Here is a 72,089-nt window from a genome sequence, read left to right on the forward strand (position 1 = left end):
ATGAGAGACAGAAAGGATTAGAGCCATTTCTATAAGTTCTTTTCTGTATTCATGATCTGTTCATAGACTTCTCTACATTTCATAGTCCTCAGTTTTAGAGATGCTAAGTATGTTGATTCATAGATGTGGGTTGGGAACTGAAATGGATGGTTCTCACATGGTCACAGCTAGATCTAAAGCCATGTGGTCACAAAGTTGGAAGGTTCTATTGGCATATAAAGAGGGTAATATGTCTTATTTTAATAGTATAATCATAAGACTAGTTAGGTATGGAAGATTTTGGTTTTTCTCAAGTATAGTAGTTGAAGGCTTAAACCTGAGAATGAAGAAAAAAAAGGACCTTGACTTTAAGAGGTGCTTTCAGCATGGTTGGATTTGGGTGGAACCATGGCTCTGGGTTTCATTCAGAGTCTTTGTCCTTGAGTGTTTAATATTCCATGTGTGTACGATTATGTAAAAATGAACCCACTGTTATGTGGAACTATAAGGCACTAATGAAAACTTTTTAAAAAAAGATTCTGAGGAAGTGAATATTAGAGAGCCCCTGGGGCTGGGTTATTCATTTGCCCAGTTCTCTTACATAGGCCTCATTGGCAGCCAATCACTGCCACAAGCAAGACTGGCTCATAAGAGCTTTTGCATTCAGGGCACTCACATGCCCCTTATTTATTCACACTGACATGATCTTCAGCAAATGCCTACTTTGAGCCAGCTTCCTTTTGGAAAGGATGAAGTCATGTTATACATGAGAGTGTCAGAAATGAAAATCACAAGGGTTGGGGTTGTGGCTCAGCGGTGGAGCGCTTGCCTCATACGTATGAGACCCTAGGTTCGATCCTCAGGACCACATAAAAAGAAATAAACAAAATAAAGATATTGTGCCCATGTATAACTAAAAAAAAATTAAAAAGGAATGCAAATCACAAAAAAGAGCATGAAATTCTAATTTGGAAATCAGAAAAATAAGTCTAATGTTCCACTTCTCTCTCTCTCTTTCTACAGATAATATTTTGTAACAAAATGGCTACTTCAAACCACTCTGATGATTAATTTTATCCTTGAGGGGTTAACAAAATGCCCAGAGCTCCAGTTGCCACTCTTCCTCCTGTTTCTTGGAATATATGTGGTCACAGTAGTGGGTAACCTGGGCATGATCTTCTTAATTGCCATGAGTTCTCAACTTCACTCTCCAATGTATTACTTTCTCAGTCATTTGTCCTTCATTGATCTCTGTTACTCTTCTGTCATTACCCCTAAGATGCTGGTGAACTTTGTGTCAGAGAGGAACATCATCTCCTTTCTGGAGTGCATGACTCAGCTTTACTTCTTTCTTTTTTTTTGTTATTGCAGAAGATTACCTTCTAACAGCCATGGCATATGGCTGCTATGTTGCTATCTGTAGCCCACTGCTTTACAACATTGTCATGTCCCACAGGGTCTGCTCCATCATGATGGCTCTGGTGTACTCCCTGGGTTTGTTTGGGGCCACGGTCCACACCTTCCGCATGTCAATGCTGTCCTTCTGTGGGTCTCATATTGTCAGTCATTACTTTTGTGATATTCTGCCATTGCTGACTCTGTCTTGCTCCAGCACTCACATCAATGAGGTACTGCTGTTTATTATTGGAGGAGTTAATACACTAGGTCCTACTCTGGCAATCCTCATCTCTTATGCTTTTATTCTCTATAGTATCCTCCATATTCGCTCCACTGAGTGTGGATCCAAAGCCTTCGGCACCTGTAGCTCCCATCTCATGGCTGTGGGCATCTTTTTTAGGTCTATAACATTCATGTATTTCAAGCCTCCTTCCAGCAATACTATGGACCAGGAGACGGTGTCCTCTGTGTTCTTCACCATGGTGATCCCCATGCTGAACCCCCTGATCTACAGCCTGAGAAACAAGGATGTGAAGAATGCACTGAGAAGGGTGGTTGAGGGGAGGCAGTCATCCTGATGAAGTGGGTACTTATAGGCATCAAGAAGAAATGAACCAGATGAAATGGTGTCAGAGGATTTTTGACATTTCTTTCTGTTTTCCAAAGAGAAAACATTTCTATTTACAAACTACAGAGTCTATACTTGAGAATGACTGAGATTTTTGGATCTTACTGAGCAATTCAGTTTTCTGATATGTTTCAGAGAGAGAGGAGTTGGCAGAAGAGAGAAGACAAATAAACATTATGAAGTTTATGATTATGAAAACAATATGGTTCTCTTGGAAACTAGAAATGAAAAAGTTACATGGGAAGGAACGTCTGAGTGTTTGAATAAAATTATGTGGATGGGAGATTATGTGCAAATTCAGTTAATCATCCAGTATCTGTGGAATTATATATTGTTTATTTATATTTTTATATATTGTTATATTGTTTATCCAGCCTGAAGAGACATTGTACATAACTATCTAGCTTAGTTGTCTTGGGGAAATGATTAGCCTTGATCGTGTCATATCTTTAAAAAAGAGATTAAATTTAATCATTACACACACACACACACACACACACACACACACACACACACACTCTTTGATAGAATTGTCAGATTGCAACCAGGGGCAGTGGCAACAAGTATAATCCCAATGCCTCAGGCAGCTGAGGCAGGAGGATCTTGAGTTCAAAGCCAGCCTCAGTAATAGCAAGGCGCTAAGCAACTCAGTGAGACCCTGTCTCTAAATAAAATACAAAACAGGGCTAGGGATGTGGCTCAGTGGTTGGTGCCCCTGAGTTCAATACCCAGTACCAAAAAAAATTTGTCATTTGAAGACTATAAGTCCAGATGATCAATGGAATATGTATTCTTCCTTGTAAGTAAGTGAAACAATTATTTCAGTGGTTAGACAAGTATGACTATAGGTAACCTTTCCATTTTTACTCCTCTATCCTTTTCTACCGTATTACAATTCCATAATATGACCATGAGTGTGTGGGATGAGACCCTATTCTGCCTTCAGTCTCAGCTTGTCAGTCTCTTGACCTGCACATGGTTTAAACCTGTACATGTGGAAAAAGTGGAAAGCTCTTCCATGTAGGTAGCTAATAATGAATCATAGTCTTGGACTTCTTAACTTTTTAACATTGCTGTAAAAATTTCTATCAATGTAGTGCCTCCAAACAATAGATATTTATTCACCTACAATGCTAGAGGTCAGAATAGTTTTAATAGTAGTATTAATAATAGTATTAAAAATAGTGTTTTGGGCCCAAAGCAAGGTTTTAGCTGGGCCTCATTCCTTCTGAAGTGTTATTGTTTAGATATGAGGTATCCCCCCAAAACTTGTGTGTTAGACAATGCAAGAGTTTCGAGAAGTGAAATTATTGGGTTATGAGAACCTTAACCTAATCATTGAATTACTCCACTGATGAGAATTAACTAAGTAGTAACTCTAGGCAGGTAGGTTGTGACTGGAGAGAGAGGTCACTGGGGGTATGCTTTGGGGATTTCTATTTTGTCCCTGGTGAGCAGAGCTGTCAATCTCTGCTTCCTGATTGCCATGCTGCTTTCCTCTGCCAAGCTCTTCTGCCATGATGTTCTGCCTCACCTTGGGCCCAGAGCTGTGGAGTAGCCATCTGTGGACTCAGACCTCTGAAACTGTGAGCCTACATTGTTCTTGTCTGTTTTTTTTAATATACAGTGGAGAATCCATTATTTTCCTTGTCTGGCTTCTTGAGGCTGCTGGCTGACTTAGCTTGTGGCTGTGCCACTCCAATTTCTGCCATGTGGTGTCTGTTATCTCTTATCAGGATACCTTTAATTACATGTAAGCTCCACCTGAATAACATCTGATGATGTCTCCATATTAGTATCCATAATGTACTCAAATGTGCAAAAGTCTTTTCTTATTTTCCATATAAAGTGACATTCAAGTAATGGTCACAGGTATTGGGACACTGGTATGGATATCTTTAGGGAGACCCCCCTTTTTTTCCCCAATCTATCACAGGTCTTCAGGGACACCTCTGAGATCAATTTAAATTTACATATTCTCTTTAGTTTGAGTCCATCCCATTTATTGATTCTTAGTATTAATTCTTGCACTAAAGGAGTCTTAGTAAAGAAGTTGGGGTCTAATCCCACATGATGAAGATTAGGACTTCCTTTATCTTCAATTAGATGAAGAGTTTCTGGTTTAATTTGTAGGTCCTTAATCCACTTTGAGTTGAATTTTGTGCATGATGAGAGATAGAGGTTTAATTTAATTTTGTTGCATGTGGATTTCCAATTTTCCCAGCACCATTTGTTGAAGCGGCTACCTTTTTTTCCAATGCATGTTTTTGGTGTCTTTGTCTAATATAAGATAATTATAATTTTGTTGGTAAGTCTTTGTGTCCTCTATTCTGTACCATTGGTCTACCAGTCTGTTTTGGTGCCAATACCATGCTGTTTTTGTTACTATTGCTCTGTAGTATAGTCTAAGTTCTGGTATAGCAATGTCACCTGCTTCACTCTTCCTGCTAAGGATTGCTTTAGTTATTCTGGGTCTCTTATTCTTCTCAGCAAAAGAAACAATCTGTAAGGTGAAAAGAAACCCCATCTTGGTAGCAAATTTTTATCCCTCACACAAAAGATAGAGCCCTAATCTTTAGGGTATATAAAGAACTCAAAAAACTAAACACACACACAAAATAATAATAATAATCGTCGTCGTCGTCATCATCATCATCATCATCATCATCATCTAATCAATAAATGGGCCAAGGACATGAACAGACACCTCTCAGAAGAGGATATTCAATCCACCAACAAATACATGAAAAAATGCTCATCATCTTAAACAATTAGAGAAATGCAAATCAAAACTACTCTAAGATACCATCTCACTCCAGTCAGAATGGCAGCTGTTTTTAAGACAAACAACAATAAGTGTTGGTGAGGATGTGGGGAAAAAGGCACACTCATACATTGCTGGTGGGACTGCAAATTGGTGCAGCCAATATGGAAAGCAGTATGGATATTCCTTGTAAAACTTGGAAAGGAACCACCATTTAACCCATGTATCCCTCTCCTCGGTCTATACCCAAAGGACTTAAAAATAGCACACTACAGGGACACAGCCACATAAATTTTTATAGCAGCACAATTCACAATAGCTAATCTGTGGAACCAATCTACATGCCCTTCAGTAAATGAATGGATTAAAAATGTGGCATATATACACAATAGAATTTTACTCAGCAATACAAGAGAATAAAATCATGGCAGTTGCAGGGAAATGGATGCAGTTAGAGAAGATAATGCTAAGTGAAATTAGCCAATCCCCCCAAAACAAAAGCCAAATATTTTCTCTGATATAAGATGACTGAATCATAGTGGGGTAGGGAGAGGGAGCATGGGATGAATAGACAAACTCTAGATAGGGAAGGAGTGGGAGGGGAAGGGAAGGGGCACGGGGTTAGCAATGATGGTGGAATGTGATGGACATCATTATCCATTGTACATGTATGAAAACATGAATTGCTGTGAATATACTTTATATACAAACAGAGATATGAAAAATTGTGTTCTATGTGTGTAATAAGAATTGTGATGCAGGGCTGGGGATGTGGCTCAAGTGGTAGTGCACTCACCTGGCATGCATGCAGCCAGGGTTCGATCCTCAGCACCACATACAAACAAAGATGTTATGTCTGCCGAACACTAAAAAATAAATATTAAAAAATTCTCTCTCTCTTTCTCTCTCTCTTTCTCTCTCTCTTTCTTTCTCTCTCTCTGTTTAAAAAAAAGAATTGTGATGCATTCTGCTGTCATGTATTTAAAAAATAAAAGCAATTAAAAATAAGTAAAAATAAAAAAAATAAAATAAATTTACATATTCTCTCTAGGATTTTTAAAGTATTGCCTGGGGCACAGGAAAATGATTCTGTTAGTCCTAAAACCACAACACATTTCTTCAACTCTTTTAAGATACATGTCCAAGTGTCAGAAATTATCATATGCTCAGTTCAAGTTATTATCACTTTCTGTCATTATATTAAAATAGTATCTTTCTTTGATTCATTTTCTTCATCTTGGAGAATCATGGTTAAAGACATTTATAGCCAATCTGTCATTTATGACCAACACCAGTACAATTTCAAGAACATAAAGAAGTACTTAAATCATTGCATGACATAAATTGCAGTCATAGGAAATGGTATAGGAGGAGAGGCAGAAGGGTTATTGGGTTCTAGTAAGATTGGTTCAGAAGGAAGAAGTCCATGAACAATTTTTCTAAGGGTCTTAGAAGATTTCTGACCCAAGCCCTTGGATGGGAAGGGCTAATTGAATATCTTTTCCTTTGTTCACCATTCTGTCCTATGTTAACCACTCTGTAGTTCTCAGAATTTAGATTTTCCAAGACAACGAAATTCAATAAAGAGCTAATATTTCCTAAAATTGTATTTGCCAACTAACTAATTCAAACACAATACACAAATAAATACGCGAGCAACAAAATATATGACTATCTTCATTAGGATCATAGCATAAAATGAGAGAATATTTTGTATCTTGAAAACATTTTTAAAAAGTAATGTGACAGGGCTGGAGTTTAGTTCAGTGGTAGAGTGCACATGCGAGGCCTTGGGTTCAATCCTCAGCACCACATCACAAACAAACAAAATAAATAAATAAATAAATAAGATTTCTAAAAAAATAATAATGTGACAATCTCAAAGAAGAAACGTCTTTAAATTGAATAAACTCAGGTTTAGGAAAATTTTATAGTATTCTTAATCTCAATCCCACCTATTTTTTAAAAACTAATTGGTGAAATATTAGTCAAGAACCAGCAACTGACTTCTGATTCAATCTGATTTCTCTGCCTTATAGAATTCTCATCAACAACTTGAGAATATAAAATCAGGAATTTGTTTCACCTCTCTTGAGGCATACATCAACAGGGAGCTAAGAGCATGATAAGATGATTTTTTGCAGAGGGTTATTAAATACTGATCACTCTGTTAATCTTGGAATCTGTAGTCTTGGGGGATTTATATGTGTTTTATATTTCTAATGAATTCCCTAAGCTCACTAAATCTCAGATAAAACTGCTTTTCATACCACCTCATGTTTTCCAGACTGGTAATCTAAGTGTTATCTACTTGACTGTTTGTACCATTGGATAAATAGTTTGATGTTTTATTTTTAGCCAGCCAAATAATTCTGTCTTTGACATATAAACGTGCGCATCAGGCAGTAGGAAAGCATTGTTTTTTTGTCAGCCATAAGAGGGATCTGTGACATTAGCAAAGTGAGCAGTTTCTAAGAACATCAGTCTCTGTGCAGGATCCAGATAAGTGTCCAGCTTCTTTTACGGCAACTGTGTCATGTCTAATAGGAGGGCAGTTGGAGACAGTAACAGTGCCACCCCCATGCAACATTTTAGCTTTACTTGGGAGCATTTTCTCCACTGTCCTCTCCAGTTGGTCATGTCTTTCCATCTACTTTTCTAGCAATCTTGCCTTGTCACTTCTTTATGACTTGGGTCACCAAATCTGTGTGAATGATTCCAGGTTTAAATGTAAGCAACATTGGTGCAGATGTCTCCCTGGGTTTCTGAACTGTGTGCTTCCCTGAAATCCTGGTTTTTGCATTCATCGGTATTCCTTGTCTTCTTGAGCACCAGTCTGCGCATAGAATTTTCCAAGAGATACAGATAACCAGGGAAGATATGATCCCAAGTAGAGTGTTCATTTTTTTTCACAAAATGTTAAATATAAAATTCTAACTACTTGTTTATCTTAAAAGAATATTGTTTAGACAATAGGAAACACAAAGGATCCATTCATCCCGAGTAGCCGTTGTTCATTTGCTACTGGTCTCTCGTGCCTTTGCTACAAGTACCCTCTTTGAAAGGAATATCCTTTATGTCCCATCTTCTCCAATAAAGTCCAACATTTTTAATCTGTCTCAAAATTTCCAAATATGGAGACACAAATGTTTAAAAGCCTGGCCAACCACAAAAGTTTAGCATATTTTTATTATTCAAACCACTGTGAGGGACTTGGGATGAACAGGAGATAGGAGTCCATCTTCCCCCTACAAAGGTGGCATTTCCATCTCCCCACATTATGTGCCTTTCTATATTAAATCATATTTTTAAAATATGATTAAGTTTTATAGTGCTTTTAGATAACAAATATTTATACTCACTACTTTAGTTGATCCAAACAATCCTTTGAAATAAAGGTCTCCCATTCCCACTTCACAAACTAAAGAGAGATTTAAACCAAATCGCTTTTCCAATGTTGCAGGCTGGTCAGCAGAGCGGTCAGCCCTTGAACGTAAGGCTCTCCTGACATCAAAACTTTCATGTTGGTTTCCTGGGCAGAATATCAATTCACCTTGTTAAGCTCATTTACAACTTTTGCTATCAAATAGGTATGGGAAGTACTGAGCTCAGAATTGGGCAGATTACTTCCAGCTGGACTATTTAGAGTATCTAATGTTCACTGTGAGCTTCTGAGCAGGTACATGGAAACACTTACATGGAAATACAATACTCCTCTTTGTTTTGTTTGTTCCTTATCTTTACAGAGCATCATGGACATTTTCTGGAAAATGTAGCCCACAGCTACAGACAAAGAGTCTTAGTGTGTTATCCTTAAAGGATGCTATGGAAAAATTTTGTTATTTTGTCATTTCTTATGTTTAATATTCTCTTGGATAGTTTCTTCCAATATCTCTTTCTGTATTTGGTTCAAGCCCCCATCAGCTTTAGGGGGAATTATGAGATGCAGAAGTTTGTGCTGCATCTCTGCTATTCCTGCTTTGAATCCGCTTCAGGATGAGCTCACCATGCATGAGCCCCAAGTCCTGTTGTTGCTCATCATCTAGATTTTCCTTTTCCCAGAAAGTGCTTTGAAATATGTAATATCCTATATAATCTAAAAATGTTCACTTCTCCTTATAGGTTCTCATCCTCTTAGTTTTGTGATGAGTTAGAAAATGACAGGTATGAAGACATTACTCCATCAGAGAAGTAAACTGGATCCAAGAGGAACTCTGGCACCTCTTACTTCCTTGACCCTAGTTCTCAGTCTACTCTTCAATACTCTGTGCCTCTTATCTTTTAACCAAGAAAATAGAGACATAATAATAAATAATATTTCAGGGGTTTTTGAAAAATTAAATAAAATGTGGAAAGCATATGGAAGTAATATGCAACCAGTGAGGAAGAAAGGGGAGGGAAGGGAGGAGGAAGAAAGGACAGGAGGAGGAAGATGATAATGATTATCCTCTCTGGTTGCCTTTTTTTTATTTTTTATTTTATTTTTTTTAATTATTTTCTTGTTGGTTGTTCAAAACATTACATAGTTCTTATTATACCATATTTCACAGATTGATTCAAGTGGGTTATGAACTCCCATTTTTACCCCGTATACAGATTGCTGTGTCACATCAGAGAATAATTGGCACCCTAATAATACACATACTTATCAAACTGTAACTTTAGGGACCCAACTACTGTTGGAAGGGTGTGAACCAACTCAGTGCTTCTTCTGGGAATAACACAGTAGACTTTATTTCTTCAAGTCCATGTTCTGAACACCCATGGGTACTGAGCATTGGAAATTTCAAGGTTTATATCAATAGCAACATTCTTTCAGGAACCCAAGAATCATCTTTTTCTCAGTGGGGCATGGGGGTCTTATAAATAAGGGGATAGTTGTTCACTGATAAGGTTGCAGCCAACTGACTGTTCTGGGAATCTTGAGGTCTGAGAAGACTCATGAGCTGAGCACCTGTCCTTCACTGCTGAGTGCAGTGCACATAGAAGTCTTCAAGTCTTCTTTGCCTGCCATTCTTTGCCAGCTCAGTGGAGAACCAAGAGGTGTTGCAGGAGCACTTTCACTTCTTCACCACAGGTGTCTTGGACTGTTAGAGGTATTTTCACCCGGGAGTGATGATTAGATGTTTTATATACAACTTCATGGTCATCTTCACTCCAACTGCAAGTTAGAGAATATTTTCAATGTTGCATTTGAGGTTTCATTCTTTCCTTGTTTGCAGATGTTATGGGAGATATTTGTTGATCTCAGAGTGTGAGAAAATTGGGAACAAGGAGACACTGATTAGAATCATCCATTTATCTTTTCTATTATCAGTACGTAACTATCAGTAATTCTCCCCATACAGCATGATTTTAATTTGCTGCCAATTAGGACCTAAATTTTTCTGAGTCAGTCCACTAACACATTTTGTGATCAAACTCTGGATCAACTTGGAGGAAGTACAGGGTGATTTAGGGAGATTGATCAGAGACATGGGAATCTCAAGCGATAAAAATTGTGACTTAGTCTTTCTGTCCTTGTTAACTTTTTTGGGCAGTTTTTGTTTCCTTTGAAAGGGGAGTGATGATGGTCTTTAATGTAATTCTCAATGTTTGTTTCTACAGAAATCTCAAAGAAGAATGGCCATAGCAAACCATTCTACAGCAATGGCCATAGCAAACCATTCTTACTGGGTTTAACACAGCAGCCAGAGCTCCAGCTGCCCCTCTTCCTCCTGTTCCTAGGAATCTACATGGTGTCAGTGGTGGGGAACCTGGGCATGAGCCTCCTGATTGCAGCCAGCCCTCTGCTTCACACCCCTATGTATTATTTCCTCAGCTGCTTTTCCTTCTTCGATCTCTGCTCTTCCACTGTCATCACCCCCCAAATGCTGGTGAACTTTGTAAAGAAGAAGAATACAATACTTTATTCTGAGTGCATAGCCCAGCTCTTTTTCTTTGTGATCTTTGTGGTGGCCGAGGGTTACCTTCTAACTGCCATGGCATATGATCGCTATGTTCCTGTCTGTAGTCCACTGCTTTATAATGTGACCATGTCCCCTTGGCTCTGCTCACTGCTAGTGCTGATTGCCTTCATCCTGGGTGTTCTGTCTGCTGTGACCCATACAAGTGCCATGATGAAACTGAGCTTCTGCAAATCCCATATCATCAATCATTACTTCTGTGATGTTCTTCCCTTCCTCAATCTCTCCTTTGCTCCAACACACACCTCAGTGAGCTCCTACTCTTTGTTGTTGCGGGGGTTCAACTCCTTGGTGCCTACCCTGGCTGTTGCCATCTCCTATGCCTTCATCTTCTATAGAATCCTTCACATCCACTCCTCAGAGGATCTGTTCAAAGATTTTGGAACTTGCAGCTCTCATCTCATAGCTGTGGGGATCTTCATTGGGTCTATCACCTTCATGTATTTCAAGCCCCCTTCAAGTAACTCTCTAGACCAGGAGAAGGTGTCCTCTGTGTTCTATACCACAGTGATCCCCATGCTGAACCCTTTAATATACAGTCTGAGGAACAAGGATGTGAAGAAAGCATTGAGGAAGGTCTTGATGGGAAGTGAGTTTTCTTTTTTGAGAGTTTAGAGATGGCAGAAATAAAGAATGTGTTTTGTTCATTTTTCTTTGTTATTCTGTTGTAATATGCAAAATATCAGAATTTAGATTTTTTTTTTGCTTTTTTTCTTTCTTTGATTTTTTTTAAGTGCTACAAATTGCACCCAGGGCCTTCTGGATTTTAGCATTGTATGTAATTAAGTACTCTACCATCAAGGCACAAACCCAGTCCCAATATCTACATTTAGAATAATACTTTTTTTTTTTTATCTAGAGTCAATTCAATTTTTAAAATAAAATAAAAACATTTTTGTATTAGTGTTCCTGTGTTTTGACATAAAAATTGATGTTTAGATAGTTTTGTTTTCTTACTGCAATAGAAAAGGTGTTCTCTAACACTCTTCTTCTCTTCCTAATATTCTATACTTCTTATTGAAGACAGTTATGTGAAGGATACTGAGTCCTCCACTCATATTCATGGTAGAACACAACCTCATCTAGATATCATCCATTAATTCTTTATAGAACAATAGAAATGTATAAAGAAAAAAAAGAAAAAAGAGAGAGAAATCAAACAAGGAAACACAGGATAAACAGTTATATGACAAGAATGGCAATTTTAGTCAGACTGTCTTATTTAATATGCTTTTCATTTATTTTTAACAAAAATAAATGAAAAATCAATTAGAGAGAAATATTCCAGTACTCATAAAAGGTAAAGAAATATGCTTGAACAAATGAAAAGATACTTGTTTTTTTCACAGAATGATTAAGCATGTATATATACTAGTTTTCGCCAATTAACTTATAAATTTAACACAGCTTAAATATAAAAATCAAAATATCTTTTTATGGGTTTAGACAATTTTTTCAACTTTATTGAAATATCTGTATATATTAATTCATTGAAGTAAAATTGATGTACATGAAAATTCACATATGTAATATGTAGAATTTTATTAATTTTGATATATAGATATACCTTTGAAACTGTCACCACACTCAGGATAATAAACATTTAGTTCAGTCTCAAGAGTGTTTTTTTGACCTCTGTCCCCAGATAATAACTGATTTGTATTTTGTCTCAGCATATTATTTGTATTTCCTATTTCATGGAAATGTAATCACACAGTATGTATTAATTGGTCCGTGGATTTTATTAGCTCATAACAGGGATTTAAATATTCATTGATAAATTCATTTTTATAGCTTGTCATTTATCTGTTACCACAATATATCCATTTATCTCTTGATGATTATTTGGGTCATTTTGGCTATTACAAATAAAGTTGCTATGAACTTTCGTGTCATGGTTTTATGTGGAAAACGTATATTGATATTTCTTTTGAGCAAATACCTACAAGTAAAAAAAAAACCTGGATTGTATGGTAGATACATACCTAACTATCTTAAAACTGACATATTATATTCTAATGTGGCATATTTTATATTTACTTAGTTATGTAAGAGAGTTACAGTTGGTCTATATCATCTTCAACATTTGGTTTAATATTTTAATTTTAGCAATGGAAATATGTATGTATTAATGTTTCATGGTTTTTGTTTACTTTTACTGCTAACAAAAGATGCCAAACTAATGACACTAATGTTTTCATGCACTACTTGTTCATTTATTTATTTGTGAAGTAGTCTGGCTAAATTATTTTGCTCATTTTAATACCAATTTTTTGAATTTTTATTATTCAATTGTACTTATATAATTATTCTGGGTGTATCCTTTCTCTGGATGCAAGACCTCTATCAGATGCGTATTCAGCAAATATTTTATCCTAATCTTTGACTTACTTCTCATATTCTAAATAATGTGTCATTCAAATAGAAAATGTATTTGATTTTTATGTTCTATTTATCAGTTTTTAATTATGTGTTTGTATAATCCTCTAGAAAGACTTTAAATACTTCAGAGTTACAAAATACATTCTCCTAGGTTTTTCTCTAAAATTTTTGTAGTTTTAGGTTTCACAATTAAGACTAAAACTCATTTTGAATAAATATTTGTACTAGCTTTTAAGAGCCCTCAAGGTTTGGGAATGCAGTTTAGTGGGTATGCATAAGGCTCTGGATTTGATTCCCAGTACTTCATGTGCATAACACACACACACACACACACACACACACACACACACACATGCAATATCCTCAGGTGATTATTCTGTTGTTGTTGTTAACCAGATTTCTGATTGTCATTACTGAGATTGGTAGGCTATAGTAAACTCATACTAGTATAATAGAACTATTTAAGAGCAAGGCTAATAAATATGATATTAACATTATTTATAGATATCAGAAAGAATATAGATGATAATATATAAAACATTATTATTTTTCCAGCTTTACAGAGGCAAAATAATATTGAACTATGAAATATGAGCATGAAAATGTACCAAATGAACTATAGTACATCCATAAAAACTAATTTTGACTTTTGGAGCATTCATATTACTTATACAGTGAACAAAATAAAAGAAAACAACATAAATAGTAACAAATTTCTAAAGGAATATAAACAGAAATAAATTATCCTAACTGTATTTTAAATTGATAATATTAAGCGCAGTGAGGGGGAAGAGCTTTGGGTTGTAACTTAAGTCATACCATTTTGACTTTGTTTCTTCAAGCCAAAGAAGAAGAAATGAAACAAAACAAAACAAACATAAAAAGTAAACCTGGTCATCAAATGCTGAGCTTTCCTAATAGGTATTTCATTATGTTTTGTTTTAATCATATTTTTTTCAGTGTTGTGGGTTAACACAGATCTCAAATCAATGTTCTAGATCCATTTTAAGAATTAGTAAAATAGAAGCAAATGAGAGCCAAAGAGGCAGAAGAAAGAAAATAATTAAGACCAGAACAGAAATAATCAAAACATAAATTTATAAATGAACAGTAAAAATCAAATGAACCAGACCAAATGAAAATCAATAAAAACCAAACAGAAAACAAAACAAAACAAAAACACCAAACATCTTTTTTTTCCTGAGAAAATCAATAAAATCAATGTCCCTCTAAATAGACTAATCAGAAGAAGAAAAACAAAAATTACCAACATAAAGAATGAGTGAGGTGACCTCTGCAAATTATAAGCATTTAAGAATGATTCATATGAATAATTATGAAGCATGAATGAAAAAATTCTAGAACTTAGATGAAAATGTTTAATACTATGAACGATACAAATAACCAAAATGCACTGAAATGGAAGTGAATAACTAGGATTTCCCTGTATCTTTTTAATTGAATCAGAAAATCTTCATTAAGAAAAACTCTTAGATTCAGATTGTTTTTATGGTAAATTCTATTAACCAATTAAGGAAGCAAAAATTAAAACTCTAAATCCATTCCCAGAAACTCGAATAAAAGACATTCTATGAAGCTAGAATACCCCGGGTATCCAAACCTGACAAAGACATCACATGAGGGAAAACTGTAAGCAAACATCCCTCTTGAATAGATGTGAAATTCTAAACAAAACGGATCTAAGATGTTAAGGAGAAATTATGTCAAAGTGGAGTTTATTCTCAGGAGTTAATATTGGCTTAACTTTTGATAACCAATGTAATTGATAATATTTTAAAAAATTTTAAAAAATCAATAATTAAAAAATCAACAAAATTCAACATTATTTTCTGATTTAATTGAAAAAGCTTTCAATGAACTGGAAATAAAAGAAAATTTTTCAATTTGAAAAAAATATAGCCAATATCATATTTAATTTTGAATGACTGAATTATTTCTCCCTAAGATTAAAAGCAAAAATATCAGCTTTCTTGAATATTGAATATTTTACAGGAGATTCCAGGTATTTTATTAAGTAAAATAAAAATAAAAGATATCAACATTGAAAAGAAAGAAGTACTATTGTAGAAAAATTTAATGAAATCCTCAAAACTGCTTCTGGAAATCAGGGTAAAGTATTAATATACAAAAATAAATTGTATTTCTACATACTAACAAGGAACCATCAAAACATAATATAAAAATAAATCTATTTACTGTAAAATCAAGCAAGTGGGAAATATTGAGGTAGATAGCTGACAAAACATGTATTAAAATTTCTCTTTACTGAAAAGATATAATACTGCTGAGAGAAGACCTCAATAAAAGGTGTGGTGTACCATGTACACCACATGTCCACCATATTCTTATGACAATGCTCCTCAAATTGATCTTAACATTCACTATGATCAAAAGTAGTTATTGCACTAAACCTACCCACTTGAAGACTTATTAGAAAGTTGCTGTCATAAGACAGGTGTTTGGTATCAAGATCCACAAATAGACAATAGAAAAGCATAGACAGTCCAGAAATAGAATCACACACACACAGACAACTGATTTTTTTTACAAAAGTGCAGAAGTATTTTAGTGATCAAAATAATCTTTTAAACAAATATTGTTGAAACCAATTAAATGATGCAAAAATTAAACTTTGATCCATACTTGACATATACATGATAGATCATATACCTAAATGTATAACCTGAAACTGAAGTTTCTAGAAAAAACTTTCATGAAAATTTCTGTGACCTTGGTTTGGACAAATATGTGTTGGATGTAACAAGCAAGGTATAATCCATAAAAAACATAGTGATAAATTGGACTTCAGGGCTGGGGATATAGCTCACTTGGTAGAGTGGTTGCCTCGCATGCACAAGGCCCTGGGTTCAATCCCTAGCAACACACACACACACACACACACACACACACACACACACATACACACACACCAAAAAAATTGAACTTTGTTGAAATCTTGAATTTTTATCACTCAAAAGACACAGTAAAGGGAATGAAAATAACCCATGGACAGGGAGAAAATATTTTACATCACTTATCTGACAAGTAACATGTTCACAATATATAAAGATATTAAAAGCTTGGGGCTGGGGATGTGGCTCAAGCGGTAGCGTGCTCGCCTGCCATGCGTGTGGCCCGGGTTCCATCCTCAGCACCACATACAAAGAAAGATGTTGTGTCCACCGAAAACTAAAAAATAAATATTAAGATTCTCTTTCTCTCTCTCTTTCTCTCTCTCTCTTTTTAAAAAAGATATTAAAAGCTTTTAAATAATAATAAAAAAATTAAAAAAACTTTATAAAAGGGACAACTAACAGACATTTCTCTGAAAAATATATAACAGAAAAGATGTTCAACATTATTACTCACTAGAGAAATGCAAATTAAATCAAAATAAAATATCACTATACACTTATTAGAAGATCAAAATAATAATAAAAGAGTGATCACATGAAATATTGCTGAATCAATAAACTTAAAATAATTATTCTAAGTAAAATAAGAACCAAACAGGAGGTTAATAACTATATGGCTTAATTTGCATAAAATTATTGCAAATGAAAAGTAACCTCTAGTGAAAAATAACATGGAAGTGTAGGAGGAAGGGGTTGCCAAGGAACAAGAGGAAACATTTAAATCTGATGGTTATATTCCCCATGCAGATAGTGGTGATGATGTAGTTACTGTATGTATTTGTCAGCATTTATCCAATTGTACCCTTTAAATATATAGAGTTTATTGTGTGTCTATTATGCCTCAATAATGTAATTAGAAAATAAGAAAGAAATGGAAAAAAAAATATAGGAGCTCAGCTGGTCAGTTCTTCTCAGCAAGCACAACTTTAAAACTCTGGTTTTACAAAGAATTTTGAGAAATGGGTGGAATGCATGGGCAGAGATATTACTCCGAATCTCTCTACAGGAAAGAATGTGGCCCTGGAAATGCATCCCTTTTGACAGTGGAGGCTGGAAGAGAAACAGTGGGGAACTTATACCTTGAGTAGATGAGGTTGTTCAGCATGATCACTAACTACTATTTAATTCATCCTCACAGGAAATCAGTCATTATACTGGGAAATACAATGAGATAGGAAGAAATAGGGTGTAGAGGAGAATTTGTTAGGGCTGCCTCTCAGGCCCATATCCATAAACTTAGTGTCCTAAGAGTCTGAAGGAAGTTTATCAATTATTGAATTGAAGGTAGAATTGTCAGTTGTCTATGCATTTTGCTAGAATAAATTATCCTCTCATAAAACAGTCTCATTGACCTAGTTGTTTTGATGCTAATGATATCCTCAAAGGATAGGTGTGTGTGTGTGTGTGTGTGTGTGTGTATTTGCATAAACTTCAATGAAAGGGGTAACATCTATCAGCTGTTGTACAGGGAATGAAAATTGTTCTAAGAAACTTAGAAAATAGTTTTTTTTTTTTTTACATTTTTTTTATTGGTTGTTCACAACATTACAAAGCTCTTGACATATTATATTTCATACATTAGATTGACATGGGTTATGAACTCCCAATTTTACCCCAAATGCAGATTGCAGAATCACGTCAGTTACACATCCACAATTTTACATAATGCCATATTAGTGATTGTTGTATTCTGCTACCTTTCCTATCCCCTACTATCCCCCCTCCCCTCCCCTCCCATCTTCTCTCTCTACCCCATCTACTGTAATTCATTTCTCTCTTTGTTTATTTTCCCATTCCCCTCACAACCTCTTATATGTAATTTTGTTTAGCAATGAGTGTCTCCCTTCATTACCATGCAATTTCCCTTTTCTCTCCCTTTCCCTCCCATCTCAAGTCTCTGTTTAATGTTAAAGAGGGGGTCAAATGATCACCATGCCCCTTAGTCATGGTGAACACTAACTCTGGGGTAGGCCACATCTCTTCCTAAATACTTTAATCAGAACGTATATAACATCCTTATTCCTCAAGTTGTAGATGAAGGGATTCAGCATGGGGATGACTGTGCTGTGGAAACACAGAGGCCACCTTCTTCTGGACCATGCTGCTGCTGCATGCTGGCTTGAAATACATAAATATGATGGACCTATAGAAGACCCCTATAGCTGTCAGATGAAAGCCAAGAGTATTAAAGGCTTTGGACCTGCCCTCAACTGAAGGTATTCAAAGAATATTGGTGAATTTGAGGGAATAAGAGATGGTGATGGGTGCAGTTGGTGTGAACACATTGAATCAACCTGAGTATCAGCAGGAGCTCATTGAGGTGGGTGCTAGAGTGGGACAGCTAGCTGTAGGAGGGGAATTATGTCACAGAAATAGTGATGGATGTCATTGTTCCTACAGAAGGAAAGTCTGATCATGGAGGAAGTGTGGGCCATAGCTCTAAAACCTGCCATGATACAGACTCCTGTCACCAGCATACTGCATATCTTTTGGGACATGGTGACACTGTAGAGCAGTAGATTACAGACAGCTGCATATCTCTCATATGCCATGACTGCAGGAATATAGCACTCATCAATAGCAAATGTGCAATAGAAAAGGAGCTGTGTCATGTATCCAGAATGGGAGATAACATTTTGTTCCCATATAAAGTTTCCCCAAAATTTGAGGAATAGAAGATTCCTAAGAATGACAAATTACATAGAAAAAAGTACATGGAAGTTTGGAGCTTACAGGGTCATACCCAGGTTTCCCATTACAGTGACCCCTAGAAACAGGAGGAAGAGGGGCAGCTGGAGCTCTGGTTGGTCTGTTGTTAATCCCTGAAGGACAAATTTAGTCATGGTTTTTTGAAGGGAAAGTGAGGAACGAGAGACAGGTAAGCAAGAAATGAAAGAGACCAGGCAGAGATAAACATGAGAGTTTATTTGTCAGAGCTGACAAATAAAAGCCATCTCTCTATAGTGGAGAGAGGCAAAACAGGCTTGGGTTCTGGGACTTTTATGGGGCAGGCTTAGGAATCAGATCCCGGCAGGTCCTAATGCTGGCAGTTAGGTGTTGTTAAAATGGCAGCTGTCACTTAAGATGACCATCATAATGCTAAGCAAGAACCTTACAGTTTTAAAATTGCATCTGGTCATTTCCTCCAGGAAATAGGATGTGAACCTAAGAAAAGGGAAAAGTCACAGAAAGTAAGAAAGCTCCATTGCCAGGGTGGGAAATTGTTTTATTTCTTGTGTGACAGAAGAAAAGAAAGCCTGATTATCAAATGAATACAGTTTAATAATTGTCAGCTTTAAGCTGGAGAATTATTTTTTTCATGTAAGCTTTGAGTTTCTTTTAGTAAAAGATCATTATATGGTATACAGAAATAGAGAAAAAGTACAATATAATCTTAATTGGGATATATCTGACCAGGTCAAGGTTGCCTCCCCTACCTCTTTTTTTTTTTAACTTTCAGAGAGCATACTGATGTCTGGAACAAAAAGGCAAGTTGGAGCTGGAGCTAGAACTTCATCTGACCTTTCAGTGGCTACTGACTGTTGGGATCCTCCATGCTTTTAACACCAAGGTTAAATCCATTGTTAAGAAAGGAATTTCAGGGCTAGTAATAAGCCTGCATGTGCACTGGGTGATTGTTTACTATAGAATAAACAAGAACTTGGGAAACAATGCATATCTTAAGGTCAGGGTTCAAGGTCATACAAGGAAGCACAGCAACCTTGATGCTCCAAGTTAAGAAGGTTTTTCAAATTGATTCTGAAGTTCCCTCTACCCAAGTTCCTGAAAATCACTAATCTTTTGTCTTCATAGTTTTATTTTTGCTAAAATGTCATATAATTGGAGTTAAGCAATATACTTTTCCTCTACTTAGCATTTTCACTGAGAAATATGCTTTTACATTTCCTGCAGGTCTTTCTGTAGTTTGGTAGCTCATTTTTAAAAATAATCAATGAATAATATGCCATTGTATAGATTTACTGCATTGTTTATTCATCCATCTGTTAAAGCACCTTGGTTGCCTTCAACTATTTTTAATAATGAAATGCAATACACCTGCAATTTTTTGTGCCTTGCACAAAAGTATAACTTGCATAAGTTTTTCTTCCTCCAAAAAGTAAAATAAAAAATTTAATTTTATACATTGAAAATGCTAAAAGTCTGTGTATACTACAACTGCAGATGCAAATACCATTTACTGTCCTTCTTGTTATCAGAATTTCATCTCTGATAGTATTCCCCAAACCTTGTGTTCCTTGGAGAATATTCTATTCATACATCTCCTTGGAGGACAAAGACCTACAATCAATAAAAGGGGATGATCAGGATATGAAATGGAAAGGGATCTCATTCTCTCTCATCTAGTGTCATTAAATCCTAGAGGTGTAAGAGACCTGGAAGATCCTCTATCCTAATATACACTTTCATAAAAAAGTAAAAGTAAATTGACTTTCCCAAAGATACACAGTGAATTAGCAACATAGCTGTGGCATGAAGCAAGTTTTAGAGATGGTCACCTGGGGCTCTATTTCTTCTTCATTTCTAATAGTTTCTATGGGGTTTTTCAATGCTCATAACCCACATTCTAAACAAGATCAGCAAGGCACTAGGTGGGGCACGTTTTCCATAAAGCCAACTATGTGAATTCATCTCACATCATAAGAGAGCAAACATAACCCACGTAGGAACATTCAAGTAAGTGCTCATATAGGAAAGGCCTCACTTCCTTAAAGCTTTTGCTGTAAAATAGAATTAATTATGGATAATTGCAAATTTATTTTCCAATAAAACTATCTCAAATATATGTGGATATTAACTCACCCAATGCAACTGAAGTTGGAGGAAACAAGTTTTCTCTTGCCTGTGATGTGCAATGGGTGGAACCATAGAAAGATGTGTCTTCTCTTTCTCCTAATTTCATCAGTGTCCTAAGTTGTACCCACAATATAGAAATAGATAGGTGGAGCACAGGAGAATTTTAGGGCAATGAAACAACTTTGTATGATAATGTAATGGTAGATACATGCCATTTGTATTCTTGTCAAATAAAACTTCTTTTACTTTTTCTTTAAACCATGTCCTTATTACTGGATTGGCACTGGAGACAAAGACTGCATTTTGTTAACAACTGGACTTTACTAACCTTCAATAGTTATCATTGAGAATCTTTACATGGTGAGTTTTATAAAGAACTTTTTTATATGAACATCTATTTTGACTCAACTAAAAACTTTCTTGTAAAATTACATTTTATATTCTTATATTCTTGGAAATCTCTGTATATTTGATGTTATTTGGTACATGTAGTTTGCTGAAACCCTCTCCTTCTTTTTGTTTTGGAGACTACAAAGATTGCAACAGGTCAGATGATCAAAAGAATTCACAAGAATCCCATGAGCATTCTCATGGAAGGCTTTCTATACAGCCAAGGAGAAAGGGCAAGCAGGTGTCAGAAGCCCAGATAGAGTAACAGAGTACAGATTTATTGAAGGTGAAGGTAGCACTCTATTAGGTAGAATGGAGTGGGTCGAGCAAGAAAGAAAGGCTCAGGCCCCAATGTGTGAAAATGAGGCTTTTATATCCTGAGCTGTATGGCCTTCTCTTCCCTATATGGATCTGATTGAAGACCTCACCTCAGTGGCTCCTATTGGTTATTTTATGATACCTGACTAGAATATTTTCCAATATCTCCCACCCCTGTTGGTTATTAGAAAACCTAATCAGATTATTGTCCACTTTATCCTCATTGGTCATTTTAAAGTTTGAACCTGTGGCAGGAATTGTAGTGGTGATAAGTCTCAGTGGCAGAAGTAACAGCTTCTTTTTAATACCCTGTATCTGCCATCTTGGTGTTTCTGAACGCCTAGCTAACACTTGGTTGTAAAGTAAAACAATGTTCTCAAAAAGCATCTGAAGAAATCTACCTGTGCCATGGGCACACAACCTATTCTATATATATAACCTATTCTCTATGTAATCCCCCTGCTTGTAGGACAGCCATTGTATTCCAGCACAGTGCCACTGCTGGGAGCACCTGAGTAGTAAATTGTGTAAAATCTTTCCATTGAGTATTCCATTTTATTTTCCTGGGATCAGAAAACAGTATGCCTTATGTGTTTGTAGGCCTTAGGTTGAAAATGATCTCACTAAAGTGCTGAGGTTGCCTTTGAACTTGTGATTCTCCTGATTTATCTTCCTTCCTTAGCCTCCTGAGTCACTGGGATTACAGTGTGACACTATGCCTGGTCTCCAAATTGTTTTAACTTCTAAACTTCCGCACATTGAGAATAGAAGCTACTCCTGGAACAGCCAGGTGCTGATGAAAAAATTTTGTGTCTAATACTGGGATAAATCTGTGTATGTATATTTCCTAACTTGTTCCCACTTTATTTTTCTCATATAAAAGCTTTCTTGCCCTGAGGTTTCTGAAGATGAAGGTTTGGAAAAGAAATGTTTTCTCTATTTTCCTTCATACCAATTTGACTCCAAGGGTATTTGTAGAACAAGATGAGCAGTAGAGTCTAGTTCATCACCACTCCCTAATAACTCTTCCACTTGGTAATGTTGTGGAAATCCCATTGAGCAAGGGACCAAGCAACACTCAGAGGACTAGAAAACTCAGGTTTATTTATACCACCAGACCCAAATGATCTATGGCTCTGAAACTCTGGCCCCTGAGCTGAGGTTACACAGGGTTTTTGTAGGAAATTTGATATTCTTTCTTTTCTTTTTTTTTTGTTTTGTTTTTTGGTGCTGAGGATTGAACCCACAGTGTTGAGCCTGCAAGGCAAACACTCTCCCAACTGAGCTATATCTCCAGGCCCTTGACATTATTTCTTAACCATTAAAACATTGTTGGGTTTGAACTCTTGGCATATGTGACCAAGGATCATGAAAGGAAATTCTTTTGACAAACAGTTTACCAAAGAAGATCAAAGACAGGGAAACATCTGTAAGTGATATCTGGAAGTGGCCTTTATCACAGGCAGCAGTTTCTCAAGATAACTACAAGTGTATAGTCCTATGAGGTATAATTCAAACCTAGCATAGAAGTGTTACAATTTAAATGAGTGTTTAAAAAATACTCTTACACAGACCAGTAATTAAGTAACACACTTACAAAGACCAAAGCTATAAAGTAATATTTCCCTCTTCATTCCCCCCCCCTTTTGATGCCTGTTTATAGCATATAAAGCATCAACCTTTATAAGGCTGGATATTTAAAGTCTTTCTATTCTATTGCCTCATAGGTAGGTCCAGAAGCCAAGACCATCTATAGTTTTATTGCCTCTAGGTGTGACATAATAAACGGGCTGCAGACATTTTAAAATGCAAACAAATATCAGGCTTAAAAGTATCATAAAGAGGGGTCCTACCAGGGGCAAGAGCCAGGCTTCCCAACCCTAATAGTTTCCCTAAATTGACCAGAAGTTTTCTTGTCTCTCCTGCACTCCAGTTTTATTGGGGATTCTGGGAAAGTTTCCAGAGAATCCAGCCCAGATCCACCTCTTAACTTTTGACTGACAGCAGGATGACATCAGACTTTCAAGTACCCACTGTAATAGTAACTCTAAGTCACTTTGTCCTGTGTTGACCAATTCTAATTGGATTCTTAACTATACATTCTTACAGATTTTATGGTTAGAAGGAGCTATCCTTATCTCCCAGAGTTTGAGGATCTGCTCACAAAAATCTCCTGGGTTCTTCCCATTTATAATATCTTGGGCCTGCATTTCTTCTGCAGTTAACAGATTGCTGGGGAATATGACATATCCTGTGCACTTAGGCCAGGCAGGGATGCAGGTAAATTGTTTCTTAGAAAAGAAAGCATGTGAGGGTAAGCATAATGGGCCCATTTTACAGAATTATTCTCTTAATCTTGTATTCCCACTATCCTAGTCTGTCTGTCCCCTAACAGTAACACTAATATTTGTTAGGTGTATGGCCTTGAACACAATATTAACCTTTCTAAGTCTCACATTGTGTCATTAAGAAAATGATAGTTTGAGTTATATAGACTTACTTCACTGCCAATAAGAGATTCAGTTTATTTTTTTATAATTTTCTGGGTTTTGATAGCTTCGGGGTTAATAAACTAGGGAAGAAGTTCTAAAATATTTGTGTAAGGAGTAGGAACCTAGGAAAGAAATGCTACTCTTACTGAAAGCTTGGTCCTTGTCCCTGATGCCAATCCAATAGCCAGGATACAGTTTTGATAAAAAGGAAAAAGAAGTTGTATATTTTTGCTAGCAAAGGAGAAACACAGGGTGCATGTTGAAAGTGAAAGCAGTTTAGGTAATATATTTCCTTTAGAAATGTGTGAGGACTGTTATGGCAACAATACACTCACTTTTCTTAACTTTCTTAGTGGTTTATAATTTCCTTCTTGAAATTTGCAAACTTTTTGGTATATTTCTTTTTTCTTTTTATTTTTTAATATTTTTTGCTTGCCAATGTCCCTTTATTTTGCTTATTTATATGCAGAGCTGAGAGTCAAACCCAGTATCTCATAGATGCAAGGAAAGTACTCTACTACTGAGCAATAACTCTAGCCCCTTTTGCTATATTTCTTGAACAAATGTTTTTCAATAATATGTGTTGGTATTCAAATTGCATAATATTTGCTGTGCTTCAAGGTTTTCTTTTTCTTTTTCTTTTTCTTTTTTTTTTTTTTAGTAAGGGAGAAGTGACCCTCAGCATGAATTGAATATATGCTATCCTAGCACAAGCCAGCTCCTTCCACTATTTTCTTACCTTTGGAAATTGCAAATCAATTTTCCTATTTGTTCAGTCCAAAAACATTAGAGTAATCTCCCATTTTTCTCTTATTATCTACATCTTATGTATCAGTAAATCAGTAGATGTTGTCTCTCTCTCTCTCTCTCTCTCTCTCTCTCTCTCTCTCTCTCTCTCTCTCTCTCTCTTTGTGTTTGTGTGTGCCAGGGAACTACACCATTGAGCTTCCCAAAAGATTTTCCTAAATAAAAAACAAAAAAAACTTTTTAATTTTGAGACAGGGTCTCATGAAGTTGCTGAGCCTGGCTTATGAACTTGTGATCCTCCTGCCTTCACTTCTTTAGTTTTTGGGATTACAGGCATGCACCATTGCACCTGGCAGTAGATGTTAAGTGATGATCCTCAAGATACAGCTTTAATTCTTCTTCCTCTCATAGCCTTTTTTGTATTCATCTTTGTCCGTGTCATTTTTGTCTTTCAGCCGATGCATATAATAATCTCCTATTTGTCCTCCCTTCTTCCAGATATATCCTATTATGTTTCATTAGCTAAAGATAAGCCAGGATGTTCACTTTCTTCTCTATTTCTTATCATGGGATATTTAGATGACAGCAAGTGCATGGTAGCAGGAGTGAGAATGTGCGAAGAATTCACCAAGATAAAGAAAGCAATTAAAAGGGTTAAATTGAGGAAAATACTCTGCGCCCTCACAGTGGGAGCAGTAACAAAGACATCTGCCTGCTGACTCAGAGGGCATCTAGCCTTATAAGCACTTAAGTTCTTTGTTTGCCTTTGATGGACTTTTTGTTAGGGGTGTTTTATGCTAAGCAAGGGTGATTGACAGAGTCTTGGGTCTCACCCATAATGCTTATTGTGTATGTGTGTCAATGCTTGTTCCCAGGTTTTACATTAGATGCATGAGATACAATTAATATATATGATATCTTAAGTAGGGTATTCTTCCTTCTAGGTTACTCTAGGTCAACCTTGGTGGTCTCTGCACTTGTTCCTTAGGATGGTTAGGCAATCTTTTTGAAAAACAGAATCTCATTGTTTACACTAGGGGGAAGGTAGTCTCTCTGATAACAGCAAAGGGGCAGGATAAAAGGAAGGTTCACAAGCTCACATCAGCTCTGCTAAATGAGGTGGTATTGAACCTGAGACAATCTATTCTGCTTCATTTATTTTCTTGAGCAATTTATAAGCAACAGAAAAGTTGCAAGAATAGAAGAATGAGCATCACCTGTATTCACTCATTAATATTTTGCCATATTGATTGTATCATTCTCTCTCTCCATATGATAATTAATGAATAAAACGAACACATACACACGCATCTATATGTAATCCTAGTTGTATTATCACAGAATGAGGTCCGAGATGGTCCCCCAATGGAAAAAGAGGAACTCAGCTCAGCCCTGGCAGGTTCTCGACCTGAACCACAAAAATGAATTTCAGGATGCATCAAAAGAGGCACAAGAAGATATTTATTCAGGAAAGCAAAGAATAGTGCAGGGTGCACTCTAATGAAATAGGAGTATGAGTGCTTGGAGACATATTTTGAGGATCTCAGACTTTTTTCTTTTAAAAGAAACATTTTAAATGATGAGCATGACAAATTTAGCCTAGTGAGCTCCATTTCTTTGATCATAGAATCCATACCAGGCCATGGTTGACTTCTTAAAATCTTCAGGTTGATGCTATCTATTGAATATACAGCTCTTGGACTGTACCTATGTCATGGGTTTTTAACAATATCTCTCTTTCGTCTTCTTTAATCAGCCTAAAAATGCATTTTGTGAACTAACAAAGCATGTAGGCACTAATTAACTGGATTCATAGTATTCTAAAATTCATTAGATCTTTCAAGAAATCAGGTCTGGAGGTAAACAGGTCTGGGGGTGAAGGGGAGTGTGTTTAGGGAGGTTTTAGGTAAACCTAAACGGTTACAGTCCCTCTATCCTTCCAACATACTTTTATTTCTTCTGTCATTCCTCAGTATTGTTTGAAAGATGGTTATACATCATGACACTTTGTCCTTAAATACTTCAGCATATATTTTCTAAGAATGAAGACATTCTTTTTTTTTAAAGAGAGAGTGAGAGGAGAGAGAGAGAGAGAGAGAGAAAGAGAGAGAGAGAGAATTTCCAATATTTTTTTTTATTTTTTAGTTCTCGGCGGACACAACATCTATGTTGGTATGTGGTGCTTGTTTTATGATATTGGAATTTAAAAACAATAATAATTATGTCTTTTACAAATTAGCTCTCAGTTTGACTTCTTATTTTTTTCCTAAACATTAGATTCAGGTTAATATACCATACTAAGCTATGTTTTTGTACACTTAAACTTATACCAATGGGCAAGAGAGGCTAGGAAGGGTGAAAAAACAGTGGTTGTTTGGAGTAGGGGCAATAAAAAGAAGTGAAGTTACCCCAAAGTAAACCATTTAGACATTTTAATGTTTAAATGCACTAAGTTGATATTGCACTTGAACTTGAAAATCAGTTACTCTTAAAAACAAGCAAAAATAAAAGATAAGAGAAAATGTATGTTTAAAATTACCATTTAAAATATGTTATTTTCTACACAGATCTGGAGAGCATCCACCATTCAAAACTTTTTTTAAGGCTTCCTTGACATCCTTGTTCCTAAGACTGTAGATGAGGGGGTTAAGCATGGGAATCACTGTGGTATAGAACACAGAGGCCACCTTCTCCTGAGTTCTGTCACTAGTAATTGGTTTAAAATACATGAAGATGATGGAGCCGTAGAAGATCCCAACAGCTGCAAGATGAGAGCTGCAGGTACTGAAGGCTTTGGACCTTCCCTCAGCTGAGTGTATACGCAGGATGCTGGAAAGGATGAAGGCATAAGAGATAAAGATGGCTAGAGCACATGCAAATACATTAAATGCAACCAAAACCATCACTAAAAGCTCCTTGGTGTAGTCTCTTGAGCAAGATATACTCAGAAGAGGGAGGATGTCACAGAAGTAATGGGGGATGATGTTAGTTCCACAGAAGGAGCGGCTAGATATGTAGCTGGTATGAACCAAGGCCCCAAAGGCCCCCATCGAATACACACTGGTGACCAATAGCAGACAGACTCTGTGGGACATGGTGGCACTGTAGAGCAAGGGGTTACAGATGGCAACATAACGATCATATGCCATGGCGGTCAGCATGTAGGAGTCGTCAATACCAAAGAAGCAGAATACAAAGAGCTGCACCATGCACTCGGGAAAGAACGTGAAATTCTTCTCTGACACAAAGTTCACCAACATCTTGGGGATTATGACAGAGGAGTAGCAGAGATCTATGAAGGACAAGTTACTGAGAAAGTAATACATGGGGGTGTGAAGCTGAGAGCTGATCCTGATTAAAATAACCAAGCCCAAGTTTCCCAGCACTGAGACCACGTAGATCAATAGAAACAGAAGGAAGAGAGGGAGCTGGAGTCCCGGGATATCTGTTAGTCCCTCAAGGACAAACACAGTTGCTGAGGAATCGTTTCCTGTGCCCATTCTTCTCCCTATTGTTATAGGTAGAGTGGTACAAGGGGGCCGTTCTCACTGGACACACATTGTCATCTGGCAACATTTAGCAGTTTGAGAACTGAGGAATGACCTAATTTTCAACTTCCCCCAGATTTCATAATCTAAACCCAATAGGCTATAATCTACTTTTAATTTAATTCTTATTAAGATGGTTATGCTTCATTTAACTTCAGCTTTTATTACTCCCATATAATATTTACAAGAACTCATTAAATCTCTACAAATAGAGCTCTAGTTGTTCCTGTGAATGAAAAATAACTTCACAGAGCTGTTGTTCCATTTAGTTGGTTTTCTTTCTACAAAAATTTGTGTTCTTGGGCCTGGGGTTGTGGCTCAATGGTATTGTACTGGTCTGGCATGTGGGAGGCACTGGGTTCTATCCTCAGCACCACATAAAAAATTTAAAAAATAAATTAAACAAAGGTATTGTGTCCATATGTAAATAAACAATTTTGTTTTTAAATTGTGTTCTCTTCTGATATCTTAGAACTTGATGTCTTATTGATGCCCCTTGAGTTTCCCCTTTGACTTCAGCTTCTGTATCCAGCTCACTCAGTCCCCGCCGGACTCTAATCTCAAAGGGCTTTGCTCTCCTCCAAGCTTTCCACTTCTCCTTTGGGTTCCTGGTTTTGAATTTGCTGTTCCCTCTTCCTACTCATGTTATGATACAGATGTGAGAGGAGTGAAGCAGGCTGGGGATAAGGGATGAAGGCAGTGCTAGAAGAGCGCTGTTATCATGTACTCAGAGACTGTGGAGAAAGAGAGCAGTAGCCAAGCAAGGGCCTGCAGTGATGGAGATCTCTCATGGGCCAGGCGAAGGTGAAGAACATGGTGTTCACTTCATTGCATCTTCAAAACAACCCAAGGTAGAGACAGAGCTGTTGTCTCCACTTCACAGATGTACTGAGTGAGAAACAGATTAAGTAAGCACTTGTTCTATGTCACAAAGCTTGAAAGTAATCTTATTTCATGATTTTACAGATGAGTTTATGTAAAATTTCTGAAGTCACCTGGTAAGCACAAGAGCCAGGATTTGCATCTAGTTAGTCTTATTTAAAAACCAATGTGCTCGGTAAAATATTTTTTTTCCATCTGAACCTTAATACTTGGTAACTTCTGCACAACTCCAGTTATTATGTTACTCATTACTATTAGTTCTAAATTAATTTCTTTTAATTTTTTTCCCTGAAGTTAGAAAATACCAGGGTAGTTTTATATACTTTTGAAGCATTGATAGCATTTTGTCCTCATGTAAAAATTAGATTGTTTTGACCCTTCAATACCCTTAAGGTGGAAAAATCAGAAATGGAAGACATGTATGTGTGCACACACACATAGACACATGCACACACACATACACATGCTATCCTGCCCCTCAATTCCTACAATGTAGATGTATTATAAAATAATAACGACAAACTCTTTGGGGCACGGAAACTCTTTCTTTAGCTTTTCAATTATAAAAGTGATATAAAATAAAAACATGTCTGCTTTGAAAAGAATCAATGGAATAAAAAGAAAATAGATCTCTGGTTACTAAAAATAGGATAAAACATGACTGAACATACAAAGACTTGGTGGGGCATGAGTGACACTTTGGAGCAAGTACAAAGAAGGACTGTGAAAAATAATATTTGGGCAGTATGTGAGTGACCTTAATCTCTAACGTTTTTCAAAACAACTCCCTCTGGTCAAGCCAAGCTCAGCAGTGCTCCACAGATCTCCTTCTTTTCTCTCTGTTTTTTTGCTCTTATTCCTGTGCCTGCTCCCATTTATACTTCCAGGCAACCATTCACCTTTCTCAGCTATGTAAAAAGTCTTGCTCTCCAGGTGAGTTTTCTGAGTACATGAAGTTTCTTTTGCTATGATCTCTTTCTTTGCTCAAAGCTACTTTGTAACTATTTAAGAACACATATACTATAGTTGTGTTTTTGTCATATGAAGTGGTAAAGAGCTCAGGTTTTAAAGTTGAATGAAACTGGATTCATTTTTAGGTAGCTTTGGCTTTGTGACCTTGAAGAGGTTTTTTTTTTTTCCTGTTTAAACTTCAGTTTTCCTCATCTGCAAAAGAAAAATAATTTCTATCATATTTAATTTTTAAAATGGTTCATTTGTTTATTTATCCAAGCTGCTGAGACTCTTCTGTGTCCAGAAGATACATATTAAATGACACAAGTTCCTCCTCTCATAAAGCCTATGTTCTAATAGAGAAGATCAAGAAAAGCACAAACATAGAATTTAGAGTCAACTAGTGAGGAAATATTATAAATAAAATAGCAATGTAAAAGGCACAGTTGGTAATTAGGGAGAGCAGTCTGGTGAGGACTCTACAGAGGTGATATTTGAGTTGCATTCCTGAATTCAGGATAGCGGTCTCCTTGTTTCAGTCAGGCTCAGAGAGCATGTGATTGGCATCTTTGAGGATCAGCCAGGAGACCAATGTGGTTGCAGCAGAGAGAACAAGGAGGAGAAGTATAATAGTGGAGCTTGGTCTTGGTGAAAAACTACAAATCTCATTCTAGGTGTGATGAGGTACTATTGGTGAATTTGCAGAAGTTAGAGTACTGTGTGCTGTGACTCATATTTCTCAAAGTCTCACACAGTCTTTGATTATTCTATTAAGATTATTCATTAAGAAGTCTCATAGGAATATATTCAGGAGTCACATAAACAAAATGTGCTCCATTTGTGAGAGGATTGCTTGAGTCAGAAATGGTGGAAATGTTAACCAAACATCTTTAACAAAGAAAACAAAGGCAGAGTAATCTGGTGGGGGTGGCACATGTTGAATATGGTGCTTGAGAAGAGTAGCAATTTTTGGATCAACAATATGGGCTTAAGATGCCCAATAATGGTGTTAGACAAGCAGGATTTGGAGGTATTTCTATGCCTGTTATAAAGCCAAATGCATATGTTAAATAGAAAATTTGATATATAGGACTAGAGTTCAAGGGAGATGTGTATCTGGGACATGGTTTTTCTGAGTCATCAGTGCATATATGATATTTAAAACTATGAAACTAGAAGAGATCCCCCAGGGACGCTGTTTGCAGAGACCCTACACCAATGGTGGGTACTTGGCAAGTCATCAATAAATTTTTAGCATTGCTATTTTTACTGTTATTATCAGAAATTGTGCTGGATAGAAGGATGTTTATAGCCTCTTCTTTGTTCTCTTTTCTATTCCTTTTTACTCCTTTACCTTCTTGAATAACTCCCCACTGCTGTAGTTCCAGAGTAGTAATCCAACTGAGCATCTGTCATAGTGGATTAGAATCCTCGAATACAGAATCTGGGACCTAGTGGAGACCCTGTGCCTATTTGTTCTCTGTTCTATCTTCTTTCAACTTCTACCTATACATTGACTTCTGCACACTTCCTAATTCTTAATTTCTTACAAAATTCAAAGGAAGTAACTCATCCCAAGATACCAAAATTATTATATTTTCTTTCAATTCTTTGTCTTTGCTTTGGTTATGTTCTTAACATTTTTATGTTTGATTTTTTAGACAGTTTTATATAACAATTGTTACAAATAAAGGAAAAGATTGAATACAGTACCATGTTTCCACGTTGATGTACTTCTAACAAATATTAAAACATATTCCTGTGTAGAGTATGTGTCATTAACAAACATGATTTGACATTATTTTGCTGGACAAGTTATTTGATACAAAGATTCTTTGACTTTTCCTAATAGAGTAAGAGCCAACCTCAAAGGATTTTTATCATTTGTGATGAAAAACATCTAACTTACTGAACACCCTGGCAGAGGTTTTTCATAAATAAGGGACAGAGGAACAGATAGAAAGATTATATGGAATAGAGCAAACAAAGACAATGTCAGGGATGCCAGTTTTTCACTTTTCAGGCTAGCTTTCCAGACACTTCTGAATTCACTGTTGGGAAAACATAAAATGGGGAGAGCATAATTTTTTAACCCTGGATATAGTGGTTAATGAGATGGGCTAAAAGTCAGGAGCTTGAATTTTTATATATAGATTAACCAATTTTTTAGAGAAAGTGGATTAGTAGATTAATGTTAATATCCTTTTAGTAACAGATTTCTGATTTGGAGTAAGCATTATAATATTATGCTATTTAATGCATCTGAGAATGTAAATGTCAAAGTTCAATACAATAAGAGATATTAACAGGAATACACTTATAATAGGGAAGGAAGCCAAGAGTTTGAGATCAGGACAGTGTCCAAGTAAGTGGAAGGAGAAATAGTCTCTGCCAAGCAGTCTGTGCCCACCTGCCTGCCATGAAGCAGAGAGTGCCTGCCTGCTCAGTTTTGTCCATCAAGGACAAATCCATAGTTCTAGAATTTTAGACATCTTTGGAAGTTCAATTTTAACCAATGTATTTTTTACCAAAGCCAGGTAGAACTTTCTGACTTACCTGAATATTGTCACTAGGGAAAGTGCTGCTGGTCCTCTATGAGTTTTTAACCCTAATCTCTCTCTCTCTCTCTCTCTCTCTCTCTCTCTCTCTATATATATATATATATATATATATATATATATATATATATATATATATATATATATAATTATATACATATAATTTTCACACACACACACACACACATATATGTAAATGCACACACCCACGTGCATACTTGCACACATCCATAATACAATTTTCAAATAGTTTTATAATCAAATACTAAGATCTAAGTACCTTTCAGATCCTGGAAAAATAGTAGAAGTGACTCTGAATAAGAATTCAAGGACTATTAATGAAGAGAAGAGTTTAAGATCCGCCAAAACAGAGTAAGAAGAATGATTCACAGACTTTTAGTTTTCTATTATTAAAGGAAAATTTTATTTGGATTTGTTTGAACCTCCTGAGATGATTGTGAGCCAATATTCCCTTTAGGGACTTCTCATCCCAGTAGTTAGATGCTATGGGGAAGGAAAAAATTACAAAAGTTTGTGTTTGTTGTCAATATAGCATCATTCCTATTAACCCCTCAAGTATTTAAAACATAAGATAACAACATTTTCTCCTGAGTGTTAGGAAAATTGTCAACATATAAAAAATTAAATTACTTAATAAGAAAACAAAAAGTACTTTCTACTTAGCATTTTAAATTTTCTGTAAATTAGCCCAAACTCACTTGATCTTCTCCAAATATAGGAGCAATTTATTTAATTGCTAACCCATCTGGCATTTTGGAATAATATGTGAAGAAAAAGAATAAGTGGCCAATTTCTTTTTTTGTAATGTGAATATAACCAGGTTCGGAGGCATTTTCTCAAAATGTTGTGTATCTATGGAAATTTTCCAGCTCTGGTCTCCTATGCAAATTTTTAGTTCAGAACTATTGTCAGACATTAACTTTTTTTGCCAATCTAATACATTGTGAGTTGTCTTTTCCTTTATCAAAATGTTAAGAGCTCTATCAGGATACAATTGACACACAATAACCAGCATACTTAAGCAGTATGATTCTAGATAAATTTGGCATATGTATTTAGCCATAAACTACCCCCAAACTTAGAAAATGAACATATACACCCCCAAAAAACTTTCCTCATGCTCTCTGGTCCCTTGCTCTGAACCTTCTTTCACCCCTCCCTAGGCAATTGGGAATCCCCCCTTGTCACCTGCAGATATTTGCACTTTCAAGAATTTTGTATTTAGACAACCATACAGAATATACTTCTGCTTGCCTTTTTTAAATTTAGTACAGTACTTTGAAATTCACCCATATGCTTGCATGCATTGTGCCATCCAGTTATGTTGACAATACTCATTTTGCTAAGATCAGTTGACCCTCAAAGTGTGGGCCTATTCTTGGGCAGCCCGATGTCTACAGCACTGTGTCTTCTTAAATCTAGATTTATAATGTACTTTGAATCCTGTCATGTAAATCCTCCAGTATTGTTTCTGTATCATAATTGCTTTTATCTTGTTCTAATCTTTTTTTTTTTTAAATTTCTTTGTGAACTCTAGTTTCAGCTTATCAAATTTGACAAAATGCCTGTTAGAATTTTAATTTGGATTGCATTGAATCCATAAATAAATTGGAGAAAGTTTTACATCTTAATAGTATTAAATCTTCTGATGTAAGAATGCAGTTTATCTAGGGTTTCTTTAATCAATAAGACTTTGCTATTTGTTTACAAGTCCTTACATGTCTTTCACTAGTTAAGGATTTCATATATTGTGATGCCTCCTAATTCACCCTTCTTGCTAAGAATTGCTTTGGCTATTCTGGGTCTCTTATTTTTCCAAATGAATTTCATGATTGCTTTTTCTAGTTCTATGAAGAATGTCATTGGGATTTTAATAGGAATTGCATTTAATTTGTATAACATTTTAGGTAGTGCCCATTTTGACAATATTAATTCTGCCTATCCAAGAGCATGGAAGATATTTCCATCTTCTAAGGTCTTCTTCAATTTATTTCTTTGGTGTTTTGTAGTTTTCATTGTAAAAGTCTTTTACTTCTCTTGTTAGATTGATTCCCAAGTAATTTATTTTTTTAGGCTATCATGAATAGGGTAGTTTTCCTAATTTCTCTTGTACTGGCTTCATTGCTTGTGGGTATTGATTTTATATCCAGCTAATTTGCTGAATTCATTTATGAGTTCTAGAAGTTTTCTGTTGCAATTTTTTGGACCTTCTAAATATAGAATATGTCAGTGGCAAATAGTGATAATTTGAGTTCTTTTCCTATTCATGTCTCTTTAATTTATTTGGTCTGTCTGATTGCTCTGGATAAAGTTTCAAGGACTATGTTGAATTTAAGTGGTGAAAGAGGGTATCCCTGTCTTGTTCCACTTTTTGGAGGGAATGCCATTTAGAATGATGTTGGCCTTGGGTTTAGCATATATAGTTTTACAAAGTTGAAGTATTTTCTATTATTCCTAGTTTTTCTAGTGGTTTGAACATGAAGAGGTGCTGTTTTTTTTTTCCAAATGCTTTTTGCATCTGTTGAGATAATCATATTATTCTTGTCTTTAAGTCTATTGATATGATATGATGTATTATGTTTATTGATTTTTTTTGTATATTGCATTCCTAGGATGAACCTCACTTGATCATGGTACACTATATTTTAAATATGTTTTTGTATGCTATTTGCCAGCATTTTATTGAGAATTTTTGTATCTATGTTTATCAGGAATATTGGTCTGAAGTTTTCTTTCCTTGATGTGTCTTTATTGGTTTTGGTATCAGGGTGATACTAGTCTCATAGAATGAGTTTGGAAGGTTTCCCTCCTTTTCTATTTCATAGAATAATTTAAGGAGTATTGGTAATAATTCTTCTTTGAAGGTCTTATAAACTCAGCTGAAAATCTATCTGGTCCTGAGCTTTTCTTTGTTGTTAGGCTTTTGATGGCATCTTCAATTTCATTGCTTGAAATTGATCTGTTTAAATTGTGTATATCATCCTGATTCAATTTGAATAAATCACATGTCTCTATAAATTTGCTGATGTCTTTGAGATTTTCTATTTTATTGGAGTATAAATTTTCAAAATAGCTTTTAATTATCTTCTGCATTTCAATAGTGTCTGTCATGATATTTCCTTTTCATCACAAATTTTAGTGATTTGAATTTTCTTTCTCCTTCTCTTTGTTAGCATGGCTAAGGTTTTATCAATTTTATTTATTTTTCCCAAGAACCAATTTTTCATTTTGTTAATTTTTTCAGTTGTTTCTTTTGTTTGAATTTCATTGATTTCTGCCCTGATTTTAATTATTTTCAGTCTTCTACTACTTTTGGTATTGATTTGTTCTTCTTTTTCTAGGGCTTTCAGATGCAATGTTAAGTCATTTATTTGTTGACTTTTTATTCCTTTAATGAATGAGCTCAATGCAATAAACTTTCATCTTAGCACTGCCTTCGTAGTGTCCCGGAGATTTTAATATGTTGCATTGGTATTCTCTTTTACCTCTAAGAATTTTTTTTTTATCTCCTACCTGATGCCATGTGCTATCTATTGTTCATTCAATAGCATATTATTTAGTCTCTAGGTGTTGGAGTAGCTTTTTTAAAAAAAAAAAATTTATCATTGATTTCTAATTTCATTTTATTAGGATCTGATAAAATGCAGGGTATGATCTCTACTTTTTTTTATATTTGCTGAGAGTTGCTTTGTGGCATAACATTTGGTCTATTTTAGAGAAGGGTCCATGTGCTGCTGTGAAAAAAGTGTATTTGCTCAATTATGGATGAAATACTCTCTATATGCCCATTATCTAAATCACTGATTGTATTATTTAGTTCATAGTTTCTTTTTTTTTTTAGTTTTTGTTTGGAAGATCCAGTGGTGAGAGAGATTGTTAAAGTCACCCAATATTATTATGTTGTGGTCTCTCTGATTTTTGAAATTGAGAGGGTTTGTTTGATGGATAGAGATCCTCCATTATTTGGGGCATAAATATTTATTATTGTTATACCTTGTTGATGTATGATTCTCTTAAGCAGTATAAAATGTCCTCCTTTATCCCTTCTAACTAACTTTTATTTGAAGTCCACTTTGTCTGATAAGATGATGAAAACCCCTATTATGCAGGACTGTTTATGCAGTTCATGTGAGTGGTATGTTTTTTCCCAACCTTTCACCTTCAGTCTGTGGATATCTTTCCCTACGAGATGAATCTCTTGAAGACAGCATATTCTTGGGTCTTCTTTTACAATCCAATCTGTCAGTCTGTGTCTTTTAATTCATGAGTTTAGGTCATTCGCATTTAAGTTATTATTAAAATATGATTTGCATTCCCAGACATTTTGGTTTATTTTTGGTTTTTAACTTACTTGGCTTCTCCTTTGATTGGCTTTTCCTTTAGTGTAGTTCCACCCTTTGCTGATTTTCATTGCTGTGTTTCATTTCCTCCTCGTGAAATATTTTGCTGAGAATAATATAGTGCAGGATTTCTTGCTGTAAATTCTTTTAACTTTTGTTTATCATGGAAAGTTTTTATTTCATCTTCAAATCCAAAGATTAATTTTGCCATATACAAAATTCTCAGTTGGCATCCATTTTCTTTAAGAGCTTGATATGTGTCATTTCAGGATCTCCTGGCATTGAGGGTCTGGGCTGAGAAATCTGCCAAAATCAGAATTGGTTTTCCACTATATGTAATTTGATTTTTTTCTCTTGTAGCTTTATTCTGTATGCTAATAATTCTCATTATAATATGCTTTGATGTGGGTCTGCTGTACTTTTGTACATTTGGTGTCATTTATGCCTCTGGTAGTTGATTTTCCATTTCATTTTTTAGATATGAGAAATTTTCTGATATTATGTCTTTAAAAAATTGTGCATTCCTTTGGTTTGTATCTCTACACCTTTGTCTGTTTTAATAAATCATAAATTTGGTCTTTCATTTATTCTATATTTCTTGAGAGTTCTGTTCATAATTTTCTACCATCTTCTCTGTGTGGTTGACTTTATTTTCAAAAGTATATATTTTTTTCCTCATTGTGTGAGGTTCTGTCTTCTAAGTGGCCTAGTCTTCTGGTGATACTTTCCATTGAAATTTTAATTTGGTTTATTGTTTCCTTGATTTTGAGGATTTCTACTTGATTCCTTTTAAAAATCTCTACATCTTTATTGAAATAAACTTTCACTTCCTGCATTTTCTCTCAGATGCCATTCATTTTTTTTTTTTAGAAAATTAGCCTATCTATGTATTGTCCAAATTCCTTTTCTGACATTTCATCTACTGTGTCGTCTATGGATTCTGTTGTTGGAACATCTTGGTTTGTTTAAGTTTCTTTGTTGCCTTGTTTTTTCATGTTGTTTTTGTGTCTTCCCATCTAGCTGTATGAATCTGAGGCAGTACAGTTTCTATGCTGTAGGCTTATAGTGTCCATGAAGGTTTCCAGCCTCACCTGTAAGGGGGAGACCGATATTAACAGGACCCAAGCAAACAATATACAACTTTAAAACAAAATGCTCCTATTAAGGCATCAACAGTTTTGTTGCAATAAACAGAAATGATGTGTTCAATTATTCTCTACAGCATAAGTAGTAAATTTGCTAAAAGGGTTTACTGTTTCTAACCACGGACAACGAGGAAACAGTAGTATAAGATGAGAAGATTATGAGGTAGATGCTACAGGTTAAAATTTATAGTAAGAGTGAGGGAGTAATTAATACAGGTTGGCTGTTAGTATGAGAGAAGTAAGAGAGAGAATCCAGGGAGACAGGTGAGAGATAGATGAGAGAAAAAATACACAAAGATTTTTTTAAATGTAAAAATATAAGGATACACAACAAAACTGTGATATACTATCCATACATCCTATTCCTCAATAAATTGATGAATGAAAAATATTTAGATTTAAAGTTGGTAGAGATGTGAGAGAGAAGGCAAAAGAAAAAAAAGGAAAGTCTCAATGGAAAATTAATGGCAGCTTCCATTGGCTTTGAAAATTTTTCTCAGCTTCCCTTCTCCATTGATAGGTGGGGTTGTCTGAAGTTTGATGTTAGCTCCAGTCTGGTGGGTGCTGGACTGGTTGGGTGGGTGAGCTCATAGCAAGATTCTCTTATACCCTCTTACAGTCTTTCCACTCATTGTGACCATCCCCTTCCTTTCCTTTGCACTTTAGGACTCACTGAGCTGGAGAGAGCTGAGTTTTCTCCTGTTTCTCCAATTGAGCTGTCCCTGGGGAACTGTGCCTGGTCTCAGGCTTTCCACAGGCTTGCTAGACCCAGTCTGGCCCACAAAAGCCCAGCTGCAATCTGACAGACCTGGGCTTCAGATTCCCCAGTCTCTGCCATGCTGGGGTTCCAAGAGCTAAATGTCATTTCAACTTGCAGGGAGACTACCAGGGATCACTTACATAAAGGTGTTACCCTGCAAAGAGGCAGCCAGATGGCAACCACTAGAATACCCAGCAAAAAGACCTCAGATGCAACCAGACCTGCATGTAAACCAACAATGTGTCTCTGGACCCTGGCTGGTGTCTCCAGATTGAGGTAGCTATGCCCCAAGATTGAGGTGGCTGTGCCCCAGTAGCGGTGGTGGTGGCAAACCTAGGGCCTTGGGTGGTGTCTCAAGATGGCAGCAGCCACATGTAACTAAACCTGTGGAAACTGTGACAGTGGTCTTCCAGGCAGCAGGGGGCAGAGGGCAGCAGGTGATCTGCTGGTGGTCTGCAGGTTGTCTGCAGGCTAACAGCAGACCATTGGCTGCTGGATATTATCAGGAGATAGGCAGGCAAGAGGCAAGCAAATGGGCAAATGGTGGATGATAGGCAACTGTCAGGAAGTGATCTGTGTTCAAAAGGCAGGCAACATGTTGGTAGATGGTGGGCGATCTTGGTGGATGAATGAGGGATAAACAGCAAGGAATCAGTAGGTAGCGAAGGCTGCCTTGCATAGAAACAATATTTCCTCTGCTTGAATCCTGAGTCATTGAGAGACAAAGAATGCACCTTCCCTCCAGTCCACCATCTTGGATCCCCCTCATTCACACTTTGTTATGAATAAAGGTCTTGTAAACACTCTCTAACAAATATTTTGTGAACATGTTTTAGTTTCTCTTAGGAAAAATAAATACCACATAATCTAATATATGGAATCTGAAAGTTGATCTCATAGAAGTTGAAAGAGTTGAATGGTGGTTACCAGATGCTGAGAGAGGAGCAAAGGACAGGGGAGAGGTTCAACAACAGGTACAAAATTGCTGTTAGATAGAAGGGAGAACACTGGTGTACAGCAGGTGATTATAGCAGTAATGCACTGTACATTTAAAAAACCTAGAAGAAAGGATTTAAACACTATAGAATGTATACACATCTAAAAATTTCATGTTACCCAATAATATGCCCAATTTTTATGATTTTATTAATCAGTTAAAATGAAGATAATAAATAGCCACTTTAAAAAGTTAGATGTAAGAAAAATACCTAGATGTGCAATTTCTGAGCAAAAAGTTGGCTCATTTAGTTTTATTTAAAAAGTTAATACTTGCAACATGATTTTATGTAGTTCCACATTTCCATGAGCAATATATATATATATATATATATATATATATATATATATATATATGTGTGTGTGTGTGTGTGTGTGTGTGTGTGTTTTTGTTACTCCACATTCTCTCTCTCTTATTATTTTCTGATGCTACAAATTGAATCCAGGGCTTTGTGCATGCTAAGTGCCCTCCCATTGAGTTTCATCTCCATTATTTCTTAGTATCTTTAATATTGTTTCCAGACTTTAAAGTTTTGCCATTCTAATGATTGTAAAGAGTTAATGTGACTGGACCCATATCTTTAAACACTTACTCTGATAATTCTTTTCTAAATTATATCTGTTACAGCTAAAATATCAATGATGCATTTGTCTCCCCCTAATTTGTATTACAGGCAACCAGAAATGCCTTGAGTTTACTGGGCAAAGGTGATTTCTTCTCTCCAGATGACCTTTCATTGGCTACCTTAGCTTCTTCACCTCATTGAGTTCTTATAGATGGCAATATGGCATAATTTTAAGAGACAAGACCTTTTCCTGAGTTTCACTGAAATGATATTAACTGAGTAGTACTGACCATTCATATGTCATTTCTAAACAAACTTAGAAAATGTACTTTGTTATTAATACTAAATATAATATATCATACATGGTTGTCATTAAAGTAGAAACATAGAGACCATGAATTTTGGAATGAGACAAATTTCTGGACAATTACAAGCTCAATAACTAACGAAAGGTATAATTTTTAGCATATCTCTGAATTATTTTATTTTACTTCTTTAGTAACTTAAGTATTTCCTTGGTGATACCTTTATTTATTTCCAAATACAGTCAAGTTTAAACTAGACTGTCAACTTATTAATATAATTTCACATTTATTCCTGTGCTTATTTTTTCTTTGTGTTAAATTGATTCCTATCAAAAATATCATTGTTTTGTCTTCCTCAGGCTTTCTTTGATGTCGTTTTTTTAAAATATCTTATTTTATGTAGTACTGAGGATCAAACCCAGTGCCTCACACATGCTAGGTGAGCACTCTGCCTCTGAGCCACAAACCCAGCCCCTGATGTCGTTATTGTATTGCAGCAAATGAGGGCCTGGGTGTTGTGTTATTCCTCCTTTGCCTTCTTCTTTTGTTACTAAAGCTTTGCTCCTCTCCCTCTTTACAACAGGCAAATTTTGACTAAATTTCAAATACATGTGGTATTACCATAAGCTGAGTAATCCCAACTGTTGTATGTGCATGTGTGTGTGTGCGCGTGCATGCGTGTGTGCATGTGTATTTGAAGACAAAAGTTGTTTCCAGCATTTTAGTAAGTTTGGATGAGAACTATTACATGTGGGTAAACAGATTTATTATAAGAAACAGAATGTTGTTCAATTGTTTTACCCTTGCATGTTACAGAGGTATAAAATAAAGCACTACATGCATATGTTAAAATATTCCGGTATCTTAAATTATACTAAAATTTGTGAGCACCTACATTATGCAAAGCATTACATTAAGCACTTTAGATAAATAATTCTATATGATAGCATGCAACTGGAAATGTCTTACATTGCTGAATAGGAATGTAAAATGGTGAAAATCACTTTGAGAAACAGTCTGTTTCTTGTAAAGTTGTAAAGATGACAGAATAATGTCACTCTTAAATATTTACCCAAGAAAAATTAAAACACATGTCTTTACAAAGACTTATCAATGTACAGGATAGTTGTGTTCATAACAGTAAAAAATAAGAACCTGGAAACAAATGAAATATCAATCAACAAATAAACAAATTGTATTATGCCTAGGGATGTTATATTCCTTCACAATAAAAAGTAAGGGACTTTGAACACATAAAAAAACACAGTTGAATGGCAAAATAATTATGCTAAGTGAAAAAATGTTGACATCTAAGAGTTCATATTGCAGATCCTGTTCTTTTCAAATTACAGAAACATAAGCACAAATATATAGTGACATAAGGAGATCCTTGTTGCCTGGACTCAGGGTCTTTGGGGATTGACATCAGGGGAGCATGAACAAATTTTTACCCTTATTGAAGTATTCTATATTTGATATCAGTGGCCAGGACAATAAACACTTTTAAAATTTCCTGAGTCTTATTAAAAATGAATTACTACTTTGCCTAAAATGTAGAAATCGTAAACAAAATCTTCTAGGTTAAAACACTTCCCTACCTGAACTTTATGGTTCAGCTGTTATATAGCTTGAAACCTTGTTAAATTTGTGTGTTTTATTTTTGATAGTTTCTTAGTAGATTTCATAAAATTTTCCACATAAATGTTTACATTGTGTATAAATAAAGATCACTGTATTTTTTCCTTTTCACTGTGAATGACTCTTATTTACTTTTCTGGACTTTTGTTCTGCCTAGAGTATTTAGCACCTGTTGGATGGATCTAACTAGAGCAAACATTTTTGCTTTGTTGTCCATCTTAGATAGAAAATACATCAGCCATAGTTCTGTCAAGAGATAGAAACCTCATAATGATTTGAACAAAGTTTAAAATAAATATTTTTTGGAGTGAAAGTGGAATAGTAGAGATTTAACTCTTCAGCGTGAAAGAATTCTAAAGAACATAAGCATAATTTAGTAAGATTTAGCATTAAGGAAGAGAATGAATATAATGGTCTGTGAGAATTCTGGTGTAAAGAAGAGAATTCCCCTCCATGGGAAGTTTCTATTTAGAACTAAGGCAAATACTTAAATCTAATAAAAAAGTCAGGATTGGTGTATATCAAAAAGAATGCAGTTAATGGAGACCTGTTATTGTCATAAGGAGCAAGACAAGAGTGTGATTACAAAAATTCATTTTTCTCTAAGGCATATGGTGTCATGTACAGTAATAGACAAAATTGAAAAAGCATCTTCTGCAGAGTTTTTGTTTTAGTTAGGGATATAGTCAGTAAGCAATATGAAATATACAACATATTGCCTATTAATAGCCCATATTACGAATCAAAGATGTAGTAAGATAAGTGGGAAAAGCCTGATGAAGTGAATGGCTATATTTTAATACTATAGTCATGGAAATCACCTTTGTGACTGTGGCATTTGAGTGTTAAAATACTGGAGACATACAGCTGGGTGCACACCTATAATCCCAGAGGCTTGCAAGGCTGAGGGAGGGGGGTGGCAACTTTGAGATCAGCCTCAGCAAATTAGCAAGGCTCTAAGCAACTTATCAAGACCCTATCTCAAGATAAAAATAAAATAAAATAAAAGGGCTGGGGTATGGCTCAAAGGTAAAGTGCCCCTGTATTCAATTTCTGGTACAAATAAAAACCACACACAAAAACCCCTAAATTTGTAGTATTTAAACCCATGCCAACTATCACATAATGAGAATTTTCCATATCATTATAAAGTTTTTTTTTCAGAGACATGAAGGTGCTAGCCATGAAAACATTGACAAAACACCCAAAATGTCATATTTATTAAATTTCTGGAGTGCCCACAATAAGATGAATGTGCATTTTACTTTCATGTCATCTAATCTTTACAATAGCAACACAAGTAAGTATGATACTCTCCATGTTACTGAGGAGGCTCACAACCTGTAAATGAGAGAGATAAAGGTTAGATGAATTCTTCCGGACATACTATGTTTCCTTAATGAAAATTTCCTTACCCAATCACATATTTTCTTTTGGACTAAACTTCAGGTAAGTAGGAGAAGGGATTAGAAGAGGGCCATTTTATCCTCAGTATCTGTTGAATGTCTACATCAGTCACTTACCACATTTTGCTGACTCTATTTCTCTGAACATGTCACTTCCCTGCACTTGCCCTAAGTAAGGGCACCATGAATATTGATATATTGAATAAATAAAAAACATGACTATTGCCATATTTCCTCTTTATGATAAAGCCTTTTTAAAAAGAATGACTGTGACTATCATTGAAGCCTCATGTAAGAGGCTACAAGAAGAATATGCTCTTACTCTGAAGATGCAACTGACAGATAGTAGGAAACTGAGTTTTGCTCCATTCACCAGAACAAGAAGTTACCTTAGATTCAGATCTTTATCTGTTCAGTTCCCAAGTGACCCTATATTTTTTTGCCCTTATCCTTCCTGAGCTTGCCTCACTTTTTCTCTTGGAAAATGTTTTTTTTGACATGCATTCTGACACAATAGAGTGATTATGATGAGACTCTGTTAAGGCTCATCCAAAACATGGAGAAAGTGGGAATCGGATCCTGCTCAAAATAAAGTTTCACATAGAAAATGATATTTGAACTGAGTTTGGAATGAAAATAATCTTGTCCAGTTGAAGACTTTGAAAAGGACATCCAAGTAAGAGAAAACAAATGGCAAAGAACTTCAGAAAACTGAGCAGAAAAGAGTGTTCTTCCTCCAATACATGCATTGGCTCACCACCCTGACAAGAGGGGCAAATCCGTGCTCTAGCTGATTCAGTCTGGCAGATTCCTTGACTGATCTTTGATCCAGAAAAGGAACCAAAAGGAGAAAAGGCTTGCATCTAATTCTGTTTCTTTCTTTTTCTTCTTCTTCCTCTTCTTCCTCCTTTCCTCCTTCCTCCTCCTCATCTTCTTCCTTCTTCTTCTACCTTTTTGATAAATTAAATTTCTGTCAAAACCAGTTAGATGCAATGGGAAATCCTGGGAAGAATCATGGCACCAAAAGAACAAAACAAGACAGAACAAAAAAAGTTATAATGGAAATAATGATGTTAAAATAGGTTTTTATATATGAATAATTGTAACAGTGCTAATTTCCTCACTAATAAAAGAGCTTAAGTTATATGAAATCTTACCATTAAGGGTGCTGGGTACTGAATATATGGGAGCTTTACTATTTTTGAAAATTTAAGTCTAAAATTGATTCAATATTTAATTTTAAAAATTGAAATCATTTGTGAGAGTCACAGGAGAATTAAAAGAAAATTACTCAAAAATATTTACAACTTGGGCATATGACAATGTATTCAAAATATCTTTTTTTTTAAAAAAAAAAACTATTCAAACTTAATACAAATCAAACACTTTCTCCCCTCAAGTAAATTGGAAAATAATTGGAGCACTTAATCAAAAAGACATATAAATGGCAAATAAATGTATGAGAAAATACTCAAAATCGTTAGTCAAAGGACATGCAAATTAAATACAAGGAGTGACACTTACATCTATTATAATGGGAGGGAATCTAAACTGGCAAAATGAAGTGTTACAAAAACATGGAATAGCAGGACTTCTACTTCCATGTGTTTATGCAGTGAGTTTATCCAAATTTTTACATGAAAACCTGTGTGTTAGACATAAAGTCTGTGATTCTCTTACTTTCTAAGTCCTATCCAAGGATTATTTTCAAAGAACTAAAAATCTAGCAGCTTGCAACATGTGGATGTCAGTACCTCAGTGAATAAGAGGCAAAAGAAATGAGGGGAAAACATAAGCACATTGTCCACAGGGAACATGGTGGTATTTCTGTAGTACTATGAAAGGAAACCCAAGCTACATGCTCTGGTTCCCAAGAGAGCAAAGTGCCCAGCCTCAGAAATAGATTTGTGTTTGTGTAGGAAGGTGTCCAGGACATGTATTATCAAGATTGCACTCACCTGTCCCTCTGGATCACAGCCTTCAGATCCTTCTGTCAATCTCTCATGTTTCAGTCATTGGTAGTTCAGAGGGAGCAACCAGAGTAAAATCATCTGCACTGCCTTCCAAATAAAATAATAGTGAGACGCGCTGAAATGAGAAACACTTACATCCCTTTCCAGTCAGCTCTCCTGGAGAATGGACTCCAACCAAGACTTAAAGGCTTTGTGTTCAGTGTTTTTTTTTGTTGTTGTTGTTTTTTTTTTTTTTTGTTTTTTTTTTGTTTTTTTTGGTTATCTCTTCCATGTTTAAGTCTTTCATGATAATACTTCAATATCACCACTTCAATTATATAAACATTAAGGAATTTAGTAAATAATAAACAATAATTTAATTGTTAAATAATAATGTGTCCTTCTAGCAAATATACCTTGAAAACAACACTAATAAACTAAGTACATTCAATGGTAGATTATAAAATAATAAAACAGTGTTAAACCACCCCATTTGTAAAAACAAAACAAAACAATGTAAATAACAGTTAATGTTGATTGAACATTAGCAAGTTCCTGTGATTTTTTTTAAGTTCAGTAGTTTCTTTTTTTCCCCTTAATTAAGTTTCAAACAACTTTTTTAGTTAAGAACATAAATTAAAACACTGAGAGCTTTAGTGACTTGATCATTCAGTCAGAATGTGTCTGATATAGAATTAAAACCCAGGTTCCATTCCAGAGCCAGTCCTTCTAACCCTTCTGCTGTCAGAGCTCCCATTGGGTATTTTATTTATAGAAGAAAGACATGACAGTTGACCTTAAATACCTGAAAAGCTTCTGTATATTTTTATTGTGTATTTCTCTATGGTAAATAACCAGTAAAAGCCTGTAAAACTGATACAAACTTAGATTTCGCTGAAATACTGAAAGAAAAAAAAATTCAGTGAAATAGGTTGCCTTGTTAAGGACTTCACCAGCACATTGGGATCTAAGTGCTGATTAAAAGATTCTTTCAGGAACATAATGAAAGATTCATACTTAGAATTTGAGGCTATATTACCTTTACCCTTTATATTTCTCATAATATTTAGATTCTTTGATTTTATCACATAGTTTATCAACTTTAATATATCTGAGTAGACACAGTGTTTGATTTAAACTTGGCAGGTTTTTCCACATTAAAAATAATAAGAATATGATTATACCTATAGTACTTACAATAAGAACCCTTCAGTACAATTTTTGATGTGTTCTCAAAGAAAGAAGCACATGCCATGGAGACGGCCAGAATTCCACTGAAGAAAAGCCTCAAGATTGGAGAAGAACTGAGAGACAATTCATTTAAGAGAACTTACCAAGTTTCTACATCTGCAAGTGAGAAGAGTTGGGTCCTACCCATAGAAGTGTGGAAATGTGTTTTTGAGCAGTTACTAAATTTATGAATCTTATACTCATTCATAAATAATGATGACTTTAAATAATACTATTGTCATATTGCTTTATTTTTATAAGGCAATTCTATGCATTCCTAATTTATTTTCCTAAGTCTCTGTGAGGTTTTTCCAATGAACTCCAATTCTCATATAAGGACACTGAAATTCAAACTCTAATAAAAGTAAAAAATGGAGAGCAATTCATAACCAAATCTGACTCAAGTTTAGTGTTCTTTCCACTATGTCTTCACCGCCTTCAAACAGACTTGATACAGAGAGCAACTGCCCCTATGTGAGGGAAGAATTTCTCACAAATTTATTCTGCAGGAATGGAGAAGTCTTCCTGGCCACCTTGCAATCATTAACTGTCTACCCACTATTCCCTGAATACTTTATGGCCCCAGGTTATAGCTCAGGAGAGGGACACAAATCTCTAAAGATCATATTAAATTGAAGTCAATAGGTCCCAGAGCTACAGAAATTTTTCACAGTCTAAAGATGATTCCCAAGAGTATGCCTCAGGTTATCATGAAACATAAAGAAAATTTGCATCATATTTACTTCATTCAGAAATTACAGCATGTATCCTTAACTCCTAATACTGAATTGAGTGTTTGGTAAGCTTGCAGACTTTCTCCCTCCAGATAACTGTCCCGAAATGTCCTCACTCATAGAGGTAGAGCCCCTCTTTAAATGGAAAGTGAAGTTTTACTCTTTTAAGCTCATACATTTATAGTAAAAAATAAAATCATTCATATAAAAATAACTATTTACATACTACTTGTATTTATGTTAGCAGAGGGTAGAAGATGGTTGTGCTCTCAAAGATACCAAGGATTAAATAATCAACCCTGGCTCCTAGAACCCGAATATCTCAAAGATTAACGAATTTAATGTACATCTGGAGGGACAGATACTTTCTCAAGTGATTCAGGATATACATATGAAAAAAGGTCCAATATTGATGAATTTAATGTACATCCAGAGGAACAGATACTTTTTTATGATTCAGGATATACATGTGAAAAAAGATCCAGTAAGAACTTAGAAACGAAAATTTAGTATTACTTCTAAATATTATGAATAATTGTGTAATTTCTATGCCATCCCAACATTTGAATCTCTGAAAGGGCATGATGCTGAAACCATACCATAGTTCTTTTTAGGTTTGTAGATATAAAGGATTTTTGAATAACAGAAAAGAGCTGAATATGATCTGGTTTATTTAAGAGACACATTATTATGATACCAATTAGTATCATAAGAGCAGTTAAGTGAAGTATCTCTTGCACAATTTGCAAAGCAGAAAATTTTCACAGAAATTTTCATAGACAATTCTATTAATTATTACAATATCTATCTACCCTAAATGCCTTTCATTTTTATTCTATAAAATAATAACTAATAATAAATAGCTAGAAACGTTGACAAAAGAGTTCAAAAATAAGTTCTGGTAATTTTTCAAAACTATTTTCTTTTCACATTTCATGATCTATAATAATTCAATTTCATTAACATTCCCAACAATTACAGCACACCAATTCTCCATAAGAATGTAAGTCTTTGTGGGCTGTTCTAACAGTACATACCCGATAGAGAAAATACTGTAAACTATATTGTTTCCATGTACAAATTAGGAAACAATTAGTTTATTTTTGAGAGGCTACATAAATTAATATGTATTCCCAAGAATTTTTAAAAGATTACAGAGATAGATTATGTAATAAAAGTTTGAGGATGCATATGTTTGATCTAAAACACACAAACCCTTTTTCACAATGTGAGAAAGCAGAAAACAATGTTCAAGGCTCTTTGTCCACCAATGATTTCAGTTCAATTTTATCAGAATATTGTTTCCATCTGATTGATATTCAGTCTCTGAGCCTTCTTAAATGGTTTTGGGTACTTTTTAGTTATCAGGTAACAACAAAATGACAGATATTTGTCAAATTTCAGATTCTTAATGGACTACATTGAACTCATGATTTCTCCATTACAGAAACAGGAAATAAAACATCTCAAGCTCTATATCACAAAATATATTTTTAAAAATAACTCAGGTTCTTTGATCTCCTTAATATATAAAAACAACTTCCAAAATTCTCTTGTGGTTTGGTTCTTTCTCATAAAGACAAATGATTGATCCTAAAAGAGCTATTGAAAACACTTGGTTTCTGATGCAGAATATAGGAGCTTCAGGTCACCATTCCATTATAACAGAATATAAAAAGCTGAGTGAATTTCAAAATGTACAACTCTAACTTGACCCATGGAGTAAACTTCTTCCCCAAGATTGGAGGAATAGAAAAGTACAGAGATTTACAACTTCCTGAACCAAAGCCTCCCCAGGAACCAGTGTTGTTGTGGCAAACTGTAATTGATGAATTGCTGGGGGCTCAGTCTGACGTGTCTATGAATGAAAGACTCAAGGGGACCTGTGATAGAGGATCTCCACACTTTGGTAAGTTTTGCTTCCTGGAATTACACCAAGTGAATAATAGAGCTAAATCCCACGGCTTCCACTGGGAGGGTTGGCGGGGGGAAGGAAGAAACCATGTTAAAATATATTAGAGTTCTCACTTCTTGGCAGAGTCTGACCTCAGGAGAATCTATTTGAAAAGATCTCAACCTGCCAGGGTTTGATCATAGCCTAACTGACCTTAGGAAAAGGGAACACCCAACCCCAGCTGGCTCTAAACATCCATGTAGAAAAGAAATGTCTACCCTAACCCATACTAACTATTCTGTCCCACATGGGTCAAAGGGGCAAATGAGGAGCACTATGAAGTTCACAATACAGAGGCAGAATCTCACTAACATACTGAGACCTAAACATAAAAGTATAGAATAGTTCTCTCTCGCTGCACCTCACCACCACATTACTAAAGGACTCTTTATAACTCTTCCTTTTATGTAGTATATCATGTCTACCTACCAATAAAAAATTAAAAGACAAAGGACAAAAAGCACATTTTGAAGAGAAAGAGCAAGCATCATACCACACTCAGACATGGTAGATATGTTGGAATCAGACTTGGAATTTAAAGCAATTATTATTAATATACTAAAGGTTATGGCGGATGAAGTAGACTATACAAGAATAAATGAGCAAGGTTATTAGAGTAGAGAATTCCAAGACAGTACCAAAATGAAATGCTAGAAATCAAAGATACTGTAACAGAAATGACAATAAATTTGATGGGCTAATTAGTAGATTGTACACTGCTAAGGAAAGAATCTGTGCTTGAGGATCTCTCAATAGAAACCTCCCAAAATAATAAGCAAAGAGAAAAAATATTAAAATAATAGAAAAGAACGTCTAAGAACAAAAGGTGTAATGTATACATTATGGAAATTCTAGAAGGAAAAAGAAAAAATAATAATATTTAAAATAATAACTAGTAAGGGGAGATGAACGATGGCAGATTAGAGGAAGGGTACACTGTCCAATTGCTCTTCAGCTGAAGATTCAAGCAACTAGAGTATTGTTTCTCAGCCAGTAGATGACTGAAGAAATTCACTGAAATTCAATATTGAATAGTAAAAGAATCATGGAAACACAGAAATTCAGAAACTCTCATTATAAAACAATAAATAATATGTTATCCCAGCCCACTGCTGAGGGTAAGGATAACACAAGCATAAAGGAAAAATCATGGTGATCTGATTTGGGAGAACTTGTGGAATAAGAGGCTTATCTTACCTGATCCAGAGAATGTGGCACAAGTTGATGATTGAAAAGTGATTATAATCTCTCAGCTGTCAAAACAAAAATTGTTACATAATCCATCTGTTTTCAAGTGGCCATGTCACAGCTTTCAGAGGCCAGAGATTACAAGCTCATAAAAGTCATTGCCAACCTGACCCAGAAGTCACCTGTTGTGGGGTTCAGAGTGTGCTTGGGCCAATGTGACTGAAACTAGTGTAGAAAGAATTATGCCCAGGGAGATCCGGGCTGGAAATACCGAGGGGAGACAGAATGGAGTTTTCTTTGTTGCTGCTGGCCCAACAAGCAGCTGAGAAGAGGCCAGAAATCGGTCAGTCACTCATGTCTGCACTTCAGATTTGATATTTGGAAATTCACATCGATGGATGTGGACTATGTGAGACTTGTGGAAGATTAGATCCCTTACTCTAAGAGTGAAATTTTCAGGAGGTCCCTGAGACCCAGATGTTAAGCAAAGATTGGCATCTGACTATCAACAGGAAGAATGGATACAATATCAAATACCTTCTAACAAATTTCCAAAATAAAGTTAAGGCTAAACCCAGACAACTGAAGCTTCCCATATAGAACTTTGCATTAGTCCTGTTTTGGGAGTACATCAACCTCATCTATGACCACCTCAGCAATTTTTTTCAATTTTTAAAATTTAAACTATTTTCTTTTATGTGTTCCATTCTGTGTTTGGGTATATGTGTATGTGGGGGAAAGGGAGACTTACTGCACTAAGCCAGCACCACACAAAATAAACCCAAAGTACCCAAATGGATGAGGCTCTCTAGAAGAGTAACTAAGCAAATAAAAAGTAAGAAATGAAAATTAGGAAATAACAACCTTTCCTAATAACACTAAATGTAAATGGTCTCAATTTCCCAGTTAAAAGACAGAGGTTGGCAATATTGATTAAAATCAAGATCCAGTTATATGCTATTTGCAAATAATTCATCTTTTAGGCAAAGACATCCACAGTTTTAAAATAAAATTATGGAAAAGGATATTTCATATCAATGGAGTCTGAAATCAAGCATGAGTAGCTGTTCTTATACCTGAAACAGATTTCAAGAAAAATTTAATCAGAAGAGAATAAGAATATCACTATACAGTGATAAAAGGAAAATCTAGCAAGAGGATATTGCAATAGTAATATGTATGCCCAAAATGTCAGTGTATCTCATCACATAAAACAACAACAAATACATTTCTTGACATTAATCCCAAATTTAATCCAATACAATAATACTGAGTGATTTCAATACATCTCTTTTAGCAATGGACAGATCACCCAAACATGAAATCAATAGAGATATTTCTAGCCTAAATAATGATATAAATCAATTGGACCTATCAAACATCTACAGAATACTTCACCAAAACATATTTGAATTTTAACTTTCTTCTTAGCAGCTCATGTAACCTTTTGCAAAATAAACCATATTCTAGGCCACAGTGTAAGTCTTACTAAATTTTTAAAAAATCAAGTAATCATGTGTATCTATCAGATCATAATGTAATTAAATTATAAATCAGAAGAAAGAAAAATTATAGAAACTACATAAACACATAGATGGACCAATACTATTTAAGTGAGGAATGGATTATAGAAAAAATGAGAGAAGACATCAAGAAATTCTTACAAGCAAACAGGAACAGAGATACAACATATTCAATTCTCTGGAACAATATGAAGGCAGTTTTAAGAGAAAAGTTTATAACACCGAGTTCCTGCATTAAAAAACAAAATAGGAAGATCCTAAATAAATAATCTAAGTTCGCCCGGGCGGGCGCGGCGGCGGTGGCGGCGACGACGGAGGCGGCCACGGCGCGGGACTGGGACCGGGGCGATGCGGCGCTACCTGCGCGTCGTGGTGCTGTGTTTGGCCTGCGGCCTCTGCTCGCTGCTCTACGCCTTCAGCCAGCTCGCAGTGTCCCTGGAGGAAGGAGCGGGCGGCGGTGGCTGGAAGCCGCAGGCCGCAGCGGCTTCCTGGCTCGCAGACTGCGGACGGGGTGTCGGGAGAGGGGCGGGCAGCGCGGGCCCCGCGGCGCGTCCCGGCCGGTCGGACAGGTACAGTCTGAAAATAGAGCCTCCTGAGAAAATGCATCTTGCTGTAGTGGCCTGTGGTGAAAGACTGGAAGAAACTCTAACCATGCTGAAGTCAGCTATCATTTTCAGCATCAAACCTCTTCAGTTCCATATTTTTGCTGAGGACCAACTACATGATAGCTTTAAAGACAGACTTGACAGTTGGTCATTTCTACAAACATTTAATTACACTTTATACCCCATTACCTTTCCAAGTCAGAATGCAGCGGAGTGGAAAAAACTCTTTAAACCATGTGCTTCCCAGAGGTTATTCTTGCCATTAATCCTGAAAGAAGTTGATTCGCTACTGTATGTCGACACTGATATCCTTTTTTTACGACCAGTTGATGATATTTGGTCTTTACTAAAGAAATTCAATTCCACACAAATTGCTGCAATGGCCCCAGAACATGAGGAGCCTCGAATTGGATGGTACAATCGCTTTGCCAGGCATCCATACTATGGGAAGACCGGAGTGAACTCTGGAGTAATGCTGATGAACATGACGCGGATGAGAAGGAAGTACTTCAAGAATGATATGACAACTGTACACCTAAAATGGGGAGATATACTTATGCCATTGCTTAAAAAATACAAATTAAACATCACGTGGGGTGATCAAGATCTACTGAATATTATGTTTTTTCATAATCCAGAAAGCCTTTTTGTTTTTCCGTGTCAATGGAATTATCGACCAGATCATTGTATATATGGAAGCAATTGCCAAGAAGCAGAAGATGAAGGAATCTTTATTCTTCACGGGAACAGAGGTGTTTACCATGATGATAAGCAGCCGGCATTTAGAGCTGTTTATGAAGCACTGAGAAATTGTTCTTTTGAAGATAACAACATTCGTTCCTTATTAAAACCTTTAGAACTGGAACTACAAAAGACAGTGCATACATACTGTGGAAAAATTTACAAAATATTCATCAAGCAACTAATGAAAAGCATACGAGATCGTTATGACAGACCACCAAAGGAAAGGTAATTCTTGGTGACTGCTAAGTTAAATGGATGCAAACAACAAAGTGGCAGAAGATAAGTGTGAAGGAATAGTCTTGAATGAAGTGTTTAGGAAGGAATTACTCATTTCCAGAGTAATGTTTTTCCTGAAGAAGTTAAATGAGCAGTGTACTCATGTAATGAAGAAGAAGTTAAAATTTTGGGCTCCAATGATAGACTTTTTTGATCTCTGATGTTTCATAACATTACTTGCTGTCATTCCAGTGTTGGTGAAAATATTATAGTGTAGCCTGCACAGTTCTGCTGGCTCCTACTCTCAAGTGAGTAAGAATGGTAGGGGTGTATGGATGGAAAACGTACCTCATACACAGGGTGGACACTCAAGCTGTGAGTATAGCAATAATTTTATGTCAGCACTAACCTCACTTTAAACATGTGAGAAAAAAAATTGTTTACAGGGACAGAAAAGGTTCTGTTTCTCAAGAAATGTGATGTAACCATTGTAACCATTGACAATCTATGTACCTTTATACATTTCATCTCCGATCTACAATATTTTTGTGACAATCATGTTGAAAATTATTTTTAGACTATAACTAAGCTGCACGAAAAATTGAGCTGTATAAGAAAGAAGAAAAATAGTGAAAACTCTGAGGCATTATTCTGTGTGTGTGTGTGTGTGTGTGTGTGTGTGCATGTGTGTGTGGTGTGTGTGCGTGAAAGGGGGAAATAAAGTGTTTTTGTTTTGTATGTATTATTAAACTGTCTTGCCAAAACTGGGTTCTAAGGTATTTGGGCAAGTTTTTTGTTTTGTTTTGTTTTTTAAATCACTTTAAGTGAAAATTTTCAGCTTTACTGGGCATTCTGGAAGCAAAAAATATTATGCTGATAATAAAGTGATAACCTTAATAGTAATGCTAATCTGATGGTGGAAACTGCAATGGGCCAAAATATGTAAGCTATATACTTCCTGGATCAGTAAATTTAGTTACAATGGAGTAGAAAAAGTGGTTCATTTAAACTTCTTCTACCTCAAAATGGCTTTGCAAGGTATTTTTGAAAAGCAAATGTATAGAGCCTTACTTAAGTAAATTAGACAACTTGGTGGATGATTTGGATTAGAATAATGTTACATCTAACTACAGAAAAAATAATTTTTATTGGGTTAATCTTGCCTTTTTGAACATCACACACTTTTTTTTTTTATATCAGGGATTGAACCCACAGGCACTTCATCATTGAGCTACAACCCCAGCCCTTTTTAGTTTATTTTGAGATAGTATCTTGCTGAATTGCTCAGGGGCTTGCTAAATTGCTGAGGCTGGCTTTGACTTTGTGATCCTCCTGCCTCAGCCTCCCAAGTTGCTTGGATTATAGGTTTGCACCATCACACCTGGCCAGGACAGTTAATTTTTCAAAGCAAGCCTTGAAGTTGAGAAAAATATTACTCTTGGTGTTCTTGACTGCTATGTAGTTAATTGTAGATTCTGAATGTTAGTACATACCATGCTTGGGCACATATCTCATTTTACCAAGCACTATGTGCTATCTTCTTTTTCTCTCTTTATATTTTAATGCTTAAATAGAGAAGGGAACTCATGAAGGAAAAATCATGCTGTTTGGCTTACACAGTGTCCTTTATGTAGATCAGGACTTTGTAGAAAGAAGTAGTCAGTACTTTGTTGTCTGCTATCTTTGTAGTTCAGTCAGATACAGATTGAGAGAGGAAGGTTTAAAAAGGCAGATTATTAATTGATTCTCACCCCCCCAAATAAATAAATAAAAATATAAATAAATAAATAAATAAATAAATAAATAAATAAATAAATAGAACTGGATAAGCAGCCCAGTACTCTTAGAACAGATGGGTTGAGAGAGCAGGAGCCCACTTCCTTGGCAGAATGCCTTGGTGCAATACCTGAACTGTGTTGAAATTGAGCTCTCTGAGAAAATGAGAATCCTAAAATTGCAAATTTTGGCTGATGTATATAAGACCCTTTCTAAGTGTCTACAAATGAGACCATTGCTTAGCTATATAAGACTCTGTGGGCAGCTTGTTAAAACTAGATATCCTGAGCTTCACCCTTTAGAGACTGATATACTCTCTAGGATGATGTCTGTTAAAAAAAAATATTATAGAAGAGATTTAAAAATTACAAAAAAGTAGGGAGCACATAGTTCAATGGTACTCACCATTCCAATCTAATACTGGGCAATATTTGAATTGTTTAATTTATTTATTTTTTCCCTCACTCTGCTGAAGTATCTTAAAATCCCAGACATCACTGTAAATGCTTTGGCAACTCCAGAGTCTTGTACCTAATAAAAGTAGCAGCAGTCCTCTGGCCTCATCTGATATCCAGTCCTTAAGCAGATTTCTCTGATGTATCCAGTATGGCATTGTTTAGTTAGTTTGTTAGGATCAGGGTACAAAGACAAGTAACATGATTATTCTGTTTTTAACAGGCACCTCATGTGATTTTGATGTTGACTAGTCTGGGAACCACTGGAAATTATTTGCCAGCCTTAAGGTTGAAGTTAGAGTGCCACAATTCCTGGCCTAGTAGGTCAATTATAATTGTGATTTTGAAATAAGAAAAAACTATTGGGTTATTGACAAGATATGAGTCTATTAAGATTTGATTTTTCTCATTGAATGGATTCTCTCAGCCCTATGGGCTCCAGTGTGAGGATGGTTCTGTGTAGAGTGTGGTCATGGTTTAATCCAACTGGATTGTGTGCTGTGGTCTCCTTTGTATTGTGGCTTATTTATACTGTCCTGTGGCCTACATTGTGGACCAGCTGTAAGGTTCTTCCTCTGGTCTATTCAGACCTGACCTAATTGAGGATTTTACCGTAAATTGGGTTATGGTGAAAACTGTCTTTTTTTTTAAACCTAAAGTCAATGGTATCACAGAACATCTATAACAGTTTTAAAGTGAATTTTCTGAATTTTATCTTTAAGGTAATTTTTTCCTTGAGAATTCTTAAGAAATGAAGTGCTCAGATCTAATAAGGTTAAATTACAGATGGATAACTTGGAGAACATAATATTTTTTCAGTATAAGAAGTCTTTCAGAAAACATAGTATATCTATGCAGTTGATATAAATTATACTATATATTCTTTGAGGCTGTGTGTTAAAAAACACACAGTTTTGACCTCAGATTTATCTCTGGGCTACAGTATCACCAAAGTGGAAAGATTAAAATGTAGTCTAACTTCATTTGTATAAAATAGTCATCTTAAATGAACTTGGGAAACCTTTAGAAATATATTTTGTGATTTATATTTTAAGAAAATTATTTTTTCCTTATGAAGAAGAGTTCATCATGCATACGGTAACCAAGTGATTTGGGGACATTTTGAGCCTGCAATGATATTACTGCCTACGCATTGCTGCATTGCTTTCAATCAGATGGCAGTGGTAGAGTGACAGGAAGACCAGGCTGAGAACAAGATCTGGATTCTCTTCATGGTCAGAGGCCTCAGGTATGCTGTTTAGACTTCACTATGCCTTAGGTTTTTAGGTGGAGCCAGTATAGTGTGCCCTTCGAACCTCACAAGAGAAGGTGAGACTTCGAAGAAAGAATGGATTTGAACACATCCTGCCTGGTCTGTTACACCACACCAGTGTTAGCTCTAGGTTCTGTTTGGCCCTGGTGGTCCTATCCTCAGGCTGAATGTTTTCTGGCATATATCTCCAATAAGAATTATGTAAGGAAGTGTTTTTCAGGAAGAGAAAGTAGAGAAGAAAGATGATGAGTAATCAGAAAAGAAGGAAAAGAGAGGAAGTGAGAAAGGGAGAGGAAAGAGAAGGGAATAAGAGAATGACAAAAGGCAGAGTAAAGAAAGGATGGAATGAAATGGGAAAATTGAGAAGTAGAGATGGAGAGGAATGGTGTGGAAGCCTTTTCTTTTGGAGTTGTGCCCCCACCCCCACCCCAGGTCACTGTCTGCCTTAGTCCTGCAGGTCAGGAAAGATGCTGGTTACCTGGCAGGAGGCTCAGGGCCTCGGTTTGTTGACCCTGCAGATAGATGCTCACTGATTTTTCAGTACTAATGATTCAACATTTTATCTTTTTTTACTGGATCCCAGTGTATGATCTGGGACCTATGGAAACAATATCTTCCATTTTAACTTTTCCCTTTGGATTTTGTAATACTAAATTTGGATTATGTAAGACTAACTACATTCACCAGGGGAGGCTGGGGTGGAGGGACTGCTTTATCAGGTCTGGAGGGCAGGAATCTACCATAGTAGTTTTCCCAAATGATACTGATATGAGCTGAGTTTGGGAATCATTGCCTCATCTTGAATGGTAGCTTCAACAGTAGATCACATTGTTTTATTCCTCAGTAGAGAGGTTTTCAATTGAACTATTATGGCTGCATTCAAGAGAACAGGAGACGGTAGAAACACTAATTAAAGAGGAAAACCTTAAGAGGATTTTTTTGTTTTTGTTGGTACCGGGGATTGAACCTAGGTCCTTATGCCTGCTAGGAAAGCACTGTAACACTGAGCTGCATCCCTAGTCTTTGCTGTCTTCTTTTTTAGACACTTATAATTTAAGTAATAAATACCATAGTTATAATGTTTCTAGAAAGACCACTGATCTGTTTTTATAAAGTAACATTTTTGATTCCTTAGAGTAAATAGGAAATAAAAGTAGGGGTGCAATATGTCAGGTATGGGGCCAGTTATCCATTTATGAAATGCAATTTCAAGTATCTTGATGTAATCATTGCCTTATTGCATTTTGATATTTAATAAAAGTAGATTAATGATTTGTACTATAATAGTTATCCTTTTATACATTGCCAAAGCAACCCTTTTTTGCTTATTAAAGTATGGCTAAACTATTCTGATGTTTGTTGTTTCTTAATTCATTGAACATAAAGCTAGATTTTTTAAAACTAAGTTATATAAACTTAAGACAAGTCTAAAAGGTGGCATACAAATCTAAAAGAAAAAGCTATGAGTGAATAGGATGTTATTCAAAATCTAGCAATTACAGGATTATGAAAAATAATAGGATAGCATAAAGAATAGCATATTAGCCTGGGCAGTTTAAAATCTGTAATCAATTTGATCTGCAAATCAGTGTCTGACTTTGAAAAATTTGTTTTATCACCTCATTTCTAATAATTCCAAATGTCTAGGGAAATATTTCTTTAGAATTTTCTATAAACTTAGTTTTCAAACAAAAGAGAGCTTTTGCAAAGATTTTCTCTTATCTCTCTAATACTGTGAACACTAGTTGGAAGGTCTGTGCTCAGACATCTTAATATCAAACTTAAGAACTGATGTGCAACCTTTGATTAGGTTTAGTTTTATGTACAATTAGAATATGTGAGCATATACACCTATATAATACATCATAGCAACCCCTTTTAAAAACTGGTGAAAAGAATGCAACAGTGAATATTCTGTTAAAAAGTAAATTGATTTTGACTATGATGGACCGTAGCTGTTTTCAGAGTCATATAAAATCTCTTCAGGGAATATTGGAATGTTATTTTTTTGTGCAAAAATAATCCAGGGCTTGTAGTATTTTTGAAGAATATGCCATCCACTCAAAATTTATCAGAACTGACATGTGTCCACATGCATTGTCACCAGTATTTGAGAGTTGGACCAGTGGTTTTTGAGGGTGCTGTAACAGATTTGAGAAGGAGACAGTCAGAAACTGCACCAGTTCCTGAAATAAAAAACTGAAAAAGGTTGAAGATATCTTAATATTTTGAGTAACAGTTCTAAAGCGGCAGGAAGGCATCATGGTATACTGCAGTATGTAGAGATTATTGCCCTGTAACTGCTTTTTACCTTAACCTACTTTGTTTTGAGAGAAATGTGAATATCTTCCTCCAAGTATTTTGTGTATTTTGGGAGTTATTAAAGGAGAGTATAGAATTATAATTTGGTTCTAACTTGAGAATAATCCAAAGTTGTTTTATTCAGTTTTGAAGGAATTCGGCTGTGTTGCTGTTACTAAATAAACATGTACTCAATAAAATGTTTAATTTTTTTGAAAAAAAAATAAATAATCTAACATTATGTCTGAAGGTCCTAGAAAAGGAAGAACAAAGTAACTCAAAAATTATTAGAATACAGACAATAGTTGAGATCTAGGACCAAATTAATGTATCTGAGAATAAAAATAATACAAAGTAATAAAGCAAAAAATAGTTGTTTGTGAAAAGGTAAACATAGTTGATAAATTGCTAGCCAAACTAAATAAAAGAGAGAAAAGACTCAAATCAACAAAATTAGAGCTATAAAAGGAAATATCACTACAGACACACACACAAAAAAAAAATATAAAATTTTTACTTTTCCAACCTTTTGTGTATGCTTTCAAACTATTAACAAATGTTTAGAAGAGCAAAAGTGTCTAAACTGACTATAGTAATTCTGAGAACTGGTAGAGAACATGATATTAAAATATTAGCATTAGGGGAATGAAAGATGGACAAATCATATTGTTATATTTTGTGTATGTAGGAATATGTAATAATGATTCTCACCAATATTTATAATTTTAATGCACCAATTAAAAATATAGAAAAAAATATTAACAAAGTTGTCAGATTCCAAAATGGGGGAAGAAGTGCTACCACAAAAAATAAAAGAAAGTGACAAAGGATATTGAAGGAGAGCTTGTACAAAAGATAAAAACACATAAATTTGTAAAATTAGTAAATACAATTATAAAAGAGCACATGTAACCACAAGTTTTAAAAATTAAAAAGAGACAATAGAGTATTCTTGAACAAGATACAGTGATAAACATGGATAATGTTTTCAAACACAGTTTGGCTTTGATTTCTCTGCTACAAAAATGTATGGATTTCAAAAAAAAAGAGTTACTGACTTTCAATTAGCATTTTCAGCTATCTTCAAGATATCACTGGATTTTAGACAGAATCATTTTTTACCTTCTAAATTAATTACGATTAGGTTTGGATGTGCATCACACATGCCCATGGCTGTAAGCATGCATGCACACACACACACACACACACACACACACACACATAATGCTGTCTTAAACCAGATGATTCCAGATGCTTTTAAGGTTTTTCACAGATGTAATTTATTTTAATGTTGTTGTTATACTATGCAACATGTAACCACTATCTTTGTCTCAGATATGTCTCCAGATCCTTCCTTTATCTCCACTACCTGGCCATCAGACAGAAATAATATGGAAGGGGGAGAAAATGTCCCCTGACTTGAATAACACTACCTGGAAGATAAGCCTCCCCTACGTATGTTTGGTAAAAATCTATACACAGCATATAAAATCATCACATTGGTCAACCTTCGCAGAGAGTCAAATGGCTTTGGGAATCAGTTTCATCAAAGATCAGGATCAGTGACTCAAAAAATACCTTTGATCTGTTACCTCCTCCTACCAACAAAGTCATTTTCACTCCAGAAAAGCTGATAAGAAAAAAGTAGGGAACACTGACCTCTTCGGGAAGAAGGAGGGGGTTGTCTGAATCTCAGACTTTGACTTCTAAAATCTTTGAATCTTCTGCTGCAGTCTTTCTTTTAGGAGATGCACATGGCTATTTATTTGCCTCTCCCTGTCTTCATTGTAAAACCACACAACCCCTGAGCTCATGTTCCCTTATTTCCCTGTTCCCTGAACTATGAAATCATGGCAAATACTTCTTTATTTATTAATATCAACTGGCAGTGTGAGGGTTTTTTTGTTCTTTCATTTTAATCTACTATTTACTTGTCTCTCCAGTTCTTGCTACAATTTTATTGATTATATATTATTGAGACTTGTTATATGCAAGGCACTGTGCCAATGCTATAATGAATTTGCAATTAAGTGTAGAAGAAAAGCTGATAAATAAGCCATAGTTAATCATTACTGGTACAAGCTACATGGAGGCAAAAGTAACATGCTCATGGACACACAGAATTTGGTCTTGTTAATTGGTATGTCACTATTCCAACGATCTTAACTATGGTGCTTTAATTATCAAATAAGGTGATAGAAGAAAAGAGGAAAAAAAGAATTATGAGTTAAAATTGAGGGCCTTCCAAGTGTCCTTTCAGATCATGTTCAGGCCATGTGATACTTGTTTAGACACAAAAGAAGGAAACCTATTGTTTTATTTGTCTATAGAAGTCTTCACTGACCCCATTCTGGTCTTGAACCACAATAACTGTGTCCTGTAGCCCCGGTCTAATCAAAGTATTTACCACAGGGTCTAGTTGGCATTCCTGTCTTCTAGGTTCCTAAAATTCTGAAGAGAAAAGATTATGTGTATTATTCATATCAACATACTGAAAACCCAGAGCAAACTTTTTTTTATTAGTTTGCTAATATTAGTCTCCATGCATAGCCTAAGTGTATATTCTTGACTCATGAATACCATGTGCTTCTTCACTATTACTTTTTATATACTGCATATATATATGCATCTGTGTATATGTATAGTTTAGTTTTTTATTGCTTTTTTCAAGCCAAGTCTAAAAAAGATATTCTTTGGAAAGATAGCTCAATATATCTTACTTTAGGAGTGATCTGTAGTTCTGTCCACCTAACTACATTGTTCTCCATTTCACTTACACCAGGTAACTGTGTCATGTCCATAGAAGAGATTAAACAAATAGTTTATTAAAATCAGGATAACCTGGGAGTATTCATTTTTTTTTACTTTATCAAGGAGTAAAAATTTAATGAAACACAAAATCTGAGAATAGTTTGTCAGTCTTTTGATAATTTAGTCATCATTGTTTTCTTTTATAAGAACTCAAAAATATTTTCTTCCCTGAAAAAAATTTTGGCATTTTACACAAAATGAATGAAGCTGGAGGAAGCTGTGATAAGCATCAGAAAAGGACAAATGTTGAATAATTCTACTCATATTAGGTATTTACAACAGTTCACTTAAGTGAACTGTTATAATAAGGGGTTTACAAAGCCAAATTTTGGCTGCATAATGAATTAACAATTTCCTACTGTGGACATACTTCAGCTTTTCTGTTAAGTACAGAATCCAGCACAAGGCCACTGATGAGTCAGAAGAGAGTGAACATCAGGAAGCAAATTCCTGGTACTCGACTTCAATCTGCTGGGGATTTTCTTATAATTTTTAAACTCATTTGTAATACAGTCCTCCTTAAGAATATTTTTTTACTGATTTATATTTTTCTCTGATAACATCAAGCCCGATCTAGATGAATAAGGCTTACAGGAAAGTGAAAAATCTAGTAGTTGGTTGATGGTATGTTTTGTAGGGTAAGTATGGTGTCATCACTCTTTTGTAGTCATTTTAATTTTTATAACAATTTATTGAAATGTAAATCATATATTACAATATTAACCTTTCTCGTGTATAGAATTCAATAGTTTTTAGTGTATCCAAGAAATTTTATGCCCATGTCTATGATTTAATTGGAGACTATGTTCACCACCACCACAAAAATAGCTTATACCCATTAGCAGTCCCACCCAGCACCTCCTGCCCACGTTCCCTGGCAGACACTAAGCTACTTTCTGTCACAATAAATCTGCCTGTTTTAGATGCTTTTTATAAATGGTGTCACACCATGGATGATCTTTTCTGTCTACTTTCTTTCATTTAGAGTGTTTCAGGCCCATCCGTGATGTGCTATATCTCAGTGCTATTTTGAAATGTTGCATTTTGCTTGTCAATTCATCACTGAGTGGTCATTTGTGTGGATTTCACTCTCTGGTCTTATGAGCAAAGCTGCATTGAACATTTGCACACAAAATCAATGTGCATGTTTTCATTTCTTGTGGGTATGTATCCAGCAGTAAAATTGCTGGGTGACGTAGTAACTTTATGTTTCATAAGATGAAGTAATGAACTGTTTTTCTAACAGTTTGTACCATTTTTCAGTCTCACCTGCAATGGATGAGGGTTCATATTCCTTCCCACTCTTCCCAATACTTGTTTTCTTCTCAACTTATGATCATAACAATCCTGATAAATGTGAAATATTTTCTCACTTTGTTTTTGAATGAAATTTCCTTAATAATTAATCATGAGAAACCTATTTTCAGGGCCTTATTGATCATTTGTATGTATTACATAGTCAGGCCCACGTCCCTTGTGGGAAAGGGAATGGGTTTCCCTCTGGAGGGATGGGCTGGCTGAGAAATGAGAAAAGTAACAGAACACAGAAAAGTTGTTTCAAAGCAGGGGCAGAGATGGGCAAAGCTGACCAGATGGGTCCACCTTCTAAGAAAGAAAGGAGCCTGGGTTTGCTTTATTTACATGGGAATACATCAAAGGCTTTTCATATAAAGTTCTTCACCAAAACAGAATAGAGAGGGGGTGGGGACAGGTAGGCTACTCAGTTGCTAGGGCTCAACCCATCTCCAGTGCTGCAGAAGACGTCTTGGCACAGCTGAGGGGAAGTTCACTTTAATCTGGGTGATCTTACCCTGTGCGACTGATGTGGGAAGTTCCCAGTACCCAATCTACCCCCTCACTGGCTACAATGCTGAAAAAAACATCCTCACATGTTTCACGGATGGCTTCATGCAACATAGAAAAATATTTATTGAGGTCCACTAGCTGTTTTCTAATTGGGCTATTTGTTTTTCGCTCACTAAATTTGAAGATATTTTTATTTATAATGACGACTACATTTTCTTTTATATTACTAGTATCCAGTAAATCTAATATACATTAAAAGAAATTTTCCCATTCTGTGTGTCCAGGCAGGACAGCAGACAGAAGTCTGACAGCTCAGGGGCGGGGCATGGGCTGAGGGATTCCTGCCATTGCAAGACCTCCTGGCTGTCACACTAAGCCCCGCCCACCCTCACCAGAGCAAGGCTAGATACAAACCCTAGCTCACACCTTCAAGGGAGGACAAGGTGTCCTTGCCCAGCCACAGCAAGCAAGATCCTGGAGATGCCACCACCACTTGCTCCCCTGCTGGTGCACCGCCTATCTAATGACATTGCTTTCTTCCCTTCTGAGATGACCCGGAAACCTCACTGGGTCAGGAGGTGGACCAGCGGGATCTGAATCACCTCCCAGTGTCAGCACTCAACAGTGCCCCCAGGACCCACGCACCCACCAGGCACGCAGTTCCCTTGCCTATTTCTTCCGCATCTGGTGCAAGTACCTGGACTTTGCACGTGCATGCAGACTTTGCACAGGCACACGGAATTTGCAGGCGCGCGACCGTTCCTGGTGCAAGCCTGCCTCTTTTCCAGTATTGAGGGTTTTCCTCACATGCTCCCGTGTTCTCCACTCATTCCTTCCTCAGCTGCGCCCTTTCAACAGTCTGACAGCTCAGGGGCGGGGCATGGGCTGAGGGATTCCTGCCATTGCAAGAGCTCCTGGCTGTCAAACTAAGCCCCGCCCACCCTCACCACAGCAAGGCTAGATACAAACCCTAGCTCACACCTTCAAGGGAGGACAAGGTGTCCTTGCCCAGCCCCAGCAAGCGAGATCCTGGAGATGCCACCACCACTTGCTCCCCTGCTGGTGCACCTCCTATCTAATGACATTGTTTTCATCCCTTCCGAGATGACCAGGAAACCTCACTGGGTCAGGAGGTGGACCAGCGGGATCTGAATCACCTCCCAGTGTCAGCACTCAACAGTCCCCCCAGGACCCACGCACCCACCAGGCACGCAGTTCCCTTGCCTATTTCTTCCGCATCTGGTGCACGCACCTGGACTTTGCACGTGCATGCAGACTTTGCACAGGCACGCGGAATTTGCACGCGCGCGTCCCTTCCTGGCGCAAGCCTGCCTCTTTTCCAGTATTGAGGGTTTTCCTCACAGGCTCGCGTGTTCTCCACTCATTCCTTCCTCAGCTGCGCCCTTTCAACAGTCTGACAGCTCAGGGGCGGGGCATGGGCTGAGGGATTCCTGCCATTGCAAGAGCTCCTGGCTGTCAAACTAAGCCCCGCCCACCCTCACCACAGCAAGGCTAGATACAAACCCTAGCTCACACCTTCAAGGGAGGACAAGGTGTCCTTGCCCAGCCCCAGCAAGCGAGATCCTGGAGATGCCACCACCACTTGCTCCCCTGCTGGTGCACCGCCTATCTAATGACATTGCTTTCATCCCTTCTGAGATGACCTGGAAACCTCACTGGGTCAGGAGGTGGACCAGCGGGATCTGAATCACCTCCCAGTGTCAGCACTCAACAGTCCCCCCAGGACCCACGCACCCACCAGGCACGCAGTTCCCTTGCCTATTTCTTCCGCATCTGGTGCACGCACCTGGACTTTGCATGTGCATGCAGACTTTGCACAGGCACACGGAATTTGCACGTGCGCGTCCCTTCCTGGCGCAAGCCTTCCTCTTTTCCAGTATTGACGGTTTTCCTCACAGGCTCGCGTGTTCTCCACTCATTCCTTCCTCAGCTGCGCCCTTTCAACAGTCTGACAGCTCAGGGGCGGGGCATGGGCTGAGGGATTCCTGCCATTGCAAGAGCTCCGGGCTGTCAAACTAAGCCCCGCCCACCCTCACCACAGCAAGGCTAGATACAAACCCTAGCTCACACCTTCAAGGGAGGACAAGGTGTCCTTGCCCAGCCCCAGCAAGCGAGATCCTGGAGATGCCACCACCACTTGCTCCCCTGCTGGTGCACCGCCTATCTTATGACATTGCTTTCATCCCTTCTGAGATGACCTGGAAACCTCACTGGGTCAGGAGGTGGACCAGCGGGATCTGAATCACCTCCCAGTGTCAGCACTCCACAGTCCCCCCAGGACCCACGCACCCACCAGGCACGCAGTTCCCTTGCCTATTTCTTCCGCATCTGGTGCACGCACCTGGACTTTGCACGTGCATGCAGCCTTTGCACAGGCACGCGGAATTTGCACGCGCGCTGCCGTTCCTGGCGCGCGCCTGCCTCTAGTCCAGTATTGACGGTTTTCCTCACGCGCTAGCTTGTTCTCCATGCATTCTATCCTCAGCTGCGGCCTTTCAACAGTTGTGACAGCAGTTCCTCCTGAAGCTGCGTGAGCCACGGATGAAGGCCTTCTGCGATCAACGCTAGAATTAGCCACTAGCGCCTTCGCTGAGACTCCCATGGAGACTTCTCACAGCAAGTGTTGTCCCTCACCCCTGCCCCAGGCGCTGAGGGCCAGAGACCTGCCAGAAGGGTCCCACCAGAATCCAGATCATGGGCCGCGCAGACATCCCTATACTGGTGGGCCACTAAGGGCTTCCTGGGCTGTGCGCAGGTCGTCTTGCCGCCATCCTGCAACTGCTCCTCAGCGGTTACGAAATGTGCTTGCTGGGTGCTTTTCCAGGGTCCTGCGGGCCCTTGGATCTTTTCTCGGAGACTTGGATATTGCCTCCTCCCTTGGCATGCCAGGTCTCCTGAAGAGGACGCTGCTGTCAACTGCAGCTTTCATGAATTCCTGCATCCCAGGCCGCAGACTCAGACAGCCGCCTTGTAGGGTGCAGGGGCAGGAAGTGGCTCCTTGCCAGCTTCCAGCTCCCCAAGAACCCTGCCCAGGGAGGAGTGTGATCACAGCCCCTGGGGACAGTGGCCAAGTGGTGGCTGAGCAAGCAGAGCACCCTGTACACAGAGAACATCAGAGGGGGCGCCCTCAGGTCACTGGAAGAGCATCTGCTTTTAGGCCCCTGGGGGCCCATAGCTGTGTGCCTGCCTTTGTGCCCAGGCCTGGGCCTCTGTGGAGTAACCTCTGCACCCAGAGCTCCCAAGACAGAGCTGAGAGCTCCCGGGCCATCTGCATGAGCTCCTGCCCCAAAAGAAACCCCATCAGCAGCTCCTACAGCTCCACGCGAGGTCTGCGAGCCCTGAAGAGGAGGGCTCCAGACCCATCCAACGGGGAGCCGCCCCTGGGATGTTCTTCATCCCCAGGGATTGCCCCAAAGAAGGCCCAGGGTGAGAAAGTGGCAGAAGGCAGGGCGGGACACCCATTTCCCAAGAAGAAGTCCTCACCCACGGGAGACACCAGTGGGCCACGGAAACGCAAGTTTCCTCTCCTGCAATGCCGCCGAGGGGAACCTCTGAAGCTGCCACCACCTCTGTTACTGGCCTGTGTAGTGACTGCTGAAGACCTAGACAGGGAGAAGAAGAAAGCTCTGCAGCGCATCAACGGTTTTCTGATGGGTGAGACCCAGGTCATTGGGAACAGCTGTGCCATGGCCCCACAAGCCCATGGAGGGGTCCCCTCTCCACCGGGAGGGGCCAGGCCTCTGGCATCAGTGGGCCTCAGCCAGACCTTTCCCCATCCCCCCAGCAGCACAACCATGGTGGCCCACACCCCAGTGTGGGTCAGCTCTGCTGTCTCTTCCCAGAGCCATCCTCCCATCACCAACCTTACAGGACAGCTCTCCCCCAGCCTGCCAATTGCTGCTTTGGCCCTTCCTCCCAGGCCCTCTCTCAGCACATTGGCAGGCTTGGCTGCACAGCCAGTGGCCCCCTTTGGGGTCACACTTTCGAACACCACTATGCCTTCACAGCCCCCACATCTGGGGCCTCCCTCCACCTTGGGTAGGAGCTTCCGGCGCTCTCACCAGGGCCCAAAGCCCTACTGTACACACAGGCCCTCACCTGTAGCAAGCTCCAGCTCTCCAGCTCCAAGGGTGCGAGGACACATTCTGCAGGGGAAGCAGCCTCTCACCCCTGGAGCCACCGTCTCACCCAGTTCTGGGGTTCCTGGTGGGATGAAGCCTGGAGCCCCTAGCTTTGTCAGCTGTCGTCAGCATGGACACGTAGGAGCTCCAGGTCCAGGGGGGGCAGCTCCGATGCCACCCTTGAGCGTGGGCAGCCTAAACTACTCAGCCCTTGGGTCTGAGAAACATAGAAACTCCACTGTGGGTCCTCGTGGCAGCACCCAGACACATGCAGTGACCTCAAAGGCAGATGGGAGGAGAGACTTGTCCTTGGGCCGTACATCACGCAAGGAAATATCAGGCTCAGAAAGTAGAGAAACCCCCAAAACTAGAGAGCACCGTGGGGCAAGTTTGGGAAATGACACCTCCAGTGCCCCTAGCCAGAGCACCACCATGGCACCCAGAAAACCCACAAAAGAGGGTAAAAAATGGCAAGGAAAGAGTGGAGTTCCTACCCCGAGTGCCATTCCTCAAAGCCTGCCCACCCAGAAACACCAAAGCTCACCTCAGGGGACAAGTACTACAAAGGGTATCTCTAGTTGCCCTTCAGTCCCTGGCACATCAAGGAGATCAGAGAGCCCAGACTTGCTTCCTGACCTCATGTCAGCCTTTGGGGCCTGGTGTAGCTCCTCCCAAAGAGGAGAAACCCCAAGCAACAGGCAGCAACAAGGAGCAATGTTGGAACAGAACACCTCCAGTGCCCCTAGCCAGAGCACCACCATGGCACCCAGAAAGCACACCAAAAAGGGTAACAAAGGGCAAGGAAAGAGTGGAGTTCCTACCCCGAGTGCCATTCCTCAAAGCCTGCCCACCCAGAAACATCAAAGCTTACCTCAGGGGACAAGCACTCCCACTGAAAAGGGTATCTATAGTTTGCCTTCAGTCCCTGGGACATCAAGTAGATCAGAGAGCCCAGACTTGCTTCCTGACCTCATGTCAGCCTTTGGGGCCTGGTGTAGCTCCTCCCAAAGAGGAGAAACCCCAAGCACCAGGCAGCAACATGGGGCAAGTTTGGAACAGAACCTCTCCAGTGCCCCTCACCAGAGCAGCACCATGGCACCCAGAAAGCACACCAAAGAGGGTCAAAAAGTGCAAGGAAAGAGTGGAGTTCCTACCCCGAGTGCCATCCCTCAAAGCCTGCCCACCCAGAAACACCTAAGCTCACCTCAGGGGACAAGTACTACCACTGAAAAGGGCATCTCTAGTCTCCCTATGGCCCCTGGGACATCAAGGAGATCAGAGAGCCCAGACTTGCTCCCTGAAATGATGTCAGCCTTTGGGGCCTGGTGTAGCTCCTCCCAAAGAGGAGAATCCCCAAGCAACAGGCAGCAACATGGGGCAAGGTTGGAACGGAAAACCTCCAGTGCCCCTAGCCAGAGTACCACCATGGCACCCAGGAAAAACACAAACGAGGTTAAAAAGGGGCAAGAAAACAGTAGAATTTCTACCCTGAGTGCCATCCCTCAAAGCCTGCTCACCCAGAAACACCAAAACTCACATCAGGGGACAAGCACTACAAAGGGTATCTCTAGTTTCTCTTTGGTCCCAATGACATCAAGAGGATCAGGGAGCCAAGACTTGCTCCCTGAACTCATTACAGCTTTGGGGGCCTTGTGTATCTCCTCCCAAAGAGGAGGTACCCCAAGCAACAGGCAGCAACAAGGGGCACAGTTGGTACAGAACACCTCCAGTGCCCCTAGCCACAGTACCACCGTGGCACTGGGGAAACACACAGAAAAGGGAACAAAGGGGCAAGGAAACACTCATGTTCCTACACTGACTGCCATCCCTCAAAGCCTGCCCACCCAGAAACACCTAAGCTCACCTTGCGGGACAAGCAGTACAGCCAGTAAGGCTACCTCTAGTTACCCTTTGGTCCCAATGACATCAAGAGGATCTGGGAGCCATGACATGCTCCCTGAACTCATTATAGCTTTTGAGGCCTTGTGTATCTCCTCCAAAAGAGGAGGTACCCCAAGCAACAGGCAGCAACATGGGGCACAGTTAGAACAGAACACCTCCAGTGCCCCTAGCCAGAGCACCACCATGGGGACCAAGGGACAGAAAGCAAGGCACACCCCAGGGAAAACAACGTCTGGTGTGGCCACAGTTACTGCCATCCCCCAAAGCCTGCCCACACAGAAAGGCTTAAGCTCTCCTGGGGGAACCAGCACCACATCCTCAAAATCAACCTCTACTTTGACGTCCTCCCATAATGCATCTATGAGGCCTGGGAGCCCAGACTGGCTCCCAGATCTGATCTCTGCTTTTGGAGCCATGGTCATCAGCCCACGTGGAGAAACAAGAAGCGCGAGAAAGCGCTAAGAACACACTTGGGCTTTAACACCTTCAGCCCCTCTACCCAGGTAGGACTGACGCTGCCTAGATCCCAACAGTCTTCCACTGCCCCCATCTGGGCCTCAGCTGGCCCTGCCTCCATGCCATGGGGCCACTGGGCATCCTATCACCTCCACCATAGGATGGTGAGTCTGGCATTCTGTAGCCCTTGAAGACTCAATTTGGCCAGGGCATCCACCCCAGTGAAGCTCCATGTGTCACTCAGCAGGAGTGAGACTTTTAATATCACAACTTTGAAACTTTTCAAAATAATTGTGAGATTTAGTGGGGTTATATGGGATTTTGTTTCCCCCTTTTTATTTTTAAAATTGTAGAAAAAAAGTTGATATAAACTGGACCACCATTAGCTTTAGAGAATGGCCCAGCACTGTACAAGTATTTAAACAGCAAGAAGTGACAATACATATTTTTATTTGGCCAGGAAAATTAGCAAGAGTGACCTGTGATGCAAGGGAGGATTGTTAAAGTCCATGCTGTCGAACCAAAGAGGGCACCACAGCAAAAGGAGGCCTAGATTTTTGTTGTTTTGTTTGTTTTTATGAGTCTTATGATTTTCCTTTGTCTCTACTAATGGGCTAAGCAATAAAAGTATAAACTGGGGCCAGTATAGATACTAAAATACAGAATTACAACTTGTTTGTCTTATAAGTAATCACCTTATTATTATAAATTACCTTCAGTTGTTACATTAAAATTTGTACTTGCATAAGGCTTTACGAGATAATAGTTTTGAAACTTGTAAGGATACTACAATATAAAACTAATAAGAGTAAAAGATTTAATTTTATAATAGTTATAAATTAAGAAATATAATTTTTATAATTTGAAACATTTACTTATTTATATATAGTGTTTTTCTTTACTTTAGGAATAGAGTAATCTTTATGACAAAAGCCTATCTTCTGAATTTAATTTTAAATAAACTTGAACAATTGTCTTATCTTGGAATGATATGAAAGAATTTTAACTTAGGTATGGTGGCCGCTTGTTCAATCTTAGGCAAGATGTTTTGATTTTGAAACTAATCTTAATTTTTTACTTGAATATTATT

General features: G+C 37.4%; 2 protein-coding genes and 2 pseudogenes across 4 annotated transcripts; 3 read left to right on the top strand and 1 right to left on the bottom strand.

The window, feature by feature from the left end:
* Positions 1–1,020: 1,020 nt before the first annotated feature.
* On the top strand, positions 1,021–1,955 carry LOC308632892 (olfactory receptor 8D2-like; annotated as a pseudogene). The gene has a single exon. The product of its transcript is annotated as an olfactory receptor 8D2-like (transcript).
* Positions 1,956–10,391: 8,436 nt separating this feature from the next.
* LOC308641587 (olfactory receptor 8D1-like) lies at positions 10,392–11,350 on the top strand (annotated as a pseudogene). Its single transcript has one exon. The product of its transcript is annotated as an olfactory receptor 8D1-like (transcript).
* Positions 11,351–27,367: 16,017 nt separating this feature from the next.
* Positions 27,368–28,315, bottom strand: LOC308641588 (olfactory receptor 8D1-like; the record flags this gene model as incomplete). Its single annotated transcript, XM_081280260.1, has 1 exon — positions 27,368–28,315. The coding sequence occupies one exon, from the start codon at positions 28,313–28,315 to the stop codon at positions 27,368–27,370; it is 948 nt and encodes a 315-aa protein (XP_081136386.1).
* Positions 28,316–52,824: 24,509 nt separating this feature from the next.
* LOC308632827 (glucoside xylosyltransferase 1-like) lies at positions 52,825–57,751 on the top strand. Its single transcript, XM_081265171.1, has 2 exons — positions 52,825–54,086; positions 57,387–57,751. The coding sequence occupies exons 1-2, from the start codon at positions 52,861–52,863 to the stop codon at positions 57,499–57,501; spliced, it is 1,341 nt and encodes a 446-aa protein (XP_081121297.1). The 5' UTR covers positions 52,825–52,860; the 3' UTR covers positions 57,502–57,751.
* Positions 57,752–72,089: the final 14,338 nt, after the last annotated feature.

The sequence above is a fragment of the Spermophilus citellus genome (genome assembly GCF_964194105.1).
Source record: "Spermophilus citellus genome assembly, chromosome: 2".
Taxonomy (NCBI): Eukaryota; Metazoa; Chordata; class Mammalia; order Rodentia; family Sciuridae; genus Spermophilus; species Spermophilus citellus.

Coding starts and splice junctions, on each gene's coding strand:
- LOC308632827 (XM_081265171.1), top strand. CDS start 52,861: ATGCGGCGCTACCTGCGCGTCGTGGTGCTGTGTTTGGCCTGCGGCCTC. Junction 54,087..57,386: donor GACAGACCACCAAAGGAAAG/GTAATTCTTGGT, acceptor TTCCTTATGAAG/AAGAGTTCATCATGCATACG.